The sequence below is a fragment of the Mytilus galloprovincialis genome, chromosome 11 (genome assembly GCF_965363235.1).
Source record: "Mytilus galloprovincialis chromosome 11, xbMytGall1.hap1.1, whole genome shotgun sequence".
Classification (NCBI taxonomy): domain Eukaryota; kingdom Metazoa; phylum Mollusca; class Bivalvia; order Mytilida; family Mytilidae; genus Mytilus; species Mytilus galloprovincialis.
Window position 1 is genome coordinate 69148684 of NC_134848.1, and position 60948 is coordinate 69209631.

Genomic DNA, 60948 nt, shown 5'->3' on the forward strand with positions numbered 1-60948 from the left:
AAATGTCATAAATAAGGATTCAGCAGTCAACATTGTGTTATGATCTTAATCACTATAACAACAAAGAAATATGCAACAACGAAGCACAAAAAGGCATATAGTAAAAACTTATTAGCAAAAATAAAGACAAAAATACAAAAAATACCATAGCACAAATTTAACACAATGACGGTTAATGTGACAGTTAAACTTTGATACAGATAAAAACACTCTGACATTTTATGTTCATTAGGAAAGCTAAAAGCTAAACAAATAAAAGTTATCTTTACATAAGGATAAGGTAAATTCATAAAAATACTGAACTCCGAGGAAAATTCAAACCGGAAAGTCCCTAATCAAATGGCAAAATCAAATGATAAAACATATCAAACGAATGGACAACAACTGTCATATTCCTGACCTGGAAAAGGCATTTTCAAATGTAGAAAATGTTGGATTGAACTGGTTTTATCGCACTCAACCTTTCACTTGTATGACAGTCTTTAACAAAAGAGCTTCCTCAAATAGGAATCGACCTTATGCAAAAGAATATCATAAAATCTGTTAACCTATTTCGAGATGAAAAAATCTCTCCAAAAAAAATGTAACAGTGTAAAAATTTGAATTTGATTGTTATAAGAACCCTTCAAAACCGAACAAAACTAATCTTATACTTAAAATTAACAAGCACAATCACTGGTCCATCATATATTGCGTATTCTAGTTAAACTCAGCCTGATACATATGAATGTTAATTTGACAGTTAAACTTTGATAAAGATGATAACACTCTGGCAATTTATCTTCATAAGGAAAGCTAAAAAATAAAAAAGATAAAAGTTAATCATGCATAAAAAGCGCCGTTCTATCTGTTCAACCACATTTTGCAATTTTCACAGCTTTCTAAATATTTTATCTTAAGTTGAACTTTATAGAAACTAGGTATATCCTGAATTGTACGTGTATCAGCTTTCTATATGCCATTTTTTAAAATGCCTAAAGAGCCTTCTAGGGAAAATAACTGACCATCGAACAGAGGTACTTCAAAAATAACCTCTGGTTTTCTGGAAATCTTAAATTAGTATACTATGGAGCGCATTAATCCTCAATTTTTAGTGCAAAGTTATAGACATGTAATGTTGGCTAAAAATGGTCTAAATTTATTTCTCTTTCACCAAAAGTTTCATTTCTGCATATTTGTTGGTACGTTTTAGTAAACAAGGACATCAAAAGTACTTTTTCGTGTCATAGAAGGCCTACTTTTACATTCATTGTAAATTGGTGGGAGCAATTGGTGGTCTCACACCCAAAAGAAACAAACTTTAACCTATAATTGTTTACTTTTACAAATTGTTAATTGGATGGAGAGTTGTCTCGGGTTTTCATACGAAACTTTTGATATTTAAGTAAAACCACGTGAACAAATCTTGATTGAGCAGAAAATAACTAATATTCAATTTACGAATAGCTATCCTTTCTACATAACTGACAAGTCACGTTAAATAACATAAGGAACACGACGGATGCCACATGTGGAGCAGGATCTGCTTACCCTTCCTGAGCACCTGATATTTACCCCAGTTTTAGTGGGGTTCGTGTTGCTTATTCTTTAAAGTTATATGTTGTGTCTTCTGTACTATTATTTGTCTGTTTTTCTTTTTTATTTTTAGCCATGGCTTTGTCAGTATATTTTCTATCTATGAGTTTGGCTCTCCCTCTGGTATTTCGTCCCTCTTTTTTAAATCCTAGGCAAACAGAAACTTTTTTTTAGCTTAAAAATAGAATTATGAACAGAGTTCTTTTTTGAATTTTTTAAAATAATTTCGCTATCCTTATTTGTTTTTCTTTCTTGAAATATATTTTGTTTGTGTTATAATGATCCAGATTATCACATAATTGCTGTACTATTTTTGACATGTTTACCTTTTAAGTCTCTTTGTTTTGTTCACAAATTGTTGTCACTACGATAACATTTTATTCGACTGTCATAGACGTGAGAGGTTTAGCTACAAAAGCAGGTTTTATCCATCATATTCTACACAAGAAAATGTTTGTACCAAGTCAGGAATGTAAACGTTGTTTTCCCGTTTTTTATGTGTTTTAGCATTTTTCGTTTGCCATTTAATTAAGGAACTACAATTTGATATTTCTTTGAGCTCGGTATTTTTGTTACTTTTTTCATTCTTTTGATGCAAAACGGTATACCTCAAGCGAGTTTGCCTGTATAACTGCTCAAACAGATCATCTATTCTAAAATTATAGTTAATGCATATTTTTTTATAGACGACGTGCATACTTATAGTGCTTAATGAATCAAAAAAATACTGCAGTATGTCTGAACTAGTAGCTTTCAGTAATGAAAATTCTTGTAAACGTTCACTGTATATGAAATGTATAACAGCTAAAATTGATAACAATATCAAACCAGTCCTACGCATTTTTATATATTATATCATTGTAATATGACGAGAGACATTCAATAATGAATATTCTCTAATTACTAATGTGTAATACTGAAAACGATCAGATTGATTCTCACTTCAGAATGTGCATATCTGTATGTTTTTATTGTACATCGAACGTATTATGCAAACACATATCAATTGATTATCTGAACAACAGCTTTACCGTTCATTGCTTTTTTGTAAAATTATAATGATTCATTATAAATATGATATCCACGGGATTGTTAAATTTTCTTCAAGTGTTATGATCAAAGAGTACACTATCCCAAAAAATTTTGAATTATATTTGAACAGCTTAAACGGATTAGACTGTGTGTAGTCCATGTACTTTTGTCAACGCGATAATTGTGTAACGTAAATAGCATTATATTATAAAATGTACCATAAAAGAGTCATGTGTCGCCATAAAAGATGTTTCTATAGTTTATTGTGTTGAGATAAAGACCCTAAAAAGACGTTTTATCGACTTATCCTTTTATGCACCATATATAAATGCAATGGTCAGTATCTTGCAGTTACAAGCATTCTGGCACACTACACACAATACTAACAAAAATGATTAAGTATTTGATTCCGCTTTCCTTGATTTTGATCTGCGTCCATCAAAATGCTGGTGGTTTAGGTAAGTTTGCATATATGTTCTCTACAGTTTTTACATTAAATAATGATCCAACTGCTCTATCTATAATTAAATATTATATTATTGAATATAATAGTAGCAATCAGGTTAAAACACTGATGAGTCGTGTAGAGAAGAAACGCGCTAGATAACTATTAACACCACTTGGTCGATGCCACTGTTGATGGGCGTTTAGTCCAAAAGAGTATCACCATCCCAGTAGTCAGCACTTCGGTGATGACATGAATATCAATTATATGGTCCATTTTATAAATTAACTACTGTATGCAAAGTATGAATTATTCTAAATACTAAGCATATTCTTATACTAGGCATAGATTATACCTTCGTCGTAGTTACCACGACGTTTTTGGAATTTCTCTTCAACTTTATACTTGTTTATTACTTGTTTTCTTAACTATTTTGATCCTAGCGTCACTGATAAGTCTTATCAAGACGAAATGCGTGTCTGGCGTATTAGCCTGGTACCTTTCATGACAAATTTAGCCCTGCATCATTATGTATGTGCCTGTCCAAAAAAATGTGCCTGTTATTCAGAGGTTGTCGTTTGCATATCATATTTAATTAGTGTTAGTTTGTACATAAATACCGTTTGAATTGTTTGAAAAAAAAATCATTACCTGACCTGTGATAACTTGCTGTGCAGTAAGGTTTTTTGCTCATTTTTGGATGCCGTACAGACAGTGACCTGCAGTTGCTTATTTTGAGTTCATTGTGGAGTAATTGTGGTCTCTGTAGGAAAATTTCGTATTAGCAATCCTACCATAAGTCTGTTATACCGTTTGATGCGTTTTCAGATTCATCACTCGACAACTTCCTGTTTACCGAACACTTGTATTATTTTACACATAATAACCCAGTTGAAAATTTTCGTCACATTTTTCTCAGGAACATACAAGGATTTCTGAAATTTGGTTTCAGGATTTATACAAGTCAGCTATATCGTGTGCTGCGTTTACAGATTAAACAGTCAACAACTTCCTATTTACCGAACACTTGCATATTTTTAAACTATTAAAATTATCCACTTGCGGCGGGGTATCATTAGTGAGCAGTAGCTCGCAGATTCACTTGTTTCAAATGTATTTGCAAGAAATACTTTACGAAATTTACGAACACATTGCAGCAATTTAATTTGAACACATTCAAATAAGATTTGATAGATGAATCTCTAATCGTAAAATGTATTTATGGAACGACCATTTCATTTCAAGGGAGAAGGGTATGAATATTTGCTTAAAGAAATATTCTGATTCAAAAATTGTGGGCAAGCAGATGACAAAAAAAATATTCTGAATCTAAATCATCATACATTATAATAGTGTTAAATTTAAAAAAAAAATAGTTTGATTAATATTGTCCAAAATTTTTAACCTCCCCTTCATTCTTTTTTAAAGTTAAATGGTTGTTCCCTTAATAAAATAAAGGAACTGTATAGTATTTGACATAAGAAAGCAACCCAATTGAATGTATACCTAAAAGGTATTTTGCTATCAATATACATATTTCAATACTAGACACCTATAGCTAGTGTTTTTAACTAATTGTCCTTCTCTAAAATCGATGACAAAATGCTTACAAGGTAATTACACAAATGTTTATAGGAAATACAACATTGCACTTAAAAATATAAGATAGTCAATTCAAAACTAAATGAAACATAAAGACTTACACAAAAGTTCGTTGTGTTGTTGTTGTTTTTCAATCGGGGGCTTCATTTGTATCGTCTGTTGATGTTATCTTTTTCCAATATTTGTTTTATAATTGAAATTTTCTGTTATATTTGTATTTCATGTCATAATTGTTATCTCCTGTTATAATACACATTATCGCTATTTGTCCGCCATTACTGAATATCACACAGGTTCCCGTAAAATTTTGACGTCATAAAACAAAATCTCTGACGCCACAATGGAAAAGTGATTGTTGTTGACGTCAAAAGTTCAAGCGGCCGGGTCAGCCGGTAATAGCGAAAAGTTGTATTGGTATATCCTGTTCTAATTGATATTTCCTGTTATGAATCGGTATTTCCTTTTATAATTGATATTTCCTGTCATAAATTGGTATCTCCTATTATAAATAGTTTTTCCAGCTATATTTTGTATGTATTTCTATAAATTATTAGTATTATTTATCAATCATTTCAGCCATAAGTAAACGGAATTTGAACCCTGACTGCAGCGTAGAAATAATACAGGACTGCAAAGATAGAGGACTTGAGGTTATAAACGATGAGAAAAATTCATGTGTGTGTGTCATTCCAAAAGCTGGTTAGTACAAGTTTTCCTTTTACTTTCTTCTCGTTTAAAAAAAAGGTGGAACCTTAAGAAAGGTAACAGTAGTATACCGCTGTTCAAATGTTACAAATCGACTAAAAGAAAAACAATCCGGGTTTTAAACTTAATCTGAGGGAAACACATAAACCAGAGGAAAACAACGAAACAACAGAAAAACTGAGGTACAACAAAAACCCAAACGACAATGCAACACACACAGAAACGAACTATAAGATAACAACTGCCATAAGCAAGGAAATATCATTAGTTGAAGAAAAACTGACAACGCCATGGCAAAAAAAAAAAAAAAAAAAAAAACAGAAAGACTTTTTTCGTTGCAGTTTCGTTAACTGTTGAACTATGTCACATCCGTTTCATCCGGAAACATGGGGTCAAAACATTTCTAAATGCTTAAGATGAATATATAGAACCATACTGCTAAATAGATTCAACAATAGTATAGACACAACACACTAAACTCTGTCTGTTAATGATTATACAAAAACTGATTGAATATATTAGTCATACTTTATGATATCCCCAAAGGTTTTTTTTTTTTATTATTTTCTGTACCCCTCATTCGTCGTCTTTATCAAATTGATATGTTTTGAGAATTGGTAAACTAATGTTGCATTAATTTAGATTGTTAGCTAAAATTAATCATTACAACACATACATATGCAACAATACAGTTTTTACGTAAATAGTTATCAAAAGTACCAGGATTATAATTTTATACGCCAGACGCGCGCATTAATTGTCGTTATTCATTGCAATTTTCGAAGCCAATTCAATTTCTGTCTTTTGCGAAAATCAATATGGAAGATGGAGGAAATAGTTTTGTTAAGTTTGAAGATGTGATCTCTCAGTACCACCTTACAACATTTTCACATGTTGCAAAATAGAACGCTTACATTATTTGTTTTCTTGAAAACTGGCCTTTGCCTGCGTTTCCTCTATTTGTGTCCCCAATATGACCAGTCCGTGTGCAAATATATATAGGAAGATGTGATATGAGTGCCAATGAGGCAACTCTCCATCCAAGTAACAATTTTTTTTAAGTCAACAATTTTAAGTCAAGGTATACTTTGATATATTCTGGTTAACCACAACTTCATCTACTATCATAATTGTTCGATATATAAAGTCATGGTGTGTTTGTTTTATTTCAGATGATAAGCGATGAATTAAAACAGAAAAAGGAAAGGCATAACTGGATTTGTATGACTGTTTGTGTAATGATTTGAATATAAACGCATTTGTAAAGTTTGCTCAATATGTTTGTCCTGTATTTTGTGTCTTCCAGTTTTATTTACCTAATAAAAAGTTAGGTAAATGTGGATATTTTTTCAGTTAGACATCAACCCCACGTCAAACATTAACCACGGACATTAAGAGATCAGATACCTAAACAATAGACAGTACGTTTAGCCGGGTTAAGCACAAACGTATAGGATATCGGAGCACTTGCCCCTTTAATTGCAATTAGCAAACTAACACAGTTTGATAAAAGAACACATTATTAATTCAGATATAAAAAAAAAGAAGATATGGCATGATTGCCAATGAGACAACTCTCCACAATAGACCAAAATAACACAGAAACAGTTTTAAGAATAAGAACATTATTTATGAAAATGGAATAAGTAGCCAGCACTCTTACAAGCAAAAACTGTAAAAATATAAGGACAAACACTACAGGCACCAATAGTTTTTTAGTGACAGGCGTACTGAATATCACAAACCGATGCACAATTGTACCTCATGGACTGCGATCAATTCAGTAATGATAAGTTATATCAACGGCTCCATATGGTTAAAATATTTCCTCTCTTTGCGTCCAACTAGCTTTTTATTTAATATTTTAAGTTATATTTCGTATAGCAATAATTTGATATCGCTTGTCCGTTTATTATGTTGTACAAACAACAGTCGGTACAGAACGATAAACGTATGCTAACAAATATAGTAACATGCATGTTCCAGTGACTCTTTCCATAAAAAAAACCATTAACGAATAAAACGACCAAAGTATCGTACGGTGTTTGATTTTGTCATGTGTTTAGCTAACTAATTTGTGTTTTATTAACTGTTGTTTGTTTGTTCTTTTTTGTTTTTTGTTGTTTTTTTTTTTTGTTGTTGTCTGTCATTCTACGATATACGGTTTTTGATTCAATCGTTTTTTTAAATGTTTTACTTTTTGTAAACATTTTGGTTCTTTATGTCAATTTTGGATTCATTTTTCTTCAATTTGTTTCCTGACATAATCAATACCCATTTGAAAGCCACATTGCGAATATGTTCTTGAGTTATGGTTGACAATTCAATATGTATTTTAGGTACTACATTGAATATATAGGATAACCAATATAACCAATTATTGCATGTACCAATTGTGTTAATGTCGATAACACCAGTTTGACACTAATCAGATATACTGTTTGGCCTTATTCTTAAAACTTTCTATACAGTAAAATGTGTAATGTAAAACAAACTATCGTTCCCCCAAATTGGTCACTGAATCACGGTGGGTATGGTTGTCCTGCGAGAGAACGTACTGTGCTGGTGATTTGGTCCTGACGGGTGCTGGTGGGTCCTGATTCTGTGCTGGTGGGTTTGTTTACATTGTATCAGAACGGCAATACAACGACTGTTTTGTTGCTTAATTTTTCTCTGATGCGTCATAAGTACCATGCAAAGTATATTACAACAATATAAAATTGCAAAAGTCGTGCAAGTTCGTTAAACGGAATTGTCCTGACGATGTGCTGGTGATAAGAAAAACGGTTCTTTGTTCTGTGCTCCTATGTCCTGGTTCTGTGCCTTTATATTTTAGTTAAAAGTGGCAAATATTCAGTCAAGATCATTGATGCTGTACTGTTATTGACTACTAGTAATTAACTGTTGTCTGCTTTCTTGAAATTGACATTGTTATGAATCTGTTTACTGTTATTATGAGAGAAAAAAAAACCTATTTTTTATTCTTTTTATAGTTAACTGTGATTTTATTTATTGGCCTGTTAATGGAACCCTTCTTGCCCCCTTTTAAGATAAGAAAATATGTTTACGATTTTCGGGATTACGATCATTTTGCAAGATCACCAAAATACGTTGTAATTTATACAATACTTATATAAAGTAGATGATGTTGTATGTTTGTTGTCAATGGACAAATTTCCATAAGAAACCAAAGAAAGTATGTGTTAACAACCATACGTCATTGTACGACCTTCAACAATAACCCATAAAATAAAAATGTAAAAGGTTTTGTATAAAAATGGAGAGCAAAAATATAGAAGAAAGGCCTTTCTGAGCGTTTGAATCATATGTCTTAAGCAGCTTAAAACACATTTGTTTGTGAAAAATTGAGTGCTGACTATAAGAATGACAATAGTATTGCGGGTTTGTTTGTTTGGTTTTTTTTGGGGGGATGGGGGATAAGTTAGAGCGAGGTTACAGTGAAAGTGTTAAGCTTGGAATAGTTTCCCGTAAGATTTAAAAGTTGTATTTTAAAAGAAAAATGTATCTTACAGCTATTAAGAATCACTTGCTGTATCTGTAAGATTTTTTCAACATATTTTTTTTGTCTGAACGGTTATCAGGTATTTTTTTCGAAAGTTCGATAGAACACTAAAAAAAATCACTAATTTATGAAAGGGCAGACTAGAATATGTCAGAGAATATGTCAGAGAATGAAGACGAGATAACCTAGAGAACATTAACAAAACTAAGATTTCTTAGCTTTTTCATTTCAAAATTCCAAAATAAATAAATATTTTTGATAAAGAATTACAGGGGAGGAAGTGAACAATGTGTCCTACTTTTCTATATTTAAATATTTTTATGAATAAAAAATCAAATGTGCCTTAATTATGATTGAAAATGAGTAAATGGAAAAACTACCAAACTAAAATACATTTTTATTTTAATATTGGTAATATCACTAAGCTTTTAAGTTTTGTGTGTCAAACACACCATCTCTGTAGTAATGACTCCTTATTAAGATATTTCACATCTCCATTTTTTTTCTGCATTTTTTTATATTGTGAATTCTTAGTATTATTATATTAAAATGTAGACTTAATTTATATTTAAAAAAACTGAATCTAAAGCCAGATAAATCAAACATTTTTGTTTCTATCCATCCGTTTTCAGGACTTTAACAATCAACGTAAACACGCCTGGAAAGTAAAATGCGTACTCGGCTGTCTGTAATCGACCATTTTTAGACACCCTCCTAAAAAACAAGCCGGGGTGGGGGTTCAGAGATGCAAATTAAGTACTTAGATCAATATTTTATATTTTCGTGTATGGTTTATCACCCCCTCCTGTGGCCTGTCAATTACGAAAATGTGCAAACTGCAATAGTATCAAAACAGCACAGACAATGAATAATAGAGATATAATTTTGTACATATACATGTATCAAGGGGAAACTTCTTGCAAAGAATTATTATTTATAGTTCATTATTGTATTTAGTAGAAAAAGAGAATTTAGTGAAAATAAAATCACTATTTTTGTAGAAAATTCACAGACCTTTGTACAGAATTTTTTTTTTGTTATGTTTAGCATGGGATCAACACAAGGGTACATTATCCTTAAAAATCTATTTAAAAGTATTTGAAACTAACGTTTGCTTTGTTAATTGTGCCTTCAATTTCAAAAATTAAAATATCTCGTAACTTCATACTACCAATTGAGTATAAAACAAGTTAATAAGTTTAAAAAAGAAATTCTTAGATTAAACACCTAGATTTAACTTTAAAAAGTCATAACAGTTTAAAACAATACAAATCTACACACACAAATAACTGGCTTAATTTCAACTGATTTTCAACCCGAATCGCTATAAGATCATATATAAGCTCAACTGTGTCGAGGGATCGTGTGAGGTTCATTTATTGTCTTGACGTCCGTATTACAATGACCAAATGTTACCAAATGATTTTTTCAAGAGTGAATCTAGGAAAAACAATATTCATCAACAAACCAGACCACTGTCTGTTAAAATGTATTCGAGTTTTTAGTTACAGCCGATTGATTCCATTGAGTATGTAGGCAAATGTTATGTCTTTGGTTAGCTTGCTTGTTAGCTAAACCGTGAAGTCATTGTAAGGTAAGGTCTATACCCTCCTTTCATAAAAATAAATGCTAAGCATAGATCTAGAAAGCGACAGATAATCATGGCATTAAAAAAACTCTCTTCTTTTCGACTTTTTTCGAACAAATTGACACATAAAATGAATTGTATAGTATTATGGAATTTTTAACTTGTGTTCAATTCATTGGTTACACCTTTTACTAGGATAACAGTCCTGTCAAGTATGAGCTGGGTAAAATATTTCAGAAAAGAAGATGGAAATGTGAAAGTTTCCGTGCGTCAGGTGCAACAGCATACGAACAGCTAACATGTCTCGTCAGGGTGGAAGCTAAAAAGTCCACGAAAATTTGATTTAAAACCTTTATTCGTTCCAACAAAGATATTGTGATTTTGTTGAGGATTTAACCATCTACGACAACAAAATTTCTTTTTTTTTTAAGAATTTACAGCTCTTCTATAAATATATGCAAAGCAAACCATTGATTAAATTGCTTGCTATGATTGTTTGGATGTTTGTAAACGACAGGTAAGTAGTCTGTTTACTATATACTACAATTTATTTGGAAAATAAACATTAACTTCAATTCCTGTCAGTTTGTATTTGTCCAATCAAATCCCAGTATGTATTGAAACTCCGCCTACCTATTGTTTGAAAACATCCAAGCAAACATAGCAAGCAAGTCAATCAAAGTTTTTTTTTTGCATGCTTTTATAGAAGAGCTGTACTATATAATGCAAGGAAGCGTTTAAGTCTTTCGCCAAAAAATACTATCAATTTCTTTTTGTCCTATGTAAACTTACGTACCATTTCCTTCCATTCATGATCATTAAATTGAACTGTAAAATATTGCTTGGTACCTTCTTAATTCCTTTATGAGTCTTATGTAAACATAATTATGACAATAACTGTTGTGAGAACAAGATTCACTGCACACTTTTAAAGTTCTGCTTCATCAAACATTAAAATGTGAACTTAAGTTTTGAGACTTTTTTAATCTACACGATTGGGATTTTTGTATATGAGAACATGGTTTATCTATTAGTTGAAAATGCGGCTTTGAACTAGCTTTCAGTACCTGCAAGCATTCGTTATTCAATAATGTGTGTCTTTGTGTTATTATTTTATGTAATAAATTGTTGTGTTGGTACACCACTGTAACAATGAAGGAGGAAATGAGGAGGGTTGGTTGGGTGGAAGTGGGGAGGGGTATGCGGAACGCTAACAAACATGTCTATGCGGCATTGGCTTTGATCATTGTTGAAGCATCAATGTAAGGGGCATTTAAAATATCTTAATAAAACTATTCTTATTTTAGATACTATATATTGTTATCTGATATTGGACGAAAGATGTTGCCCTTTTATGTAATTATTTAATACAAGTTACGATCATTTCAAAACACATATTAAACAGCCAAATGGATGCACAAGAGCTAAAATGGTTTGGGTATTACAGCTGTTAAATATTGGAAAGAAAAACAGAGAAGCAATATCCAGTCGTTTTACCATCGATTTCATTTTAGATTCCGTAAAATTCATTTCGGAAAACAATACATTTTATTTTGATGGGAAAAATTACACACAAACGAGAGGAACTGCTATGGGTACAAAATTTGTCCCAACTTACGCTACACTAGTAATGGGTTTTTTACAACAGAAATTGTATCAGGAGATTGAGAATACATTTGATATAGAAATGGCCAGTCAATTTGAAACCTCCTGGAAAAGATATGTTGACGACTGCTTTATCATTTGGATAAAATCCGATGAAGAACGGATATTCCTAACAGTCTCCATACATCGATAAAGTTCACTATGGAAGTAAATTATCACAGACTATCATTCCTGGATATTATGGTTATTAAAGGAGGCACTGGTTTTAAAACGGATACGCATTATAAAGACACTGACACACACCAGTATTTAAACTTACTGTCTAGCCAGGAAAAATATGCACAGTGGTTTTGAATTTTCTAAGAGTTCGGTATCTTTTTTTATTCAACTCCTTAAACATATGAATTATTTTAAAACAAGAATGTGTCCAAATTACATGGATGCCCCACTCGCACTATCATTTTAAATAATCAATGGACCGTGCAATTGGGTAAAAAATCTAATTTGGCCTTAATATGAGAAAGATCATAGCGTAGGGAACATGTGTACTAAGTTTCAAGTTGATTGGACTTCAACTTCATCAAAAACTACCTCGACCAAACACTTTTACCTCAAACTCTCACTTTCATTTTCTATGTTCAGTGGACCGTAAAATTGGGTACAAAAGTCTTATTTGGCTTTCATATCATAGGCAACAAGTGCACTAAGCCTCAAGTTGGTTGGACTTCAGCTTCATCAAAAACTGCCTTGACCATAAACTTTAACCTGAAACGGGACAAACGGACGCACAGACGAACGAACGGACGGACGCACAGACGGACGCATAGACCAGAAAACATAATGCCCCTCTAATATCGTAGGTGGGGCATAACAAACATACATTATCATGATTATGTACAGACAGATAATTTAGCTTGTACGATTTGCGTCCATACAATAATCAGTATTCGAAAGAGGATTGTACAAACAGGGGCAGATCCGGGGGGGGTCGTAATTCCATTTTACCAAGAGAGAAAAATTATTTGAACGATTTTATGCTAAAAACGTTATATGTCTTTCCTAATTTGTTGGTGGCATACACCCTCTACGATTCTCCTGCCTTGCATCCGCTACTGTTGTGTAGATCTGCTATATTACAAGCTGTCGATAGCCGTATTTCGATCTCTTTAAAACTGATTAGTAGAATTTTAAATAGTGATATATAAATATATTTATTAAAGTTATTGGTCACATGACGTTGTAACCGTAAAGTGATTGTTTACTACAAACACGTGTGTGTGTGTTTATATCAAGCACGTGGTGTGTGTTTATGTTCAATTTGATTGGATGGCATTTACCCGTAATGCCGGTTTTACGGGTATATGCCCTCATGATTTTCGACAAAAGCATGAGTAGGTATTACTTAAGGGGTTAGTTTGAGAAAATAAAGTTTTTCGAAGTTTGCCTATAGTTCAACGTAATAGCATTCGTTATTTTGTTAACCCACCCACCGTTAATAGGAGTATATGCATATATTACATTATATTATGAATTTGTATATTTTAACAAATTTGATTCGTTTAGGGATAGTCACATGTTAAACTATATTTTCGAAGGTAGAGAGAAAACGGCGGATAGCAAAAATCATATTGCACGGTTATTTTTAGAATATATAAAAACCGATTTACTTTGTGACGTCATGTAATGAATTTCAGGATATCGTTAAACGTTTTGAAACAAATGATATCTATGATCGATTTTTTGACGAAAAAATATCTTGAAATACATTAGATGAAAAACAAAAAACAAATAAATTGAATAACAACTAATTTGTTGTTATTGTCAAGGAGACAATATGATATCTATAAAATTCAAACAAAATCAAATGACGATTTAGATACAAATATGAATAATGGTCTGAAATTAATAATATAACAAATATAGCCTTTGTAAAGTGTCAATACAGGACATATCGACCCAAAGAAGTATATCGACATCGGACTTCGTCCTCAGTCAATATTATACTTCTTTCAGGTCAATATAATATGAATTTTTCCTCTTTTGTAGATAGTTTTTGATTGTGTTACTGTATATTGCTGTTCTATTGTTACTGTATGATTGGATTAGTAGTGTGCCTGAATTTATAATGAAGGACTTTAGTTTGAGAATCATATTGAATGTAAAATTAAAATTAAAGGCTTCTACAGCTGTAGACACACTTATCCTATTTATGTGCTGTTTTATTTATTAAATAATTTATATTCGTTTGAGCTCGCGAATTAGAATATAATGCCTGTAATCCAGTAGTTGTCGTTTGTTTATGTGTTACATATTTGTTTTTCGTTCATTTTTTTATATTAATAAGGCCGTTAGTTTTCTCGTTTGAATTGTTTTACATTGTCATTTTGGGGCCTTTTATAGCTGACTATGAGGTATGAGCTTTGTTCATTGTTGAAGGCCATACGTTGACCTTTAGTTGTTAATTTCTGTGTCATTTTGGTCTCTTGTGGATGGTTGTCACATTGACAATCATACCACATCTTCTTTTATATATATGTATATATATATAAAGAAGCATGTTTCAATGGTTATTGAAACACTCGGTTTATTTTTTTACGACTGCTTTTGCTTATAATCAAGTATTAACATATGCAATACTATTATATTCGTGATCATACAAATACCTGGAACTGAACAAAAAAAACAAATGAAGATAATATTACAAATACAATTGTTACGAATATTGTTCCTTTAATAAACAAAGCATGGGTTTGTGTTAATAAACAAAATTTAGCATAGCAAACAACCAATCCCAATAGAAAAAAGATAAACATTAAGAAGTAACAACATTCAATTATTCCCCCATTTGGTGTACGTAAAGGTCTTACTTAAAAATTGAATTTTTCATTTTGCAATAATTAATTTTAATGAAGCATCTTTCAAAAACCTTTTAAAATTGTTACACTATGATGACTGCTGTACCCGTATTTTGACTATTTTATTTATTATGTCTGTTTAGTTCACGCATCATTGTAAATATAACGGTATTTGATGAGACTGTCAACAATGTGAGAGGTTTAGCGCTATAAGACCAGGTTTAATCCACCATTTTCTACATTTGAAAATGTCTGTTCCAAGTCAGGAATATGACAGATCTTGTCCAGTCGTTTTGTATGTATTTGTCATTTGATTTTGCCATGTGATTATGGACTTTCCGATTTGAATTTCCTCTGAGTTCAGTATTTTTGTGATTTTACTTTTTTTTGTCAATATAATATATTTGTTTTCCTTTATGTGCATCTACTCAAAACTGGTACTAAATAAGTGTTATGTTGTATTGTTTTCAAATTTTGAAATATAATAAAACCTTTCTGTTATATTTAGGTTCGCTTTCTGATTTTGTTGAAATTCGTATTGCTCAATCTGTTTTCTATCTAGTGTGTGCATACGTTTTGTTTTATGTTGCTTAGTTGTATTTTTTTTAGATTGTCTGTTTTGTGCTATGTAACTATCGGAATACTAGTTCTAGAATTTGTCCGCGACATGTACCAGTGTTTTTTATTCATTATTTCTTAATGTATCCATCGATTTAACAATAAATAAATGTCCCTACCATTCTACAAATATCTGAAACACACACACATACCAAACTAAAAATCTGCAACAACAACCTCTTCCTTCTCCCCCCAAAAAAACGTTTCGTGGACAAAACTATCGTACATTTACATTATTTCAATCATTTATATCTGTATGTAATAAAATTGAATTTGTTTTGATTTTTCGTTCTGAAATCATAACGTTTAATGAGGATCGTGACAACTATTGACATCTATTGTTTGTATATCTGTAGACAGCTGGTATTGCTTCATCACAGTTAATTGTGGGGGATGTTTGACTTTAGAGGTATTGATTGGGCATCATATTACATTATATTACAATGAGAATCATATTTTATCGTTTTAATATATTTTTTTTTATTTAGATTGAGGTCTCCGAAACTGCTGAAAAAGATAAAAATTCGATTTTCAATAAAATGTAACATACAGTGTACTCGTTCATTATTCGACGTTTGACATCAGTATCAGTTAGTAGTTCTGATAATACCGTTACAACATGGCAAGAGCAATGCTTCTTTTGATAATAGTATTAGTCTGTGTTCAACAAGTAACCAGCGGGATATGTAAGTATTTTTTAGCATTAATGCTCTAATATTAGAGGGTTATTTCCTTAAAAGAAAAGTGGTTAAATCTAGTATATCTCCTTTTATCCATATTTTCTACATGAAAATACCCCATACTGTACAAAATGACAGTATATAAATTATGTTTTCTAACAGTGCAAACAATGTATATTTTAGCTCGAAAACCCATGTGTAATCAACTATATACTTGGAACGTGGGAATGTTAAATAATTACAATAATATGATTCTAAACTTCTATCAGTAAATTTAACAAGTGGATATTCCAAATATTACATGACAAAAAATAGTACTTTGGATTCGTTTATTTTCGAGGGTATTGTTTTTCGTGGATTACTAAAATTAGCATAATCGTTGATATTTGATTTTGTGGTTTTGCTAAATTTGCCTATTCGTGGATATTTTATTTCGTGGTTTTTCCAATCTCTGTATACTAAGCCTATTGAAAATATGTTATTCTTTGAGCATTTAAGTTCGTGGTTCATCTGTATCCACGAAACCCACGAAAATTAATATCCAACGAATATTAATGAATCCACAGTATATAGTAACCAATTTAAACAAAAAAGGACATGAATTATATGACAATTCCAAAGCAACCTAATAAGACCAAAAATATATATATTTTGATTCATATTTGAAACAAAAATATAGTTTATACCGTACATAAAAATATTACGAGAATTGTTTTGACTTTATGAATAAGAAACCCACAGGCAATCTACTACGTACGTAATGAAGAACATCCGTAATTTCATGGTCATATTTTGTTTAAATCTTTTAGCGTTGTTTTTTGCGTCTGGTTTGGTTTATTTTCGGTACTCTTTAGTTTTTATTGTTCATGAATTTCTACATCTAAATTTCTATATATTATTTCTATTTCCAACATTTTAAAATTACTTTCGGTCTATTCAAACTGCACAACATTGTAAATCATACAGGATTAGTGACACCCGTCTTGATGTTAGTACACATTTGTGTCTATGATTAGTTTATTTACAACCACTGGTTCGATGCCACTGCTTGTGGAGATTTATTTCCCCGAGGGTATAACCATCCCAGTAGTCAGCACTTTTTGTGCTGACATGAATTATCATTGATATGGTTACATTTTACATTTATAAATCAACTGTTTACAAAATGGTGAATTTTTGAAATACTAAAGCTGTTTTACCTCAGGTATAGATTACCTTAGCTGAATTGGGCAAAACTTTTAGGAATTTTGGTCCTCAATGATCTTCAACTTCATACTTTATTTGGCCTTTTTTAACTTTTTTGGATTCGAGCGTCACTGATGAGTCTTTTGTAGACGAAACGTGCGTCTGGCGTATATACAAAATTTAGTCCTGGTATCTATGATGAGTTTATTTGTATATCAAACTCGTAATTAGGAACGCTAAGAGATTGTTTTAATTGCTTAGTTGCATTCTCGAAGTTTCCTAATTTAGTTCTAAACAAAGTACTGAAGGAGTGTCGTACATGTTAACATTTCTTTTCGTTGAATAAAATAAATCTATGTTTTATTCAGTGCCCTTTTGAAATGATCTATTCAAGTTGTGCATTTCATTATGATTATCTTCATTCTAGCTGTTGAGAAAAGAAATGCAGAAGAAGACTGTTCCCAGGGAATCAAAGACGATTGTTCCTATAAGGGATGTAGTTATATACCTAATGGAATAGACTCCTGTGTTTGTTACTGTCCGGTACGTACTTAACTTTTATCATTTGTCCCACTGATTGCAGGGTTTGAATGAGAGTTTGTTCGTTCCTGTATGATTAGGTTTATAGTATTTATTCTCTATTCTTTATTTACCTTTTTTCTTGCCAATTATACTCTATTCTTTATTTGTTAGAAACCAACTCTTTTTTTTTTTACTTTTTTAAGGCTGTTCTTTAATGTGTTTGTCCTTTATTCTCTGGAGGTTTCTTTCTTTGTTCTCCCCTCCAGAACCTAAGCTATAGGGTATAAATGTAGGTTACCCTGATTAACTGATGTTAAGGTGGTAACTAACACTACAGGGAGATAACTCTGTAAAATCTGCTAAACGTTTTAATTACGTTGTGTTGTTAAGGGAATATTAAGTGAAGTGTTGGGTACCACCTTAACATCTCATAAATTAATTTAGAAATACAAATCAGGAAAAGTAACAAAACATTAAGCAAAATAGAAAAATGAATACGTTAAAAAAATGTTATTACATATTGTCAGTTATAATGTTTTAGATATAAGAAGATGTGGTGTGAGTGTCAATGAGACAACTCTCCATCCAAATAACAATTTTAAAAAAAAGTAAACCATTATGGGTCAATGTACAGCCTTCAACACGGAGCCTTGGCTCACACCGAACAACAAGCTATGAAGGGCCCCAAAATTACTAGTGTAAAACCATTCAAACGGAAAAACCAACGGTCTAATTACTTATAATGTTATGATATATAATAATGCGATTGATTGTTTTTTGGTTTTCAACTTTGATAGTACATTGAAGACTACTGCCATTTTAGCAATTTTAAATTGTTTGGTATTTTTTTAATTTCACCATGTACTAAGTGACTGCTAATCATTTTAAAATATGTACGTATAGTTATTTTAGCGCTTTTATACCAGGTTCAATCCACCATTTTCTACATTTGAAAATGCCTGTACCAAGTCAGGATTATGACAGTTGTTGTCCATTCGTTTGATGTGTTTTATCCTTTGATTTTGCCATTTGATTAGGGACTTTCCGTTTTGAATTTTCCGCGGAGTTCAGTATATTTTTGTGATTTGACTTTTTATCACCAATAGAAGGGGTGTGGGCTATCACTTGTTGAGACAGGAACCCGACGAAATTACATAAGTCGTACATATGTCAACGTACCGACAGTATTCCATGTAAAACGTCCTGAGTCTAGAAAAATGTGAATACAATTTATAGGGACTATCAAACATCTACCGTCAACACCGATATTCCGGAAATGAAAATAAACATTAAGATTCCACGTAAGACATCCATTAAAGTGGCTTGTGTAATTTGGTGTTATTGAAAGTCTGTATGAGCATGCAATGGTATAATACTGTTATACGTGAAAGAATTACATTAGTTCATTCTCTTTTGTTTTCCAGGGTGTTGATGAAGAAAAAGAAATAATGAAGTGAATAATTTGTCACATGTGCGGACTGTCTTGAATGATCTTACCTGAGCCTTTAGATGTCAAGTGCACGTAATGGATGCATATAATTTATTAAAAAGTTTTTATTTCATTTCTGTTTGCTGTTTTAAGGTCAGTGTATTGAAGGAAAACCTTCATAAAGTCTGTTCCGCTCGGATGAAATCGAGATTCAATTGATCACCCAGATTAAGTACTTCCGCAACAGAAATCCTTAGTATATTTTTTAACAAACTGGTACCCGGTTGTTATTTGACAAGTTTGACAATATTACTGTATGTATATTCTAAAGGCGTTCTGAATGTTTTACGGAAAGCACCAACCAAAGTTTTGATTGATTGGTGACTTCATTATCTCCAGCGGCAAATATAACATGCAATGCGATTTTCATGACAATAGCATGTTAACTATATTTGAATATACCATGAGTTTACCATATTACCCTATTCATACACTGCATTCTGAATACGAGTCATCCCTCATCTAACTCCTAAAAGTTTTTTTGTATGTAAAATTATCTAAAACGATATTTTTCAATTTTAAAAAATCTCAACTATTCAATCATTAACTTACTAGTAAAAAAAACGGAAAGTTGTGTCTCATTCCTGATTGGGCTGCATACATAGTTTTCCCAAAATATTTAGGACTTGATATCAATTGTTTTTGTTGATGTTTTATTGTTTCGTTGATTTATTTGGGTCAATATCTTTAAATTAATTGTTTTTTCTATAGGCGGTAATAGAAACGTTTTTTCCTGTAGCTCAATCCATATCGTAAACTTGGATATGTATGATAGCTAGTTTCGAAGCTGTGACATTTTCACATTTGTGGTTAATGTTTGGGGTACGAAGAGTGATTACCGTTTCCATAAATTTGCAAAACCCGAAAATCCTTCCGTGATGCGGCTCCTCGTGGTAAAAAAATTCCTATTTCAAAACAATAAGTTATTTCAAATTTTATTACTTTGAACACATGTAATAGCTCCATAGTGTTGACACATTTATTTTATGTTCCTCTTCTTTCCTAATCATCCCAAATGGTTAATCTCAGTCATTTGTAAAAAATAGAAACATGTCCAATATCACTACACTGAGATTTTTGGTATACACACAACTTTTTTCATTTCGAGGCGCATTAGGGATATTGATCCATTTGGATGTCCTTTATTCATTTTTGAGGTTGTGTTGATATAGTTTTATTTATATTAGAGGCAAAATAAGTTAACAGTTGTTTATTTTACCTGTTACCTAATCTATAAATTCCGTCTCTGCCAGGCGCACCATCATACGATGTAACTTCGGAATTGCTAAATACCGGGCCTCAATCACAACCTAACTACATGATTTATATTGGGATTTCAAAGTTGACTTTGTATTACCGGATATATACAATTAATGACCAAAAATGGGAAATTAAATATATACTTTAAAACGTGTATGTACATGACTCCTCTACTAGCTATCCATACTTCTGCTTGCAAAGTTTACAAAAGTTCTCCAAATGGAATTGTTCACAATTTAACGGTTTTAAGATTATTTGCACTCGTATACTGAAGATAACTAAGTTATTTGAGGAAGTAATGCTCTTCTCTGATGTAGTATATAGCAATAACCTCTCTAGATAAGCATACAATAAGAAATGGGGATCCGACAAAATCTCAAAAAGATGATAAAACTGGGATGTCCGTTGAAACTTTAACATAATTTATCCAAGAGACAAAACATTAAAAAAAAACATTTTGCGTAGTTCTTTAATTTCAAATTCAGATATATTGACGACTCCTCACTATAATCAACATGTCAGTCAATCTGTAATAACATTGCATATGCCACCGTGAGTTTGTGATAAAAGAGACTACAGAAACTAAGATGTCTGCATCATATCTTGACATTTTCTTTAATATTGACACTTCACAAAAATCCATGTTTCATGAACAGGGGTGTGCTAACATCAACATGCTTAATACAGGCCTATGATATCAGAGAGATATTGAAACTTATTAATCGACAACAATATCACAACGTCATAGCAAAAGTTGGAGAACGAAGTAAAGACAAATAAAATTTAACAAAACACTACATAGAAAATTATCTACTCGAACCTTGCTGAAAACCGGGAGTTATCTCTTGAGTCCCCGGAAGGTGCAGCAGATTCTGCTCCACATCTGATACCTAAGTCGGTGGGAATTATGAGGAAGAACCGGCGGTTATCTCGTGTGCCCCCGGAAGGTGTAGCAGATTCTGCTCCACATGTGATACCTAAGTCGGTGGGAATTATGAGGAAGAACCGACGGTTATCTCGTGTGCCCCCGGAAGGTGTACCAGATTCTGCTCCACATGTGATAGTCGGTGGGAATTATGAGGAAGAACCGGCGACTGAAATAGACACAAAATAAGTTTTAATGTCGCAATCACGAAAAATGTTACCTTTAATATTTACCGTGTCTCAACTTACTAGCAACATCTTTTCGCGGTTTTAGATCTTTAAATACTAAAGTACCAGATCATATTTGAAAATTTGCCATTTGTGTCCCATTCCTTTTTATAAGATGTTAATAACTTTGAATTGCTTGGTACGTGATGCATGCATATGGTGTTGACGCGACTTATCTGAACTCTTTTTGAAGTTCTTTGAGTTCCACTCGTTTTTGTTTGAAAAAATTGAACATCGGTAAACTACTGTTGCCTCTAACGTTTGTTATGGACTGATTAAATAGAATAGAATCCGGCTCACGTCAAGAAATAGAATTCACGGGTATCAAGTGTTGTGTTTTGTGTGATATTGTTTGTCTGTGGGATTTTTGTTTTTTGGCCATGTCGTACGCTGTGACTTTATTTTCGTCTTATGAGTTAGGATGTCCCTCTGGTATCTTTCGTCTCTCGTGTTAATCGATTGATATATTTTCATATTCTTGCATATATTGTTATAAAAAAAGCTACAACCAAGACAAGGGATTACACACTCTAAAATAATATATTCAAGCAAAGGCTGTGCAATGCTTACTTATCAGTCAACCCCTGAAAACTTTACTGGGATTCAAATTTTATTAATTAATTACAGAGACAAATTTACAGAAACAAGTTGTTAACAATCAGCAGTGCGATATCATGGTGAAACCAAGATCAGTTATCAAATTAATTATACAGACCTGATCGTAGGACAGAACAATCACTACAATCGGAAATATTCCACAGACTACAGTCATGTTATCATGGCAAGTGTATACTGCCGATCAGAGATGTTTTTTCATTACTTTTGTTGAGAGATATTTATAGTTGCAAGCAGCAGGACAAACCATTCCTTTATGGACAGGGTTAATTTGACGTTTGTCTTAGAGTCGCCCCAATGTTACAGCTGTTTTATACCACCCAATTTTAGATTGATATCGCCAAAGCGTATTTTAAAATGACAAAATGTTTTGAAGTGTCCAATGATACTGGTTACATTTGGTACACAAACATTTGACCACCCCTCTATTCCAATGCACAACAGGTTTAATATCCGAAGCTTACCATTCATATTTGCAATATTATAGGATTTGTGGTTTAAGAATTTTGACGAGTTCTATAACCAGTTTGGTATTCCAGATTTGCTAAACCTTCCATGAACGACCATAAGTATTCCAATCAAGGGTCACATTCCTGTATTAATGTTCCCACAATACAAAAATCATTTTAAATCTGAAATACTTATTTAAGTTACAATTGAGAATGGAAATGGGGAATGTGTCAAAGAGACAACAACCCGACCATAGAACAGACAACAGCAGAATGTCGCCAATAGGTCTGCAATGCAGCGAGAAATTCCCCTACAAGGAGGCGTCCTTCAGCTGGCCCCTAAACAAATATATATACATTTGTACTAGTTTAGTGATAATGAACGCCATACTAAACTCCAAATTATACATAAGAAACTAAAATTAAAAATGATACAAGACTAACAAAGGCCAGAGGCTCCTGACTTGGGACAGGCGCAACAATGCGGCGGGGTTAAACATGTTTATGAGATCTCAACCCTCCCCTATACCTAGCCAATGTAGAAAAGTAAACGCATAACAATACGCACATAAAAATTCAGTTCAAGAGAAGTCCGAGTCTGATGACAGAAGATGTAACCAAATAAAATACGTATGTTTAGTGCTATGTTAAACTATCCTATATAGAAGAACATTTCTTATCTTCTGTCACTCAGTTTCAGATTGAATAAGTGACACTTTCTCAATTTTTAAACGAATAATAGGTGGTTCTATCCTTAAAAATGTCTGTTTAAAGTTGTTAGTCTATATTGTAATGATTTATATTCTTATTAATACCTTGTATTGCATACAAAACGTCATGACATTGTTTAAACTAAATTATAAGTCAGTTTTAAAATAATTGTATGTACCGAGTTCGACGTACATGTATATGCCTTAAACTCAAGTTTCCACTTTTATTGTGGTATAATAGATAGTTACATTATTAGATACATGGTGTGTTAGTGACCTTATACGATATATATATGAGGTCAGTAAATTCCATATGGGGTGAGAGCGAAGAAAATAGATTCGAGTTTTCCAATCATTCGACTGCAAAAATGGTATTTAAATTTGAAATAGATATTCAATTGTGTTTTTCCTTGAAAACAGCATGTGAGCTATAATCATAAAACTGCACTATATTTTCTGTTGACGACTAAGTTAATATCAAAGTATTTTCGAATCGAATAATATATGATATAGCCGTATAAAATTTTTGACGATTAAACTTTTACAATTCCAACTTTGGTCATCGGTCTAAATATAAATACCCGAAAACTTATAGATACAACGGCACATAACATTGTTTCGAATCTGGTTCCTTTTGTATAAGAAACTCTTTGGACAAAAAGTATAACTCTGGTGTTGACTTACATCATTTTTTATATCTCAACACCCATATGGAATTTACTGACCCCATATATATCGTATTAGGTCACTTACACCATGTAACTAATGATATGCTACTTCTTGAATATGTCTGCTACATTTCTCAGTGTTTATTCTACTCAGTGTTCTTTGATGTGTCCATCTCTATACCAATATTGCTATAGCATTGTCACTGCCAATATACACACGCACATATAAAACTAAACGAACGCTAAAAAAATCCCTCCCCTCCCCCCAAGAAATCGTTCAGTGAACGCAACTACAGTACTTTTACATTAATTCAAGCATATATAATCTGTATGTAACAAAATTGAATTTGTTATGATTTTTCGATTTGTAATTATTGCGTTTAATGAGCCGTCGTGATCATTATTGGCATCAATTGTTTGTTTATCTGTAGACAGCTGGTATTGCTTTATCCTAGTGCATTGTGGGGATATTGAACTTTATGCGCATTGATGGGACAAATGGTCATCAGATTACAGTAGAATATATCACAATGAGAATCATATTTTATCGTTTCAATAATTTTTATCAATTTAAGGGCACTGAAACTGCTGACAGAGATAAAATTTCGATTTTCAATGAAATGTATCATACAGTGTACTCGTGAATCATTCGACGTTTAACTTCAGTACTGGTTAGTTGGTCTTACAATATCGTTACAACATGGCAAGAGCAATGCTTCTTTTGATAATAGTATTAGTCTGTGTTCAACAAGTAACAAGCGGTATATGTAAGTAGTTTGTACAATTAAAAGATTATGGTTTAGTAGAAAAAAATACAGGGACAAAACCTAAAAAAAAAAAAAATTCATATTTTCCCCAAATAATTGTTAGCGGGTTTTTTTTTCGCTATTCTCTCGATAATGTAAAATTAACGAATATAGATTGTACGTAAAATAAAATGTAATCATCACCTTTTGCGTACATGTGATTTGTTTTTTTGCGATATCAATGTGAATATCGTTCCTCTAGCACGAATAATGTATTCAAATCAATAACTTTAATGTGACAAGCTCATTTATCATTCAATGTACAAATAGAAACCTGGGTCCCCATTTAGAAATGTTCATCCTCAAATATCACAAAAAATTGCAATTAAAACTGCAATTACGTTTCAACTACAATATGATAAATCAGATACAGTAACGCTCTATAGAAACGGAAAAGCCACAAAATACTGCAAATAATACTTCAGATCAAACAACATGATTCCAACATATAAACCTCGTATGCTCCAGTTAAGGTAGCACAATACAAAGATGTTTTCACTCCCAATCAGACAACTTTAAACTGATGTAATTCATTTCATCCTTCTTTATATTTTATAAATGAGGTACCAAAAGAAAGAAGAAAGATTAATCTTTCAAATTGTGATAATTTCATTATGACATAATTATTACATAATTAATTATTATGTAATTAGTTGCTATATTGTGATGTCCACACTTGAATGAATTTAGCGTCTTTGTTCTTCATAGCATCTAAAAATATTTTATAGATTCTTATACTACACAGCTTGACCTCCAAAACTGTGTCTCAGATTTCCAAAAACATCAATAGAACAAATTTTATACCCAATTGAATTTAGTGGTCTCTTATGAATTGATGCTGCAAATTTCATTGAAGATTTATGAGAGAATGAAATACAATAGGAAAAATCTGAGACACAGTTTTGGAGGTCAAAATGTGTTGTGCAAGAATCTATAAAAAATTTTGGGATGCTATGAAGAACAAAGAAGCTAAATTCATTTAAGTATGGGCATCACAATATGGCAACTAATTACATAACAATTAATTATATAATAATTATGTCATAATAAAATTATCACAATTTGAAAGATTAATCTTTCTTCTTTCTTTTGGTGCCTCATTTATAAAATTTAAAGAAAATAAGTGGAATTACATCAGTTTAAAGATGTCTGATTGGGGATGAAAAATCTTTGTATTGTGCTACCTTAAATAGACTACTGCTGCTCTAATTGTGGCATCCGTCGTGATTGTCATTAAAATTACACAGATTGAAAATGTATATACAAATCGTCATTAAAACTACTTGGAAACAAAACAAGTCATTAATCCGAAGTCTGTAAATTACAAATAAACCAGGCCACATATAAAGCCTAAAAAAGAACATCGTTTATAATCAGAGACAACTATGACGGAGTAATGATGATCAGTTTCAGAAAAAGAATAGAATTCCTATTGTTATATATACATGTAATGATATTGTCTGTGATAGCTCTTGTCAATGGATAAATATCTTTTCAGTGTTTGTTCCAAGGAGATCAACATACAGTAAATATAAAAAAGAAGATGTGGTATGATTGCCAATGAGACAACTCTCAACAAGAGACCAAAATTGCACAGCAATAAACAACTATAGGTCACCGTACGGCCGACCTCATTATCGCTATCTCTTTCCCCTTCCGACTTTCTCCCGAGTCAATGCTTAACATGTATGAACTGATCATCAAGGCATATGAGAAATAAAAAGCTTGCGGAGTAATGAAATTGAATCATAATACATTTTATATAGCAACACGGTCCCATCAATTTTACTTTACGGAAATTGGATTGTTTTAATTTGAATCTCGAAATTTCTGACTTTGTTTAATTCGACTGAAAGTGTTGAGTGACGTACATGTATACATTTCTTTTCCTGGAGAATTTAGATATTGAATTTATTAAGATAACTATTTTTTTCTGTGCTGTATCAAATTAATATAATTCGTATTATGTCTTTAGATATATATAACAAGATGTGGTTTTAGTGCCAATGAGACAGCTCCCCATCCAGGTTACAATTGGTAAAAAGTAAACCACAATAGGTTATAGTACGGCCTTCAACACGGAGCGTTGGTTTACAATGAACAGCAAGCTGTAAAAAGCCCCAAAAATGACAAGTGTAAAACATTTCAAACAGGAAAACCAACGGTCTGATCCATATAAAAAAACGAGAAACGAGTAACATTTACAATTTTCGAACCATACCAACAAACAACAACCACTGAACAACAGGTTCCTGACTTAAGTTAAGGGACAAGTGACCACAAATGCAGCGGGTTTAAACGTTTTAATAGGCGCAAACCTTCACCCTAACCTGAAACAGTAGTATAACATTACAACATCGAATGTTTCACATATAATTTATTATTATTTTTATCATTCTAGCTGTTGAGAAGAGAAATGCAGATAAAGACTGTCCCCAGGGTATCATAGACGATTGTGCTAAAAAGGGGTGTAGTTATTTACCAAATGGAATAGACTCATGTGTTTGTTACTGTCCGGTACCTATACCTTAATTATTAGTTTATGTATCCCACTGATTGGAGGGTTCTTTATTTGTTCTCTTTTGCCTTTATTTCTCTATATAGTTTACTTTTTGTCCCTATTTCTCTATATAGTTTACTTTTTGTCCCTCTTTCTCTATATAGTTTACTTTTTGTTCCTCTTTCTCTATTTGTTTTTGTGTGTACTTTTCTCTATTCTGTAAATCCAATTCAAACAATAAGATATAGTCAAAAGTGGCTTATCGATATACTTAGGTCAGGTTTAGAAACTTATGTCAGATGTTCGGACCCCTTGTTTGTTTTCTAAGAGTGTAAATATGTTTCCTCATAACACCAATTTTTCTTTTCATAGAAGACTTCAATTGCCAATAAAAGGTCGTTTGTCAAAATTTAAGCAGATCCGAGATTTCCTTTCTTTCGGTTTGGTTATAAATAATACCAGTGTTAATATAAGGTAAACGTCCGAGTAAGCCTTTTCCAACTATTAAAAAAAGGAAATGTCTCTTCCGACTTATTATATCAATTCTATATTTTAGACTTCAAGTTGTTTTTTTAATTTCACCTTAGTACAAGCAAGATACAAAAATGACTATGATCATATTTTTTTTCGTTTAGTTATTATTTTTATCTTTATATACGCGTAATAATTATTTAGATGTCTTTTTTTTTTTCTTTTCTAGGGTAACAGAGGAAAGTGAATATGTTGACACGTGATATATGTAGACTGTCTGAACAATACAATCCAATTTAGTTGATGACAAGTGCATGTAATAGTTGCATAACATATATTAAATAGTTTTCATTTCTTCTTTTTTGTTTTGAGTTGGATATTATCAAGGAGATCCTAAATGAATATAAAAAAGATGAATATGTGGTATGATTGCCTAGGAGAAAACTCTTCACAAGAGACCAATTGACACAGAAATTTACAACTATAGTCACAGTACGGCTTCAATTAACAATGAGCAAAGCCCAAACCGTATAGTCAGCTATGAAGGATGTTTACGCTGTGATTAAATTGAGACATCATTGAAAGTCATCATCATGATCACTAAGATAAAAAAAAACAACATGTTATACTAGACTGGTACCCTGTTGTCCTTGACAAGTTTCATCATATTCACGGCCGACACTCGGCTAACCGAGAGTTTGGTCGGTTAATCTATATTGAGTATGCGGCTATATCGGCGGTTGGTCTGTTAATCGGGTTGGCTAAAGTCTGTTAATCAGGTATTATCGAGAAAATCATTGAAAGTTCAGCATGTTTCACTGTATAACTTTTTAAATATATGTTTATCATAAAAAAATATTCATGTCTAACAAAACAATTCAATGTACTGAATCCAGTGGTGTAATTATTTTTTTTCTAGCTTCAATGCACGATCTATAAAATGAAAAGGTGGGTTACTCATCAATAAATTTATACACATTTTACACACACAAACTGTACGCAAAATGACACGTTGGTTGAAATTACGTGCATGCAATATTTTAAACATCGAAAAAAGACAGGCATTATGTTTGTTTACCATACTGAAATCATTGTGTGAAAAATCTTCACGAAAATCTGTATTTTGGTGACATAAATCAATCTTTAATTAAAACCTGGTCTGTTAATGGGTCGGATGTATAAAACCCGGTCTGTTAATTGGTCTGTTAAGAGTTATGAATGGCAATAAAAGTATAATTTTATTGCTATATGGGGTGTTATCGGATCAAATGGGTTGGCTCAAGACAAGCGGCTAAAATATACGGAAACAACACATGAACCATTATGGAACCCCCTTTTTTTTTGCCGATCAATACATTTGAATGGGAGCATATAGTTGGAACCCCCCTTTTACTCTGGGTTGGGACCCCCCTCTTTTTAAAATGGCTGGATCCGCCACTGTGAACAATGAACAATTTAAACAATGGAAATAGAAAATTGATAAAAACGGTTTCAAAAAGTGTAATATTAAAGTAATGTAAATTTTATCCAAGAATGGTCGCATATTTCATGTGGATTCTGTTTAATTGTCATGCATGACACCAACTTGTCATCTACATTGGTAACCAGTACATGTATATAAATCAGAGATAAACGTCGTAATGTAACTAAACATCAGTAAGTAAAACATATTGGGATGCTAAAATATCAAGAATAGAGAAAGAATAATGAGTAAGATAAATAAAAGGTAAAAGGAAAAAACGTCACGAAAGAAACGTGACATAACAATTTAAAGAATACAGAAATAAACAACACCCCCAATCCGAACCCTCCGATGGTATACACGATAATCTGGATGGAGTAGCAGAATATAGAATAATAGATAAGGACAGTAGAGAGTGATGCATTGCTAAAAAAGAGAGAAAAAATAATAATTGTTTAAGAATACACACATGAAACACCCCTGGGTGTTGAAACAGTAACGGATTGCGATGTACTCATATTGGTGACAAATGCTAGAAGTTTACATGCGGACAACTGCCGTTCTCCTCTACACTTATGAAGAAAGGAACTAAACGGAATAAAATGTATTAAAACTTAAGATGACCAAATCTAGCTGCATTCGCTCCTTTCCATTTACTTCTTGAGAATGACTAACATTGCCTATGTAAAATTTTAAAATCGTTTGTATGCACATTGAACGACAAATTTATGTGACGTATACAATTTTCTGATGTCAGACACTCAAATCAATAAATGTGTTCGTAGATAGGAGATGTTTTTGTGTTCTGTTAAATTGTTCCTTTTAAAATTGTTATACGATGATGACTGATGTACCCATATTTTGACTATTTTATTTATTGTGTCTGTTTATTTAACGCCATCAATGTAAATATAACGGAATTTTATGAGACTGTCATTTAAGTGAGAGGGTTAGCGCTATAGAACCAGGTTTGATCCACCATTTTCTACATTTGAAAATGCCTGTACCAAGTCAGGAATATGACAGTTCTTGTCCATTCGTTTTTGATATGTTTTGTTATTTGATTTTGTCATGTGATTATAGACTTTCCGAATTGGTTTTCCTCTAAGTTCAGTATTTTGTGATTTTACTTTTGTTTGTAAACAACATATGATTAAGTAATAGAAATAAAGAACCAATTGGAGGATGCTTACGAATTAGGGTTTTTCGTCCAGTGACAAATATCATGTGCATATGAGAATGACAACACGTTATATGCACTGGACAGATGTACAGTTTATATTTATTTTACCGGTACCCTGTGTTGTATTAGAAAGACACTTTCAGTCGGATTTGAGAACGTACTACTTTGAACAGACACAAAAATTGAGGCTGATTGAAAACATTAATAATAAATTCATGCATTTTCCAGCGGCCAATTTATATCACGCTATATTGAAGTGACACCCTTCAATAAAATGCAAAGAAAGTCAAAATAAAAATGCTCTTACTAGTAAATCACAACCGAATGAATGACAGACGGACATTTTTTACAAAACTTAATGAACAATTGCAATCAAGATATTTGAGGTTTGCGTTGTAACGCAAATATAGGAAGAATTTTTTTTTTAAAAATGTGTGGCGCTAATTCGCTTCCGTAGGATACTGTTGCACCGTATTATCATTTTTTTATTACTTAGGAACATGTCATTCTTAACTTTTTCTATGGGAAAATATAAAGGTAGCAAAAATAACTGTGGCTAAATAACTCTTAACTGACACAATTTCAATTGTCCAACCCATTAACAGACTTTATTCCCATAATTTTCACTTAAACGTGGTAATATTCACGTTATATTACAATTATGAAATATTCACCAATGCAAATTTATTTTTTAGACCCAAAGTACTATTTTGTGTCCTTTAAATGATATCTAAAATTGTTTGTTTCGACTTTTATTAAAAAATTCCTATGCGTATAAGCATAAATACTACATACTTGCGCGACGCCTTTTAATTTTACTGAAAACTGCGTAGACTATGAAATGTTTTTACAAGTGGAAAATGTTCTATGATAGATATCATTTTGTCAGACACTTTTCTTTTTTTGATTTGGTTCTTATAATATGCCAAAAATCTGTATATTTGATACAGTTTAACATTAAATTGTGCGTTTTACTCTTAACAGACGTATAACCAACCCGATTAACAGACCAATCTCCCATATAGCCGCATACTCAATATAGATTAACCGACCAATCTCTCGGTTAGCCGAGTGTCGGCCGTGATATTACTATATGTATATTCCAAATGCATACTGAATATATTAAGGAGTAAACCAATCATATATTTTATTGACTAATGGGTACTGAAACACTGGATGAATTTTTAATTTAAACATATTTATTTATAGTGGATTGGGAAACAAGTTTTGCAGCTTATATTAATCCCTTTTCACTTTGCGGGTGCGAGTGCTGCCTTGTAGCGGCATTAGCCTGCTCTTTTTCGAAATCTATAAGGTGTCTCTAACGTGCAAGAGATATGTCTCTCTCTTAACACGGGCCAGCCAATTTTTGTCCCCTTCCGACGGACTATCATCTTTTCCTCAAGACCATACTCGCAAATGGTGTCAAGGGAGAGCCGAAATTTGAATCCCTGAAATTTTCATCCCGGAACGGGAATCGAACCAGGAACCTTTGTGTTAATAGTCCGATGCCCTAACCACTAATTTTGAATGTGCTAGATCAAACGGTACAGGCAATTTAATAATAAGATGTGGAATTATTGCCAACGAAACATCTCTTCAAAGTCAGTCAGTGTAACATATTGTTCTGTTAAGAAACACCATTCTAATTTTTTTGTTATTCTTGATCTTACTCCTCCAAATGGCATGAGCCTGGCGAGAAAAAAAACCCAATCAATTACGGATTTTTTTATTTTGATTTGCACTAGTCGGGATCGAACCTTCAATCTTATGTTTCCCTGAAGATCATGCTACCTCGAGACCACCGAGTCGATTCCTAGTGGATTGAAGTCAGACGAATATAATTAGCATGTCGACCACTACAAACATTTTGATGTTACTGTGAAGCAGGTTTTCCCCTGGATCAATTATTTTTTCGCCACCTTTTTCGCAAAAACAATAAATTTTTCGCCACTTTATTAAAAAAAAATCGCATAACATGTCTAAGTTCTAATATGCATTATTGATAAATGTTTAAACTGTGGTAGCAAAAAACTATATACATGTTTTGTGGACTTTCGTAAATCCTGTGGTAAAGTAAAAAAATCAATGAATATAAAATTTCATGCAGGAAAAAAGCGATATTTTTTTAAACTAGATGTGTCGAAACGACACGAACGGCCTCATCTCAAAAAGTTGAAAAACTGCAAATTCAACAACACATGTCGACACAAACATGATGGTAGTCTCACATATTAAAAATCAACTCACAATTTGAAGGCGTATAGAAAAAAAAGACCGTATAATTGTGATTTTCAACAATTTTCAAAGTCGAAAACCCTGAATTTTGACAAAAATCAGCGGAGCGGAACCTAACTTAAACTAGATCTTTAACTCATCATGGTTAATTCACCTACCCTAATATCTGAAGGCGTTTAGATAAAAAAAAAAAAACAAAAAAAAAAACAGTCCGTATAACTTTGATTTTTCAACAATTATTAATATCAAAGTACAAAGCCCGTAATTTCGGCAAAAATTATCGGAGCAGAACGAAACTTAAACTTGATCTGTAACTCATCATGGTTAACTCACATACCAAATATCTGAAGAGGGTGGTAAAGGGGGGTGCTTGCACGAAAAACACGTGAAATAAGACATAATTTCACGTTGAACGTGAAATAATTTCTGTAATGAACGTTGCACGAAAAACTTTTATTTGAACCTTTTGTGACCTTCTTGTATATATTAACTCTTTGTTTTACTTGATATTCCCGATTTAGTATACACATTTATGATATAATTGGTTTACGGCTTTTAAAAAAGTATTTCTTGACGATCCCTGCCAAGTGTTTGAATTTTATTTGAAAAATACCGAGCTCGCAAAATAAGACTTTGAAAATCACGATGCACGTAAAATTAAATAAGCAGAACACGTTGAACGAGGTACCCGTCTTGCACGACTGTACGTCAAATAAAAAAGTAAAAACACGTTGAACGTGAAATAAAAAAACGGCGATCACGTTGCACGGAAATAACCCTTTACCACCCTCTCTGAAGGCGTTTAGAAAAAAAGTCCGTTTTATGGTTTGTTGTGGAATGACGGAATGGCAGAATGACAGAATGACGGAATGAAAGAATGACAGAATGACGGAATGACAGAATGACAGAATGACGGACAAGGGTAAAACTAAATGGCACCGACAACTCCATTGCGGGGCCATACAAAAAACACGTCATTTAAGTAGCTACCATTTGACTTTAAGGGGTGATTTTGAAAAAAAAAAGACAAGAGAGGAGATATGAGTGAAAAAGGGGGAGACGCATTGTATTTAAAATAAGGCAAAATGACAATTTATTTAAAAAAGGGCAAGATAAACTAACAAAAAAGGCAAGGCCGAATAGAGTGAAAAATAAATAGGCAGGATAGATATAACAACTAAAAAAAGCAGGACAAAATGAAGTCAAGTTAACTTAACTTAAGTGTAGCCCCATCCCATAAAAGTTTTAAACCATATGGTAGCTTCCTTATATTCTAAAATGCGTTTGACAATTTACTAACAGACTCTTTTCTTAAAATATTACCACACAGAATTTATCAATTATTTATTTCCGAAGGACAGAATATGCAAAAATGTTGAAGACTTGTAAAATAAAAAAGGCGTCCCTGACCTTTCAACGTGATTTGCCTGACAGCAATTGTACTGATATAACATTGTCTGCACACAATATTTTATGATGAATTACTGCAGTCCATCACAATGTTTCATTATGAAATATTGCCATTCCCCATAATATTTCCTGAATAATGTGTCTCTGTAAAAATGTTAACTTTAATTTTCTGTTCTTTCCAATATTTCACAGTGAAATAGCTACCAATGACTATATATTTATCAAATTTTGATTCCCTTAGTAATCATACGCCATGAAATTGTAGTCACGTTTTTGGAATTATCATTTTAATATTGATCTTCTTGAAAATATGGGTATACCACTGAAATTTATACTGCATCAAATAATTATCATCTATAGTACACAATCATGAAGCACTAACACATTTGTACTTATATATAAAACCGTCAACGTTTAATTCTCATAATTTTTGACAGTTTTAAATACTTCGGCTGTTTGCTGATGTGTGTCGGCTTTGTTGGTGTCTCTTTGGAATCAAGGTAACACACATAAAAAACACAGGCAAACCATCCAGTATAACCATGAAGTAATATATTGACGCAAAACAGTATTCAATATATTCAAATTTACAATTAAATATATACCGAATTGCAGTCTACCACGAACCTTCTTCATTTCTATTCGCAGTTTTCAAATGATTTTTGGTCCTATTTGATCCAATGTCATCCTTTCTTTTGCTATTTGCTTTACTGATGAACTGACAGCAAAAAGGAAATAACAGTCGTGCTTTGCCTAGTATTGTCGATGAGGTCACAAGTCAATCATGTATTTTTTTTATATATATTATTGAGGCTCCTCTTTGGGGTGTCCAATTAATCACGTCATGGTTCACGTTTTGCAATTCTTTTTTTTCTTAAGATTGTTGAGTTTCCGGAAACCAGCCGAACCGTGATCGACTTTAAAACTATTTGCAGTAATCAGTTTCCGGTCTTTTCTAACTCGTTTTATCTGGAAAATTTCCACCTTCTATAAATGAAAATTAAAACCTATAGATAGACAATGCGTGCTTTGAGATATATGAAACGTTTTAGCCTCATTGGTTTGTCAGTTTGTGCCGGCTGCTCGTTGAAATGGATGATACTTGACAGCCGAGTTTTAGCTTCTGTAACTGAGGTCAACAATGACAGCAGCAGTGAGACTATGCGTTTGAAACATGTACAGATCTTGTTTAGACACGGAGCACGAACTCCACTTCATTTGACTCCTGGTATAGAGCAGGTATTTATTAAATTTTTATTTCAGATCTTGTTTCAATTTTACATTGGAAATTTTTCAGGGTTTACTTTCGGGTGCCTATAAAGTGCGAAACGAAAATTATAGAAACGAAAAGAAACAAAACGAAACGAAAAGAAACTAAATCAACATAAAAGGAAACGAAAAGAAACGATACGAAATAGGAATAAAACTTTAATCAAATTGAATATTAGCCTTAAAATTGAGAACAAAACCTGTGAAATTCAGTGAAGCTGTGGTTTAGGAATGACTTAAACACAATATATACATGTATAATATTTGATTATGAACTCTATATGTTATACTAGACAGACACGATTAGGCACGGACCACACCATTTGACTTAATAAGGGGAAAGGGAGGGGGGTAGAAAAAATCTCCTGGCCCTGATTTAGGTAAAACAATTATCTGTCCAGCACTTGGATTAAAAAAAAATTAATCTTGCCCACATTTTTCCAATAAAAAAAAATGGAAATTCCCAAATAAATTTTCTACATTGAACAATGAAAACAAAAATATGTCCCACACAGCGCTCGAAACCCTCATGAAAAACCACAAAATAGCGGAGAAGCAGCAGATAACAATTTTCCGTACAACAAATTCCTATAAGCACCATGACTGAGACCACTCTTGAAAGCAGATATCATCTGTTTGATGACAAATTATTGTCTTCTTGGGAGAGGTAGCTAGGCGAAATAAAAAGAACGTTGGAACATACAAATCACGAAAGAAAGTTATCACCCTGGAAATGCAAAACTTTAGACTGAAGACGAACTTGATGTGAACCAAGGCACCAGCCACAGGGGTAATATATCCGATACTCCGAAAGGGCGAGTAGATCTTGATTCACAAGCTACATCCTTCGTTTTGCTCATGCAACTACAAATCTCATTTAGTACAATGACGTCAAATTTAATTAAAAGAACGACCATTGGAAGATATCCTTCGTCATCTGTTAAAAAGGCATCTCAAAACGTTCAAAGGAGAAGGTTCAGTAAGAACCCTTTTTGGCCCCAAAATATAGCAGTTTTACAAAATTGTTTAAATGTAAACTTTTAGTTATTTGTTGAAAGGTGTAATGCCTCTGCTACATAAATATGGGCTGTTTTTGGCAGTACAATGTACTTATATCGGGTACTTGCATCAATAAGTCATGCTAAATTACTGAATTCTTCACAATTTCAGCATTTTAGTTAAATTTTAGACGGTTTCCGTCTTAAATGAAATTGGCCTCATTCGCGTTCATTCTTGATATTGAAATGTAAGTTGTGTTTAATGTTAATACATAACATATTTATTATAAAGGTCGAGGATGAACACGGATGCGGCCACTTTCATTTTTGACAAAAACCATATGAAAAGTGACAGTTTTTTGGCATATTTGATAGATTTTTCATATTTTAGCTAGAATCGGAGCGTTTTTAATGAGTGAATCAGTTAAAATCTTCCACAAAAAATAATTGAATCAATTGAAATAGACATTTAACATGTTTAAGTTTTTGAAAAGTGTCCAAAATCTTTTGTCAGATGAACTTGAAATTTGAGGCCAAAACAGGCCCTTACCGGACCTACTCCTATAAATGAACTTCCTTTTTGTTATCTTATCAAGAGAAGAATGCAGCACTTGTAATTAAAGTGCTCAAAACAAATTTGGGATTCGATGACATCATAATTCTTAGAACTATGCCGCTTTAACATAATCAAATGATAATGTTGATCAGAAACCTCTAAATCTTGTCAATACTAATACTTTTATATATATTTTGAACATCAACAAGCTTCATCTTCTTTTCTTTTTCGTTTCGTTTTATGTTGATTTCATTCTGTTTCGTTTTGTTTTGTTTTGTTTCTTTTCGTTTTGTTTCTTTTCGTTTCGTTTCGTTTCGTTTCTTTTCGTTTCTATTAATTCGTTTTACACTTTCTAGGCACCCTTTACTTTCAGCAATGTTCAGTTTCACCTTTTGGGCCTCACCTTTTGTCTTTTCTCAGCAATACGACTGGGTACCGTATGATGACCATGCTAAAGCCTAAATGTATATCATGATTTTATTTATCTCTGTATTTTGACACTCAGTCACAACATTAGCTATTATTATTATGTGCTGTTGCAAGCGTTACAATTTATAAGAAATAAACTTTTCAGTAAAAATATATATACACCTCATCACTAATAGTCTATTTGAAAATCTGTCCTGCTTGACCTGAGAATCTGTCCGGTTTGAACTTTTGACGTCATACAACAATCCCTCTTCCATTGTGGTGTCAGATATTTTCTATTATGACGTCAACATTTTTCAGGAACTTTTTTATGTCTTGTAACATGTGTAATGGTGGATGGACTAATAGCAATAAGATGTGTCAGCATATGTCTAAATAGTTATCATGCATTCATGGTTATGACGTCTTGAAAGGCTATTTTATTTAATTTTTTTCTGTGACGCCTTCCTACGACGGTTGTAGAGCAGATACAATTTATTAAATAAACACTTTATGCCATGAACTGTTATTCAAAGGATTGCTGAGGTTGGAAGTATATGTATGTTTCATGGTACTATTGAATGCTGATAAAATGAGAATTGATAAGAATCTTTATTGGTTTGTATTTGTTTATGTCATGGTTGGTATGCTTATGCCTTTTCTGAGGTCTGATTTAATGAGAAGATCTTTAGGATAGATTGCTAAATGTTCGTGTTTAAATTTACAGAAAACCAGTCTTGTTTGTACATTTTATTTGAGCATATTTGAACCAACTTATCATAATGCATTATCTGACATAAAAAAAAATCTCACACATAGCACCATAGTATCATGCAACAGACTGACAGGAAAGTCATCATTTTTTAAAAGCCCTGCCCCAAATGTAGGAGTCTTTTAATTTTGTTTAAACTTTTTGTGAAATGTTTAAACAAATTTTAAGCGCAGTGGTGTGTTTACTTTTGTATATTTTTTTAAATGTAGACAATTATTATATTTAGATCATGTACACTGTAGATATTTCCTATTTTCTCAGAGAAACATTTTTTTCCCTATGTACCTAAACCTTAAACCAAATTCCTCTGTCTCTATACCAGTATACATGTATATGATTCCTGTTCTTCATTTGCTCTTACATTGTACACTACAATCTGTCAAACAAATTTTTTTCATTCTACTCAAACATTGTCAAAGATTATAAAACTGATATTTTACAGGCAACTTATCCAGCCAACATGTTGATACGTCCTGCACCACACACTATGGTCAATATGGAATTTTTCAACAAAGAGGGAATAGAACTGTTACCATCGTTACCGTCCAGATATGATCTTCATTATCAAAAAACTAAATTGAAGGTAATCATGTTAATCAGGTATTTTCTTCAAGAATTATTTTTAACATATAAACAAAAGTCTCATAGAAAATAACAAGAAAATCAGTTTATCTGTATATAATTTATTTTTGGATGTAACACGTCTTCTGATTGGCTGACGTTATTTTGTTATGAGCCCATAGACATAATTTAGTCATGTGACGTGACGTCATCAACGTTTTTTTTAATGGTTTTCTACTGTGTAATACATGTAATATTGAATTCAGAATTAAATTATAAGAAATGACAGTTATATTTTTTCTGTCTATTCGAAATAACATAAAAAATGTGGTGCACACTGTTAAATAACCCGCTACACGCGTTATTCAGTGTGCACGTACCACATTTTTTATGTTATTTCTTCATAGACAGAAAAAAAAATATTACAGTCATTCCTTAAATCACCATTGATCATGTACATGACGATAGACAGCTTTCACAGTAGTACACTAAAGACATTTGTTAAAGACCATTGAACATGCTTTTAAAAAGTGAAAAAACAAAGCTAAATTTATATTTAAACATGATAAAAGAGTGGTTTGATTGCCAATGAAGCAAAGAGACCAAATTATTAAATGACACAGAAATTAAGATATCAGTTTGTTACATTGTACTTGAATTTACAACATCACATCCTCAATCTTTTTTAGAAATTCATATCAGATATCATCATACAAGCAATACTAATTGTTTATTATGCATCACATAATGCCTGACTATGGGAAAACTCTGTCATCATTTTAATTGAGTTTTATTTTTTACAGGGTGGGTCTACCAGCGGACTGTTGACCACCTATGGCCAAGATCAGATGTATTTGTTAGGAAAAAGACTAAGAAAAGAATACATAGAGAACATACAATTTCTAGACTCGTTTGATCCAAACTTGGTAAAGTATGTTAGTTTGTTTATTTCATTTTTTTCTAGACCATTGTAGACTGAATATATATATGTAAATGTTTTTCAAGGGTGTCCTCTGATCGGTGAAAAAAACCCATATATTTTGCCATTATCTTTTTTTTAAATTGTTGTGATTGTGCCAATGTCATAATGTGACAATTATCCACTGGTAGAGACCAAAATAGGAAAATGTGTAATAATTATTGAATAACTAATGGAAGAATTCAAATAGAGAAACATCTTCAACGAGTGACTGAACAACACATTAATTCATGAATGTGCTTAGTGCATGAGTTAATTATCAGTGTTGTTCGGTCACAAGATGAATATTTTTCGACATTTGAATTCTGTAATTAGTTATTCTTTTTATTACATTTTTTGTGTACATTGGCAAATGGCTTTTTTTTAAGAAATTAATGTAAAACATGTACATGATGTAAGGAACTATATCTTTTTTCTACCCATTCACAATTTGTTTTGATCTGCCGTTATCGACGTCTTGACAATGCCTTTTGTAGTATGACGTCAGAGAGTGAATGTAATAATAGAATATATATGATAACTTGATAATCATGATAATGTCAGGGGTTGAAATTGTGCTGGTCCTGTGGTCCGAGATCAGTAGATTTTGTCGATAAAAATTACCTGCAAAATCAATTACATGGTCAATGATGGTACATGTACTTGGGGGACTTAGTTTTACAATTGATCAAGTTAATTACTCATTGCCCCCTGAATCTATTTTTAGAAAACTGCACTGTATTCCTGATAAGATTTTCAACAGCAGCATCTCTCTCCCTGAAGGAAAATGGCTGCCATAGATTGTAAATATAGGGTGTATTTAAAAAAATAATTAAAATTATTTATCAAATATATATAATTGTTGTGTTTTGTTTTTTGTTTCAATAATATGTTATATTTTATAAATAAAGTAAAATAAAAATTAATACATTCTTACTTTTATTTTTATTTCATTGTTTATTGCACTCTATCGTAGTTTTGTACTGTAAAAAATTTTTCATATATTTCTCCATTATTTCTTGTGAAATTCTCTGAAACAGCTCAGACAAAGAAACACATGACATCCATTACGTTTAATTTTAACATCTTTTCTCCCTTAGTTAGAAAAACATTGTTTGCAACGTCCCCTTTTCTCATTTTCACAAGGCCATTGTTTACGTTTCACAGATCGATGACTTTGTAGTAAAATTCCAATGTGTATTTTATGAATGAAAACTGTGCCACATGTTAAATCTCATTAATATTCATTAGAGAATCATGTGACTCTAAAGCCATGCTCCTACTAGGAACCAATCAGAAGAGGTTTAACAAAAATGGGACCCAACCTAAATGACGCTTATATGCGTCATTCGGGAAATACAAAATGGCGGATTCAGACGCACATATGCGTCACCAGGGAGAAAAACGAAAGTAAAAATGACGCATATCCGTGTCAACAGGGGCCAATGAGTTTTAATATCTCTAGTGAGTTAAATTAAAGCAATCTTTACCCTTCAATGCTTACAAGCACTTTGATTTAGCCATGGCTTTATCAGTTTATTTTTTTATCTATGAGTTTGAATGTCCATCTGGTATCATTCTCCTCTCTTTTGAGCTACATCTGTATTATTTCGTATAAAAAAAAAGATGTGGTATGATTGCCAATAAGACAACTGTCCACAAGAGACCAAAATGACACAGACATTAACAACTATAGGTCACTGTACAGCCTTCAACAATGAGCAAAGCCCATACCTCATAGTCAGCTATAAAAGGCCCCGACAAGACAATGTGAAACAATTCAAACGAGAAAACTAACTGCCTTATTTTTATAAAAAAAAATAAACGAAAAACAAATATGTAACACATAAACAAACGACAACCACTCTACACATATATGCAGGTGTACATATTTAAATCTATTGATAACAGACACCAGAGCAAGTTTTTACCATTTGTACACAGACACTTGTACATTACAAGAAAGATTTCTGTATTCACCTTTATCTTTACTTATACAGATTAAAAACAACTCATATGAAAAGAACAAAGGAATCATTACGATGTGTCCTGGCAGGATTTTTTGGTGCAGAAAATCTCAATAAGAATGGTAGGTTTTTTCTATAGATATAAGAAGATGTGGTATGAGTGCCAGTGAAACCCATCCAAGTCACAATTTGAAAAGTAAATCATTATAGGTCAAAGTAGGGCTCTCATCATAGCAGAGCCTTGGCTCACACTGAACAGCAAGCTATGAAGGGCCTCGTAAATGACTAGAGTTAAACAATTCAAACAGGAAAACCAACATTCTAATCTATATATTATTAGAAACTAGAAACAATTATGAATCACATCAAAAAATGACAACCACTTAACATCAGGTTCATGACTAATTGTCCAGATGAAACATTTTATACATCATAATGAACAGGTTTTGCAGTAGAAAAAGGAAAATTTAACCTCTTAAAAATATTTACTGTAAATTTGGTAATTATTGTGATGTTTTTATTATTGTGAAAAATCCGACAGGCAATGACAGGGTTATCATGGTTATAATTACAATAATTTAAACTTGCATTTTGAAATTTTTCATATGGATTTTTCTCAATATCTCAAAGATAAAATCGCATTGTAGTCAAAAATGACAAAATCACAATAATAAATATACGCAATAATTTGTGAATTGACAGGATATTGATGTTAAATGTTTCTCTTTATTTGCAGGTCCAGTGAGAGTTGAGAGTAACGATACCCAAGATGAATATCTGGTACCTTGTCCTAATATTTGTCCTGTGTTCCGACAGATCAATCATTCGGCTATGATCCATGGATCAGATATAGCAGAGTTCAATGAGGATAGAACACTATTGGAGGAAACATTAGGTAAGGGCTATTCCATTAAAAGGTATGTGGGAGGGTAGGGAGGGACTTTCAATATATCCTGTAAATATAGAGGGGAAAAATGTCCCTCTATAAAATTTTGAGTGACCTTTTCACTGTATAAACTTTATTTTTTAATTTCTAACAAAGGTATATTGATAATTCTGCACATTTTTTTATGCCACCGAGGGGGCACTAAGTTTTATCCTTGTAAGTTAGTCCGTACAAACAATTGTGCTGAAATTAGTTGTCATTCACTATTGTTAGTTTGCCTCAACCAATGTTATATCACTTTACAAATGGAATAAATGCTGATTTTTTTTGCTTCCATTCTCTTAAACAGGCTATTATTTGAACTTGGAATTATTTTTAATTATGGAATTTGCATAATTTCTTGTGCTGGAAATTTTTTAATAAATTCCATGTTTATTCTGTACTTTAATGTTCTGTGCTGCACACAACACTTTCTAAAACAAAGAAGATAGTACATTTTCATTAGAACGTACTATGCCACGCACAACACTATCTATACAAAATACATTGTATTGAAAGTGTTATGATCCGCTCAAAACATTATAATACATTTTTTTACCAAATAAACATCTGAACATGAAATTTATTAAAAAATTCCAGCACAAGAAATTATGCAAATTCCATGATTAAAATAATTCCAAGTTCAAATAATAGCCTGTTCTTACTAAACATGCTACAGTTTGCTTCAATCAAATGTGATGAAACTTATTCACAATGCTTATAACCACAAAACCCAGATCAAGTTCGATTAGGATGGCATCACTTTTACTTTTCCTTGAGTTATATCCCTTTATAACACTACAGGAAAGGGAGGGCATCATCTGTGTTACATGGTCACATTCTCCATCTACTGTGGATTTATCTATTTTTCATGGATATCAGTTTTCCTAGATTATTCAAAACCTGCATATATTTGGATATTTGATTTTGTGGTTTTGCCAATCTCTGTATACAAAGCATATTAAAAATATGTTAAAAATATGTTATTCCTAGATAAAATATGTTAAAAATATATTGAGAATATGTTATTCGTAGATCAATTGAATTCGTGGTTCACCCATGAGACCCACCAAAAATTGGTATCCAACAAATAATAATGAATCCACAGTATCATATAATGCCAATTTAACAAAGACTTATAGTAGTAATTCAATTGTGTTATTACTCTTCATGTTGACTTCTGGGGGAGGATAGGAGGGGTCCTGATCCCGAAATCCCGGGCTTAAAAACACCAGATCCCAAAATCCTGGGTTTAAAAACACGAAATTATGTCCCGAAATTAGAAAAAAAGAATTCCTGGATCGGGAAAGGGTCAATCCCGAAATCCCGAGCTTAATAACACCCGATCCTGGAGTCCCGATAAAGGTCCTATCCCCCCTCACTTCTCCTTCATGTACTATACTGTTAATGAAGAATTTTTCACAGGATGTTTTTCATTTGATCACCTAGGAGGTTCAGTTTAATTTTCAGAATTATAAAATATCTCAATAATTGCAATTTCATATACTCTGTCTTATCAAAAATGCAAATTTTTAAAAGTTCTATTTTCTGTTAATTTGCAGGTAAAAAGCATTTTTCAAAGAAAAGGGTACGGTTCATAGATTGTAGGGATGATCTTATAGCAAGAAAGGTAATTTTACACCACAGTCAATAAGACTTGATGAGTATCAAGCATTTTTTAACATATGCCATAATTTTTTATTTGGTACTTTATCATGTTTATTGACAATGCAAATTTGTGTATAAGATATTATTTTTCAAGAAAATAATTTACATATTAATCATGTTAATATTGTATTAACCATAAGAATTGAAGTATAACATTATTGAAACTTCTTGTAAATGATTCCAGAACACTTCACAATTGTTAGAATAAGTCAAAATCACACAAAAAACAATTTAGAAACTTGTGTATACATATAAATTATATATGTTTCACCGGAAGTTTAAATAGCACATGTAAAAGAAAATAATTTGGGTATTAGTGTACAGAAAATCCTTACTTAATAGATATCACTAGAATACCACTTTATCAATAACTAGATTTTCAAATATAGGGAGCTATGAATACAAATAATGAGCACTGTTTCACAGTATTTCTGGTTTTATTAATACCTATTTATTTTAAGACCCATGGCTTGCCGTTTCCAGAACGCATAACTCCAGAAATTATAGATATGGTGGACAAGAATGCTACAAAACTTCTCTTTTATGCCGTATGTGGACAACACGAGTAAGTTTCTATGCCTGGTATTACTATGTGGCCATGTGAAAGTCACTTTAAACATATAAATTTTCATATCCTTGTAAAAGAGAGGCGAACGATATCAAAGGGACATTCAAATTCATAGATCGTAAAATAAACTGACAACGCCATGTTTAAAAAAAAAAGGACAAACATACAAATAATAGTCCACAAGACGCAACATAGAAAACTAAAAACCATGCAGCACGAACCAAATTTTTAGATTGTACACACGATCATTCCAAATATGTATAGTCTAATATATAAATATGTTTTATTATTTTCAGAGCAGAAAGATTAGTAGCCACACGTTTATCAATAGGAAGATTAATTCAAGTATTCCTTGACAATATCCAAGATGTTGTAAAAGGAGAGAAGTAAGTCAAATTAATTACAGTCTAGATATATATGCTCTGTATAAGCCTCCTCTTTCAGGAGCACCACCATGAGATATGGTATAAAGCAGGACACTAAGCACACTGTAGTATTTCTTAACAAATCTGTTATGTTATCTGTCTGACTAGTCTACTCTTGAAGAGGGGTAGTATTCCTAAACTAATAATGACTTCATGGCTCAGCTAGCAAGCAAGCTAACCAAAGATATTACATTTACCTACACACTCAAGTTATTTGACTATAAGTTAATATTTACATTGTATCTACACATAGCAGGCCTAGGTATAGTAGCAAAGTTCTAAGACTTAGCACTTTCCCATATAAATTTAATCTCTTCAGAAATGTTGATGTAACTTGAGTGTCTCATGTTAACAAATTCTCAACACAAAAAGTTTATTTGTGTACAAAAAGGCATTTGGTACATATTTCAACATCTATCATATCAAGATTTGGGAATTTATTTAAAAAAGAACACAAAAATCTTACATACAATTGTTTGGACATATATTTCATATTAAGAATTTGCTTATAATTATATTTTGTCCCCTTTCAGCAAGGCTAAAATGCAGATGTACTCAGCACATGACTCTACTGTTCTTCCAGCAATGAGTGTGTTTGGTCTAGATGTGACCCAGTGGCCTCCCTTTGCAGCAGATTTAATACTGGAGCTATATGAAGATAATGATAAAAATCATTATGTACAAGTTAAATATCTAGGAAAGGTAAAATTAAAATCAAATTGAATTGAGCAATTGTTAAGGATCATAATCTGTTTTGAAAATACTCAAACATGATGAGGCTAAGAATTTTAGGAAGTTAGCAAATTGCAAGATAAATTGCTTGAAAAAGATACAGTTTGCTAGTTTTGAATTATGTGTGTCTAGTTCTTAATTGAGCTTCTTCAAAATACATTATTTGGTAATTGTGTATACTAGTGAGTTGTAAGTTTTTTGCTCACTGAATATTTACAAAGGGTTTTCCCTAAGGCAAATCAATAACTCCTGGTCTCAGGACAATCTGTCTGCACTGATCATTTTCAAAACTAATGAGTCTAAAGTGGCATCAAAGTTGTAAAATTTTGCATCAACTGAGCACAACATGCACTAATATAACCCCAAAAAAATAAAAAAATTAATGTCATTGCCATGCTTTATGTTTTCATTTATACTGAAATTATAAATTATATAGAATTTTTTTTTTATCTAATCAACGTACTAAAAATCTTTGTTTACCTGGTGGTCCTTGAAGAAAATCTGCTGGTCCTTCACTGTTATTTCTATTGCAAATTACCAAAGTTGTGTCGGCCCTTTGGAAAACCCAGACCTTCTGACAACCCCATTTCAAAAACTCTAAAATTGGAGAACGGAAATGGGGAATGTGTCCAAGAGACAACAACCCAACCATAGAACAGACAACAGCAGAAGGTCACCAACAGGTCTTCAATGCAGTGAGAAATCCCCTCACCCGGAGGCGTTCTTCAGCTGGCCCTTAAACAAATATATATACTAGTTCAGCATGTTCAGTGATTATAAACACCATACGAAACTCCAAATTGTATACAAGAAACTAAAATTAAAAATAATGCAAGACTAACAAAGGTAGAGGCTGTCTACTCACTGTTGGAATAGCCATGGTCATAGATGATTAGTCATGGTACTTGTCTGCCTTATTGAGGACTATTTGTTGAAGCAATAAAGATAGTATATTTACATTTTTATAAACATGAAAAATGCATCTGTCAAAATTAAATACCTCATTCATTCAGACTGCAGGATAGTTATAACACTTGCTTGATGATATTATTCAATTGTATTTTCTTTTTTATCAGCCACAAATTGTGAGAGGTTGTGATAAAGAGTTATGTCCCTTAGACAAGTTTTTAGAAGAAATATCACCATTTGCAATAAGTGAGGATGAGTTCCAGGAAGTTTGCCATTCTAATATCTTGGAAGTTATAGCCAAAGGTAAATTAGTGTAAAAATAATCTTCTTATTGAAGTAAAATTCAATGTCTAGATGAATTGAAATAGTTATCAAAGGTACCAGGATTATGATTTAATTCCATGAATAATCTTGGCACAAAAATGTCATTTCCAAAAATTTCAAGCACAAAGTTATGAGCTGTGATAATTTGGCTGTTATTTTTGAAAATTTATACCTTGCATTTATAACACTTTTATCCAAAAGCAGAGGCTTGCATGAATTATTTCCTAATTAGATTTAATTAGATTACGTATGGACTGATTGTTGAATTGTTGTTAAAATTTCAGCTTTGGCACAAAGAGGTAACTTGTGAACACCGGTTTTGTTTGTTTTTTTTGGTTGTTTTTCTCAAAATATGTGTCTGTTATTCAGTGGTTGGTTTTTTTTCAAATTTCACAAAGAATTGGTTATGATATTACTATTTATACAAAAAACTTCCTTTTATACGACCGCAAAAATTTTAATTTTTTGGTCGTATATTGCTATCACGTTGGCGTCGTCGTCGTCGTCATCCGAATACTTTTAGTTTTCGCACTCTAACTTTAGTAAAAGTGAATAGAAATCAATGAAATTTTAACACAAGGTTTATGACCACAAAAGGAAGGTTGGGATTGATTTTGGGAGTTTTGGTCCCAACATTTTAGGAATTAGGGGCCAAAAAGGGCCCAAATAAGCATTTTCTTGGTTTTCGCACTATAACTTTAGTTTAAGTAAATAGAAATCTATGAAATTTTGACACAAGGTTTATGACCACAAAAGGACAGTTGGGATTGATTTTGGGAGGTTTGGTTCCAACAGTTTAGGAATTAAGGGCCAAAAAAAAGCCCAAATAAGCATTATTCTTGGTTTTCGCACAATAACTTTAGTATAAGTAAATAGAAATCAATGAAATTTAAACACAAGGTTTATGACCACAAAAGGAAGGTTGGGATTGATTTTTGGAGTTGAGGTCACAACAGTTTATGAATTAGGGGCCAAAAAGGGGCCCAAATAAGCATTATTTTTGGTTTTTGCACCATAACTTTAGTATAAGTAAATAGAAATCTATGAAATTTAAACACAAGGTTTATGACCATAAAAGGAAGGTTGGGTTTGATTTTGGGAGTTTTGGTCCCAACAGTTTAGGAAAAAGGGGCCCAAAGGGTCCAAAATTGAACTTTGTGTGATTTCATCAAAAATTGAATAATTGGGGTTCTTTGATATGCCGAATCTAACTATGTATGTAGATTCTTAATTTTTGGTCCCGTTTTCAAATTGGTCTACATTAAGGTCCAAAGGGTCCAAAATTTAACTTAGTTTGATTTTAACAAAAATTGAATCCTTGGGGTTCTTTGATATGCTGAATTTAAAAATGTACTTAGATTTTTAATTATTGGCCTAGTTTTCAAGTTGGTCCAAATGGGGGTCCAAAATTAAACTTTGTTTGATTTCATAAAAATTGAATAAATGGGTTCTTTGATATGCCAAATCTAACTATGTATGTAGATTCTTAATTTTTGGTCCAGTTTTCAAATTGGTCTACATTAAGGTCCAAAGGGTCCAAAATTAAACTAAGTTTGATTTTAACAAAAAATAAATTCTTGGGCTTATTTGATATGCTTTATCTAAACATGTACTTTGATTTTTATGCCCCACCTACGATAGTAGAGGGGCATTATGTTTTCTGGTCTGTGCGTCCGTTCGTTCGTTCGTTCGTCCGTCCGTCTGTTCGTTCGTTCGTTCGTCCGTCTGTCCCGCTTCAGGTTAAAGTTTTTGGTCAAGGTAGTTTTTGATGAAGTTGAAGTCCAATCAACTTGTAACTTAGTACACATGTTCCTTATGATATGATCTTTCTAATTTTAAAGCCAAATTAAACTTTTGACCCCAATTTCACGGTCCACTGAACATAGAAAATGAAAGTGCATGTTTCAGGTTAAAGTTTTTGGTCAAGGTAGTTTTTGATAAAGTTGAAGTCCAATCAACTTGTAACTTAGTACACATGTTCCCTATGATATGATCTTTCTAATTTTAAAGCCAAATTAAACTTTTGACCCCAATTTCACGGTCCACTGAACATAGAAAATGAAAGTGCATGTTTCAGGTTAAAGTTTTTGGTCAAGGTAGTTTTTGATGAAGTTGAAGTCCAATCAACTTGAAACTTAGTACAAATGTTCCCTATGATATTATCTTTCTAATTTTAATGCCTAATTATATTTTTTATATAATTTCACGGTCCATTGAACATGGAAAATGATAGTGGGAGTGGGGCATCCGTGTACTTTGGACACATTCTTGTTGATTATGGGCCCAGTTTTCAAGTTGGTCCAAATCAGGATTCCATATCAAGTATTGTGCAATAGCAAAAAATTTTCAATTGCACAGTATTGCACAATAGCAAGAAATATCTGATTGCACAATATTGTGCAATAGCAATTAATTTTCAATTGGAGTTATCTTTCTTTGTATAGAATAGTAGTTGATAATATATGTTGGAAATTTGCCAGACATGACTATGATGTCATTTTCTATTTTTATTTGCCAATAACTTTATGTAAATAACTTCATTGGAAATTTGCCAATATAAAATGTTGCTGATGAAGCTTTTTTCCCTTATCTTATCTAAAATGTTTTTAGATAATGTATGTTGGACATTTGCCAGACATGACTATGATGTCATTTTCTATTTTTATTTGCCAATAACTTTATGTAAATAACTTCATTGGAAATTTGCCAATATAAAATGTTTCTGATGAAGTTTTTTTTATTGTTTTATACAATAAACAATTTATATTCACTTTTACTACCAACCAATCTTTACCATTCAGTGATAACAAGCACTTTATTTTACATTTTAATATTTTATGATGTATTTAAAAGAGTAGTTATTGTTGCAAACTCCATTAGAAATTTGAATTGATATCAGTTTTGGAAAAAGGGAAACAGGGATGTGAAAAAAAAATGGGGGGGGGGGGGGGGGGGTTAAATTTTTCTCATTTCAGATTTCATAAATAAAAAGAAAATTTCTTCAAACATTTTTTTGAGAGGATTAATATTCAACAGCATAGTGAATTGCTCAAAGGCAAAAAAAATTTTTTTAAGTTCATTAGACCACATTCATTTTGTATCAGAAACCTATGCTGTGTCAACTATTTAATTTTAGATTTAAATAAGTTTGAAGAAGAAATCTTTAATTGATTTGTAAAATTTTGACATTTGTTTTGTGTAAAAAAAACCATGTAATGTCAAAAATTTGATCACAATCCAAATTCAGAGCTGTATCACGCTTGAATGTTTTGTCCATACTTGCCCCAACTGTTCAGGGTTCGACCTCTGCGGTCGTATAAAGCTGCGCCCTGCGGAGCACCTGGTTGGACCCTGGAATTATAGATAATGAAGTTTCGACCCAAAAATCTGCATGATGTGTGTTTTAAACAGTTAAACATTAGTTTTAGTTAAAATTTCCATGATTTATAACATTTTTTAGCTTTGACTTTGGCTGCCATCCCCAATCCAGAACGTTTTTGACAATATCTCCAAATTTTCTGACTTATAAGCCTATAAATAAATTTGGTGTTTTTACTGTCTTCTGATTGGTTAAAATTATTAGTTTTATTTTCAATGTTGTCAATTTTGATGGCGACACGCCCACTCTGACGATGTGTATTCATACGCCAACATGTGTGTACGTTGTTATTGTTAATATAAATAATATAAAAAGTTCTTTGAGCCTTATTTGTTGATAGAAATTTATTTATAATGAATGGCAATAATTTATTTTGATTTTATTAAACCATCAAACTAATTTTTGACTCTTCACATTTTACATAATCCGCTTCGCGGATTATTCAATGTGAAGAGTCAAAAATTAGTTTTATGGTTCAATAAATTCAAAATAGAAAATAGCCATTCATTAAATAATGTAATACCATCTAAAGATTTGTTTTACTTAAGAATCAAGGTCATGTTTTGCCAAATGTGAACCTTGTTCCTTCTATGTATAGTCTTGTGTGCACACATACAAAACCATGAAGTCAGAAAACTAATATTATGAAGAAATAATATCTTGCCAGATAGTGCTTCCCTTAACCATTAGGTAAGCTAACTTGAGGGATACTAAGATTAAAGCTGTAAACTTAGTAAATTGTTACAGCAAATATACAATAAAGATATTATGTTGTAAAAAAAAAATCAGAAACTAACCAGAAAGCAAGTCTTTCTCAATCAATCCTTGAAAATAAAATAATCCACTGTACCTCAAATAGACATACAACAACAAATGACTCAACTAATATATATATCATGTATATACTCAAATTAAACCTTCCCTTCTACCCCTACATTTATTTAAATGGAATGTTGTTCCTACCACTACATTAATTTTAATGGGAAAATGTAAATTCACAAAAATACTGAACTCCGAGGAAAATTCTATCGTAAAGTCCTTAATCAAATGGCAAAATCAAATGACAAAACACATCAAACAAATGGACAACTGTCATATTCCTGACTTAGTACAGACATTTTTAAATGTAGAAAATGGTGGATTGAACCTGGTTTTATAGCATTAAACCTATCACTTTTATGACAGTCACATCAAATTCTGTTATATTTACAACGATGCGTGAACAAAACAGACATAATAAATTATATTCCTTACTTGTTGCAACATAAATTGGACATCATCACTGTGTATTGTTTATTTATAGAAATGTTAGAACAAGAAGTAGGAGAGATAGAAGATGAAGAAAGTAAAGAAAGATCTGACCTGGCTCCAGGTCTTTGATGAATGCTGGAACTCTAGACTTTACTATAGGACTTTAACTAACAGTGCTACTTTAGACTTTCATGAACAGTGCCACTTAAGGGGTTGCTGTCAGGACTTAAATGAATGGTGTTACTTTAGACTTGGCTTTAGGAATTTAATTAACAGTGCCACTTTATACTTTGATGAGCAGTGCCACTTAAGACTTTGATGATCAATGCCACTTTAGGGGTTGCCAACAGTACTTAAATGAATGGTGTTACTTCAGAGTATGCTCCAAATTTTGCTGAAAGATGTTACTTCAGTTATGCCTTCTTTGTTACAAATTATTTATGAATGACTCTCAACATTATATTTTTCTATGAATTAGTCATACATTTATAAAATTATTTAGAAATTTAATTGTAGAACAAAGACTTAATAATTTGAAACAGTATTTGTTCATATATAAGAAACATGGGACACATCTTTAATTGGTTACAATATTAATTTTTGGCATTCGCTTCTGTGAAGTTTATATATAATGAAATGATAATTAGTTATCCCTGATCTAATATCATGCAATTTTAGTGTGCAATTATTTAAAAGTTATGAATTATCTCCCTTTGTGTGACTTCTTGCTGTTTGTTTTTCTGTATTTTAGTCATTATTTTTAGAAATATTTTCTTGTGAAAATTCTGCTGAAGAAATAAAGACAATCATTCTTTAATATGTTCAATATGGCTTTTAAGATTTGTAAATCATTTGTAAATCATATTTGAAGTTTTAATTTAAACATACATGTGTATTGTACAGTTTGAAAGTACAATTTATCAAATTGGCAATCTCCACATATTTAACAGAATATCAACAGAGAATATTCACCCCAGTTGCCTCGTGGTAGAGTGTTCACTTTGAATGCAGGAGGCTGGGGGTTTGAACCCTGTCTTGGTCAAACCCAAGTCCTATTAATTTGTATCTGCACACAGCATGAGAGCAAAGACTGGTCTGCTTTGAGTCAAAATAATGTGTCTTGGTAGCTATAGGGTGATATGTCTTCCTACTTACTGTTACTTTATGAACTAGCACATATAAAATCCCTCTTAGTATGTCAGTATAGTCCAAAAATGTATGGTTATTAATCTGATGCAGACCAAGCGGTTTCTGCGCAAGAACTTTAGAAAGTTCAACCAATAGTTTTCACATTTTTAGCTCACCTGACCTGAAAGGTCAAGTGAGCTTTTCTCATCACTTGGCGTCCGTCGTCCTGCGTCCGTCGTCCGTCATCTGTAAACTTTTACAAAAATCTTCTCCTCTGAAACTACTGGTCCAAATTCTATCAAACTTGGCCACAATCATCCTTGGGATATCTAGTTTAAAAAATGTGTGGCGTGACCCATCAAACCAACCAAGATGGCCGCCATGGCTAAAAATAGAACATAGGGGTAAAATGCAGTTTTTGGCTTATAACTCAAAAACCAAAGCATTTAGAGCAAATCTGACATGGGGTAAAATTGTTTATCAGGTGAAGATCTATCTGCCCTGAAATTTTCAGATGAATCGGATAACCTGTTGTTGGGTTGCTGCCCCTGAAATGGTTATTTTAAGGAAATTTTGCAGTTTTTGGTTATCTTGAATACTATTATAGATAGAGATAAACTGTAAACAGCAATAATGTTCAGCAGAATAAGACCTACAAATAAGTCAACATGACCAAAATTGCCAGTCGACCCCTGAAGGAGTTATTGCCCTTTATAGTCAATTTTAACAACTTTTCATCATTTTTTGTAACTTTTCTAAAAATCTTCTTCTCTAAAACTACTTTGCCAAATTTAATCAAACTTGGCGACAATTATCATTGTGGTTTATAGTTTAAAAAATGTGACCGATGACCCAGCCTACCAAACAAAATGGCCGACATGGCTAAAATTAGAACATAGTGGTAAAATGCAGTTTTTGCTTTATATCTTTGAAACCAAGACATTTAGGGCAAATCTTTCAATATTTTAATGTCCATCAGAATAAGATATATCCCCTCTCACATTTTCAGTTGAATCGGACAACCTGTTGTTGGGTTGCTGCCCTTAAATTGGTTATTTTAAGAAAATTTTGCAGTTTTTGGTTATTATCTTGAATACTATTATAGATAGAGATAAACTGTAAACAGCAATAATGTTCAGCAAAGTAAGATCTACAAATAAGTCAGCATGATCAAAATTGTTAGAGGACCCCCTAAGGAGTTATTGCCCTTTAGAGTCAATATTAAACAACTTTTCCTCATTTTTGTAACTTGTATAAAAATCTTTTCTAAAACTACTTGGCCAAATTTAACCAAACTTGTCCACAATCATAATACTAGGGTATCTATTTTTAAAAAGAGTGTCTAATGACCCCGTCTACCAACAAAGATGGCCGACATCAGTAAACACATTAACAGGTGAGCGACACAGGCTCTTGAGAGCCTCTAGTTAACATTTTGGCATTGTTGACAAACTGGAGGTCATGTTTAATATTTCCTGTCATTTTTGGTACCGGTAGCTTCCTTTATGTGATGAGAATGTCTGTTAATACTCCAAATGAATCGATCAATTTCTTTTTTTTTCTACATTAGAATTTTTCTATAAGTTGTATAACAGAACAAAGTCCATATGAATTTGTTACAATATTTTTACATTTCTTTCTTTTAGTCAATTTAGGCAGAACATTTGGGTTTAATATTGTGTAATTTGGTGAAGAAAATTGGTCCTGTTAATGTAATTGACAATACATGTACCAGTTAAGTGTGTATTTCAGTTAAATTTGTATTATACAGTTTGTGTTTGCATACCCTATTCTCAGGACTGTTCCAAAATTTATCAGGTGTGGAGTTTAATTTGGATGCAATGAAACTAATTCAATATGGATGGTCACAATTTTCTTAAAAGTTTTAAGTAAAATGAAAAGTTGTATTTTATTGTTTGTATTTTTTAAAAAGCGCCTCCCTGGCTTTCCATACATATAACTTTGGAACGGCCCTTATATTTATTCCCCATACATAGCTTACATAAGTCCTCAAACTCCTAAGTGTAGTATAGTGTTAATTCAGAAATTAATGTGTGCATTTATTATTGCGATTTTGTCATTTTAGACTAAATTGCAATTCTTATTTTTGCAATATTGAGAAAAATCTGTGTAATTCATATAAAAAAAAATGTGAGTTTGAATTATTGCCATTATCACCCTGTTGCATTTTTCCCAATAATAAAAACTTTGCAATAATTACTGAATTTAGTTATGTATTTATATAGTCTTTCTAAATTTTGTCAATTATTTTTTTATTTCTTAAAAATTAAATTTTTACAAGCAATGGAAGTGGGTTGATGAGAGGCCGAATGATTCAGTTATTTAATATCACATTGTTAAATGTTATGTACTGTAAAATAGGTCTAAGGTTAGCCTTGTGGTTACAAAAAGCATGTGTAACCTCAAAGTCATGCACAAATTATGGTGAAGGCTTACTAAAACTATCCTCAGAATCAGTTGCAGTGTTTGAAAAGTACATTGTCCCAGTAGATAAATACAATAGATATTATTCTTTGTTAAGTTCATTTAAGAAACTTTCACCTTGAGAAAACAATCATTAATTAATTTGTGTGTACAAAAAAAATCCTTTGTAAAAATTTAAACAACAACTGATTTTGGTGAAATGTTTGATTGCCTTCGAGAGAGGGAGTGAGATTTCAAAATTCTAAAATATTCCTGCCAAATATTTATTTGCCTCATGACAGGAATCTCATTTGTGAGTCTCCTCATGGGGGTTCTGATTATGTGATTTCTTGACAAAGTATTTCATTATTTTCTGATAATTTTATAATCTAGGATTGTATTTTTGATTATCTGAATATCTTGTTTAAAAACATAATTAATGTACAATGTATATGTGATTTTATTGGCCAAAAAATTGTGATTACCTGCACATCCCCCATACAGGACCTCATTTGTGATTGTATCGCATCATAAGGTCTTTCCACTTTTCTGTGGAAAAGGTCAAGGTCATGATTAAAATTTTGATTTTGGCTTGTTATCTCTTATTTTCAGAAATCATATAAGATATCGACAAAATATTTTCACAAAATTGTTAGTTACGACATGTCGTAACACATAAATCTTAGTCGAAAGGATACATAGACATTTGACGTGAGTTTTCCCCCTTTTTATATCTAATATCATACATATGGTAATATAACTCATTAACAATATAAAGTAGAGGACTAGAGTCTTTTGATTTGAGGTCCTTGGTTTATAACCTTGAAATTCAGCTCAAGGTCATATGCTTAATTAATGCTCTAGATTTTGACCTTTGCTTTTACCTCATATGTACACATGATAAAGCCATGGGACTTTTTGCATTAGGTTGTAAGCAATGTGGCCTTTAAAAAGATAACCGGAAGTGACATTTGTCAACGGAAGTAGCTATTTTTTGTACTAAATCAATGTAAAAGTATATAGAACCATATACTTTTGGAATCAGTGGCAAGTAAACTATCAAACAATACTGAAAGTAAAAGATTATCTCCCTTTTTTATATATTTTTCTATATAGAAACCATATATTTTTGGAATCAGCGTAGAATAAGCCGTCATTTGATGCTGAAACTGACATTTAAAATCAAATTTTAATATTTTCATTTTTAGATAGATTCTTACTGGTGGAAAGACCTTGAATTGTTCTGTGAACAATTGGTTTTTAATTTCTTTATATATTTGTTACTGTAGAATATGAGGGTCAGGGTGGGATTTATAAAATAGAGAATACAGACCCCAAAAAATAAAGAATGGAGAATAATAGGCAAAATTTAAAAAGAATAGAGAATTGTAGACAAAATTTATTAAATAATATAGAAAATAGAGGAAACAGTATTATACCTCTGTTCAACACCGGTATCAGTATACTACTGTTTCCTTTATTAATTTAAAGAGAGTAGATCATTTGAATTAAAGCAATTTTCAAAAAGGCTCTCTAGACTCGGAATGGTCAATAATTTATGTTGAACATATACATGTATGTCAGAAATAAATGGACAAAGGTATAGATTGTTGGTAAAAGTACAAATACAACACTAAGTCTTCATGTATTGATGTTCCAATAGTCTTCACATAAATAAATTATTTTTCAGCTTTTCTTCTTTTCTTCTTAGAATGGTTTAGTACCCAGATTTGTTTTGTGTATGGAATTATTCACATGCGTTTTAGACAAAAATAAATTTTGAACAAATTCTGGCAAATTGTTTTTCATGCCCCACTTAGGAGCATTATGTTTTTTGGTCTGTGGGTCCATTCCTTTGTCTGTCTGTCCCACTTCAGGTTAAAGTTCTTTGGTCAAGTTGGTATTTGTTTGTTGAAGTTAAAGTTGAAGTCCAATCAACTTGAAACTTAGATCATATGTTCCATATGGTATATTCTTTCTTATTATGATGACAAATAAGAGTTTTGACTCCAATTTCACAGTCTATTGATCATAGAAAATGATAGTGCCCACTTCTGATTAAAGTTTTTTGTTAAGTTAGTATTTGATGAAGTTGAAGTCAAATCAACTTGAGACTTACATGTTCCCTATGATATGATCATTTTAAATTTAATTTAAAATTAGAGTGTTTACCCCTATTTCATAATCCACTGAACATAGAAATTGATAGTGCTAGCATGGAATCTGTGTACTTTTGACACATTCTTGTGAATGGGGGGTCCCCCTTTAGTGATCAATCTGTCTGTCCTTACGTCTGTCTGTAACAAATTTTGTCCCCTATTTATTTTTAGAACTAATATAATTGGACAATTTCCTAGCAGAAAGGTCATGTTAAAAAAACTTAGGATTCAGTTTATAACCCCAAGACCTATGGTAAAGATTGTGTCTGCTCTATATGTTGAGAACCCTTATGGTTTAAAAGTATATATATATACTAGGCATGTATATTAACCAATACCAGAGGGTGTGTCATAATGTATGTACAACTTTTAGGTCAAAGGTCAATATAAAAAAAAACTGGTTTAAGTTGACAACCCCATGTTCAATGGTAAAGATTGTGTCTGCTCTATTTTGAGAACCATTATGATTTCGAAATTTATACTTGACATGTATATTAATCAACACCAGAGGGTGTATCATAATGTATGTACAAATTCCTAGGTCAAAGGTCAAGATTAAAAACTTTCTTTCTAGTTGACAACCCCATGTCCTATGGTAAAGATACAAATTTTTCACCACACCTTATTCACAGAGATGGCTTCCATTTCAACTATGTCTAGTTTTCTCTGTTACTCTTATTTCAGGCACTTGTCATTGAAATAAATACTTAGTATATACTAAAGTGTGTGCACATCTCTAATTTGTTTGATATATGACCTTGACCTCATTTTCATGGTTCATTTGTCAATGTTAAGTGTTTGTGTTGGTCTCAGGTACTATAAGCAATAGGGCCATAATAATTGGTGTATAAAATGATTGTAAGGAGGGCATTACTGCCAATGAGAGAATTATCAGCCAAAGTTAAAATGAAGTGAAAGTAAACAGTCATTAGGATAAAAACCATACTGTAGTCAGCTATAAAAGGCTAAGACATTAACAAAATAGTGAAACAATTCATATAGAGAAAACTTAACCACAACATGATTTATGAAAAAAATATTACAGACAGGAAACAAAGACAACTGCTTAACTACAGGCTCCTTACTTGGGACAGGCATATACACAATGTTATGTATTTAGACACGTTTGAAGGCGCCAACAATCCCCTACCTGAGTCAGTGGTGTAGACCACAGCACGAGAACAAACTAAGAAAAACTAGATGGGAAACTGTAAAAAAGGCAACCACTCAATTACAGGCTCCTGACTTTACATCAATCCTTCTAACCTTTGACACTGGTTCAACAAAAAACCACAAACAAGCAATGACAATAGCTTAACTCATCAGATCGGTCCATAAGAGCTCAAATATATGGGATTCTTGCAAGGTCTACATGTCTCTCAGACAGGGTCAACTGATCTCTAACTAGTTTAAATTTATTGATCAGGGATCAAGGTTTAGATTTCGTGATAAAGTCAATTTTGCACTGAAAAGCATCCAATAATAAGCCAACAAAACTATAAGTTTATAAATTATTTCGTGCATTTATTATTGCGATAATGTCATTTTAGACTAAAATGCAATTTAGGAGATTTTATGCGATATTGAGAAAAATCCTGTATAAATCATATAAAAAAAACCTTCAAAATGACATTGGAATAATTTCTTAATTTAGAATATGGAAAGATTAAAATGTATACATGTCAGTCTGTCAAGGTTTACTTAAGGTTGGCCTCATTTTCTTGATATACTTGTCAATGTTAAGTTTTCATGATTACGTCGGTTTCTCAGATACTGTAAGCAGTAGGTAAACTATGTTAGTGTATATGGAATCATTGGAAAATAATCATGTATGTCTGGAATTGTTCATCTGACTGTGAACTCATTTTTATACGACCGCAAAAACATGTTTGCGTCGTATAATGCTATCATGTCGTATGTGTCGTCGTCCGAAGACGCATTTAGTTTCTGGACAATAAGTATAGTTTTAGTTAATGGATCTTTATGAAATTTTACCAGAAGGTTCAATACCACTAAAGGAAGGATGGGATTGATTTTGGGGTTAAGTTGAAGGAATAAGGAGCCAAAAAAGTGGGCCCAAAATAAGCATTTCTGTAGTTTTCGAACAATTACTTGTGTCTAAGTGTTTGAATCTCTCTGAAATTATACAACAAGTTTCCATACCATGAAGGGATGGTTAGTATTGACTTTGGGGGGTTATGGCTCAAAATGTTTGGGAATTAGGGGCACAAAAGGGGAAAAACTATGTTTTTATGGTCAATTGACAATTAAGACAATTTAAAAGCAGTGAAAGGGAGGTAACTCAAAAACATTAAACATATAATGTTTGGTATGTAGGGATTTACCTCCTTTGCACTACTTGTAAAATATATATAAAGAAATGTCAGGTTTTGGACTAATTGCCAAAAAAAGGGGGTGGTAGTAGTTTTTCAAATTTTTTTTTCCAAATTTTTGAAAAGTTTGAAGAAGAAATCTTTAATTGCACAATATTGCGCAATAGATTTGTAAGATCTTGAGATTTGTTTTGTATAAGAAACCCATAATCCAAATTCAGAGCTGTAATTTTAAATTTCCAGTCACGGGTTTTACATTATAATCCACTGTGGGTAATTAATTCATTACTGTTCAGAAAATTCGTTTGCAGACAGTTCCGTCTTCGTCGTTGTTATTTAAGTACCTGTACACACAGGCACTTGTTTCTATGCATGGGAAGGTCGACTATCCGTATATAAGCGACTATATACATGGATAGACTAATCGACCTTCCCATGGATAGATGTAAGTACCTATGTGTACACATCAACTTAATGCTGAATTTTATGGAAAAGGAACACAGTATTAAATTGTCCGTATTCAAATTGTGAAGGGTATTGAATTTTCAGCAGTGGATCAGTATAAAAATTGAATGAAGACTATACAGATGATCATGTTTAATAAGAGAAAAATGACCGTTAGACTTACATTGTTTTCTAGTGACCAATGATAAGCCGATACAAGCAAGTAATTACTGATGGTTTATTCCATATAGGAGATATCATCCCTGTATGGTGATTTTACCCAAATTTGTGTTTTTTGTGTGTGCAAAAATATTTAACAGGTAATAATATTAAAAATATATTTATTTTGTGTCTGAAAATTATGATGTGTCAAATATTTAATCCCAATCCAAATTCAGAGCTAGGTGTATTAAGTTTAAATGTACTGTGCACACTTAAAGTT

The 60948-nt window shown here is 32.1% G+C and overlaps 1 protein-coding gene across 2 annotated transcripts; it reads left to right on the forward strand.

The window, feature by feature from the left end:
• The first annotated feature begins 35278 nt into the window (after positions 1–35278).
• Positions 35279–57262, forward strand: LOC143052698 (lysophosphatidic acid phosphatase type 6-like). 2 transcript variants are annotated; one of them, XM_076225785.1, is made up of 11 exons: positions 35279–35587; positions 38794–38934; positions 39716–39843; positions 41871–41959; positions 42574–42732; positions 44325–44392; positions 44892–44995; positions 45295–45384; positions 45957–46125; positions 47232–47367; positions 52071–57262. In XM_076225785.1, exons 1-11 carry the CDS (start codon positions 35369–35371, stop codon positions 52145–52147), a joined length of 1380 nt encoding a protein of 459 aa, XP_076081900.1. In that variant the 5' UTR covers positions 35279–35368; the 3' UTR covers positions 52148–57262. The 2 variants fall into 2 exon arrangements, with proteins under 2 accessions (XP_076081900.1, XP_076081901.1); XM_076225786.1 differs by lacking the exons at positions 35279–35587; positions 38794–38934 and having other exon boundaries at positions 39716–39838.
• Positions 57263–60948: the final 3686 nt, after the last annotated feature.

What these genes read in the sequence shown, in the direction of transcription:
- LOC143052698 (XM_076225785.1), top strand. Translation starts at nt 35,369, where the DNA reads ATGCGTGCTTTGAGATATATGAAACGTTTTAGCCTCATTGGTTTGTCA. An exon ending in ACTATTGGAGGAAACATTAG is followed by an intron (nt 42,733 to 44,324) that starts GTAAGGGCTATT and finishes GTTAATTTGCAG; the next exon opens with GTAAAAAGCATTTTTCAAAG. An exon ending in AAGTTAAATATCTAGGAAAG is followed by an intron (nt 46,126 to 47,231) that starts GTAAAATTAAAA and finishes CTTTTTTATCAG; the next exon opens with CCACAAATTGTGAGAGGTTG.